Source organism: Lithobates pipiens, unplaced genomic scaffold (assembly GCF_037356315.1).
Source record: "Lithobates pipiens isolate NorthernLeopardFrog02 unplaced genomic scaffold, aLitPip1_a1.2 Scaffold_19, whole genome shotgun sequence".
NCBI lineage: Eukaryota > Metazoa > Chordata > Amphibia > Anura > Ranidae > Lithobates > Lithobates pipiens.
The window spans coordinates 468937047-469009135 of NW_027507764.1; positions in this window are offsets into that span (position 1 = coordinate 468937047).

Genomic DNA, 72089 nt, shown 5'->3' on the forward strand with positions numbered 1-72089 from the left:
CGTCATCACCAGAACATTTTTCTGTTTTCAGTGTTGTAATGCTTTGACAATTTCTCAATCCTGCAATACTGTACCCAAATTAATTTTATATATAATTTTTTGAGACTTATAAAGTTTTCTTGTAGAGGTATTTAATAACCACTGGGATTTTTTTTCACTAAATAAAGGAAAACAGACCAAACAATAAAACAAAAAAACTTTACATAAAAACAAAAAAACTGTTTCCCTTTCTTTTATAAAACATAAAACAAAATGCCAGGACAATAAAAAATCCCCCAAAAATACCTTTTTAAAGTAGAAACCCAGGGTGATATCATCTTTGCACAATTCGTTGGAAATTAAGAAACATGTTAGTATTGAGGTGTTTGATAATTATATAATATAATGCTATCACTATTTTTTTTTTTTTTACTTTATTTATTGTAGAAAGTTGCAGATGGCTCTCTAGTTCTGTGCACCACCTTATGCTATAAACACACATATATAATTCTGGTAAGAGATACAAAAGCTGGAACCTGTGAAGTACGCTAGCGACACACACAAGCCCCAATCCACCCAACAGTCCATAAGTCCTAGGGTGACAATTTTGCTCCTGTACAGGAACCACAGACTCTATCAGCATTGTCACCCTAATGACAGATCAACAGGGGAAAACTAAGGAGCTAAAAACCTGTAGACATTATACAACCCCCTCAATGTAGCCAATGTAATGTAAGCTATTAGGATTTATTTTTGATTTACATACACTTCAAATTAGTCCAATATCAATTTTCCAATGAAAAATACAATTTTAAATGAAAGAAAGAATCTGATTGCTTTGGGTGGTAATCTCTTAGAGGAAAACTACCAAATATCTCTTGCCACCTTTTGCCTAATATGGCAGCTGACACAAAGCTACATACAGTAAAGCCAATTTTTTATTTATTTTATTTTTGTTTTGGATCAGTGGCCTTTTAAAATTGCATACATCTGGACCCCAAGGTACAGGGTTGTTTGGATGAGGAATTATTGTTACATGGAACACTGGTACCTATTAATAGATTGCTGTTCATAGTGCGCAAGCTTATTGCAATGAAGTGGTTGTCACCTAGCCCACCATCATTTGAGGGGTGGAGTATTCAGGTAAACAATACTCTTTTGAAGGAATAATACGTTTATAGAAATAGGGGCACACCAAATAAATTCTATAAACTTTTGGAGTCATGGCTAGCGGTGCCTGGACTGGCTCCATTTGCATTGGTTTCTGAATACTGCAAAGTCAATGATTTGGCGGGCTTGTGATTGTGATGTACGAATGGGGTCTATATTATTGGCTGTTCTATCAAAAGTCAACAAGTCAGCTACACGAAAACACATTGCTTAATACAATCATAATATGGTTGCTCAATTGTGAGGAGTATGGAGGGTCATTCTGAGTTATTTATTTGAAGGAGGTTAAGTATTGGAGACTGGAGGGCTGTGGGGAGACGGAAATTATGCTAAATAACAAGTGTTACTTTTGCATCTTGAATAAATGATTTCAGAACAGCGTGTTTTGGATGTGTGAATAGGACTATGCTACTGTAGGATTGAATATTTGTATAGATCCATATTGCAACAGCATGTGGTATGTTAAATTAGGGTATTTTCCATCGTAATTTTTTTCAAACGACTTTTCCTAATTTTAATTTTAATTTCTCTCTCTATTTTTATGTTTGGTTGGTTGTGTGTATGTAAATACGAAAAAAAAACAATAAAAATTATTGTTAAAAATTTGCATACATTTAAAATAATAAAGGTTAATTTAAAAGCATAAAAATATTGTATCCTATAGTACATTTGAAATAAAAATTGCTCTTATCGTGTATTCTTTCAGATCACTTTACTATATATTCTTGGGATCAAATATACTAGTAATAAACTTTTTTTTAAATATATTATGCAACTCAGGTATAAAACTGAAGTAGTGATTGACATAAATAAATGACATACAAAATATCATAAACCACAACTACACACAAAACAGAACACAAGAACAACAGTTTTCTCAGATTAACTGCATCAAAAATAGCTTTGGGAATAAACTTGTTTTCCAGTCTTGCTTTCAGCCCATGTGCCGAGGTCATTTTCTCAGTCACATTTGTGTTTTATTAGGTTTTAATCACACGCATTTTCCACTGTTTAAATCAGGTTTAATGTCACAAACCTGGAAAGTACCTTCCAACTAGCTATGAATGCAACTGTATCAGTTTTAATGGCAAACTGAAATTTCCCACCCACAAAGTGATGTGTCTGAGCTTGCATGAGTTCAACATTAATGCCACTTGGAACAGGAGCAATTTTTAAAGTGGACTTGTCATAATGAATTAACATTTTCAAATGCAACATAAGAATGGGAAATCACAAGTTACTGGTCTAAGAAATGTTTGCCTTTTCGTTGCTAATTGAATATGAACTTCAAGTAAACAGCTAAATACATACTCAAAAATACACATATATGTACTTTTTTTAAACCTACTAAAGGATGTGTAATTATGTACAGCCAATGTACATATCCAACACTGGACAGCACTGTTGGGTCTTGGACCCCGTGTGTGGTACATTGCAGTTAAGCAACAAAGCCTGGTTTAAAATGTTTTATGCTATGGGACTTCTGTTAAAACGTGGACACCCCCAACCAGTAACTGAAAAATAATTAATGTAATTTTGGAGTACTCTAGTAAACAAACCTTTATTCTATGTGTAGAAAAAAATAAAATAAAAAAAGTATATATATATATATATATATATATATATATATATATATATATGCTACTAATACTTGGTCACACATACATACACTTTATGCTGCTAATACTTGGGAACATAAAGCTTAGTTGATGGTGGATAATTTTATGTAGTAAAAATAGTCTGTTTCTGAAGGGGTGATTTCAAGTGTGTAATTCTAAAAAGATGTTAGAGCTTAAAAAGCCAGATTGAATAGGATGCAACAGAGAATGTCATAGAATTTATTTAGCAGTTGTTAACATTTTTGCTAAAATTAAAATTCTAGGCAAAATTGACTTACCTTTTTTCCCTTTATTTAGAGGGTTTTTTTTTTTTTTTTTTTATGTGGTTGCATTCAGGGTATTTCAGTTTATTTTATTTAATTTACAGCTACCATACAAACTACTTATTCTGCATAAACCACAACAACATAGGTAATATCCAACTTACTACAACTCATAATAACAGATCGACTCCCACAATGTGAACAGTAGCAGACCACGTATTGAAAAAAGTAATCTATGAGATTTTAAATAACGAAACCTAAAACTCTTTAATTCCTGGCTAAGAATAAGAAAAATCTTATGTAATGTTAAAACTGAACTCCAGGAAAATGTAACACACTAAGCTTGACTAGGATATCAATAAAAAAACATGTTTATTTTCCTTATTTCTCGCTCCCATAGCAGCCAACACTCTTTCCTCTGATATTCCAGCTTGTGGGTGGGCCCTTGGTGTCCTCAGGTACAGTGTTGGACTGTTGGCCCTGCATTGCACTTAAAGACATCAGAATGTGATCGGCAGTTGATGTGCTACAAAAAAAGGGGCCTCAAGGGACCAGTTGCATGGAAGGGGCATACCTGGATGAGATGAGTAAAAGTGATACCTAGGCAAAAATTTGCATTTAATCCTTGCAGTGTGGGGTCAGTAGTTTTGAGATGTCATGTGACTGAATGCCAAAAGCAGCAAAGAAGGCTGATGCTGGAATATGTGGAAAGGTGTGCCAAAATGAACCATGTTTCTAGAGTGACACTTGTCTGGTGTGTTAATGCATGCATATTAACATACATGCATGGCCAAAACTGCACCTGACCCTTTGTTGGCAACACAACACATGTGGGTTGTCTATGTGCGTTGGAGTGCCTTTCAAAAAGAATGTCACTGTAGTGCACCAATGCACTCAAATTATGTTGTGAACCTAGCCTTTGAAACACAAACCTCACTCCATGTCCACCAATCAATAATACACTTTATTTAGCCTACAGAAACCTATCTCCATAGAGCCATGATTAAGGCCTGATGGCCGGAACACGCTGGATTTTTTGACTGTTGTTCACGTGCAATAATAAAATTATGTTTTAGCTGACTTCCAGGGCACCAGCCTTTCTCCCTTTTTTTTGCAGAAATCTATTTCTACCCTTGTAATTCCCCCTAGATCCAATGTTCGCAGAACTACCCTGCAGTGTTTCCAACCTACCAGATTTACTGACAGGACACTCTGGCACAGCCATGTTTTTACTGGCATTTCCAGTAAAAACTTGGCCTACAGAATATTTGTTTATTTAGCCTACAGATATCCAACTCCATAGAGCCATGATTAAGGTCTGATGGCTGGAAAGCATTGACTTTTTTGACTATTGTTCACCTGCAATAACAAAAAAAATGTTTTAATCTATTTCTATAGCATCAGCCTTTCTCCCTTTTTCTGCAGAAATCTATCTCTACCCTTGGTATTTTGAGCCCTGGTGCAATTGCCCGGCATCCCTATCTCTAATACCCTGACATACCGTAGTATACATTTAATAGCAATTTCTTCCAGATTAAAGTTTTTTTGAAGTATTTGTTCTATAATAGATGCTTTAAAGAGAAATGTAACATTTCTGTGGTAAATCTATTACAGACACGTGTTGTTTCATTTAGTATATAGTATAAATACAAGGCACTTGAGAAATAAGACTATTCATTTATCCATTTGTCTGGAATAAGACAACTCACTGTTCTGCTCCACTGTGAGCACAGTACAAGGCAATGTAGACTAGACCATTAGATTGGCAGAACACTCTGTCTACGATGGACAAGTTTTTGCACATTTGCGTTTTAATTCCCATTTGTCTTTTGAAGAAAACAAGGAAATTATCTTGAACAAAAGAGAAAATGAGGTCTTTTGTGATCAATTGGTTTCACTCTAGAAACTCAACAGATGATTCTGCAAAAGAAAAGCTTACATAAAAGAACTGGTTTTAAATTTCTTCTAATAATAATCTTTTACAAACTCCAAATATTAAATCCAGCCAGCAAAAGCTGCATGAGAAGAAATATAATGGAGAAATGACGGGTTTATTGTCCTGCCTTCCTTTTTGAAAAACTGAGAGAATTATGGGAACCAATGACAAATTTTAACATTTCTGCGATTCACCTCAAACCTAGTGGTGCATAATTTCCTCATCATAAACAAATCTATATGGAAGACTGGCTGCTTTAAAAGTGGTATATCATGCATGGGTCAGGCTATGTAGGTTTCCTTTAATTTAGAGCTGTTCAAAAAATAAAGACATAAGCAGTCATAGAGATCCAGCAAGCTGGGCAGATAGCTGCATAAAGTCAATACTAGGGTGACTATTAGAGTGATAAGGCATCATTGAAGTATTGGGATGTATATCTACAATCAGCCAACAGAAGGATAAATATAACATTTTTGTTACCATTAAGACCTCAAATTTTCAGGAGATGATACCTATGTTTGAGAATGTGCTGAGGTTTAAAGGTAAATCTGCCCACATTCCTGTCAGATCCCCTCTGTGTGGCTCTCTGGGAGCCACAAAGCTGCAGCAATAAGAGCATGGAGTACGTATAAGACTTGCACAAAAGTTCACTCATTTTTTTCTAATCTGAGTTCAGTCATTTAATACACTAGAATCTAGAAAGCACCTCACATGGACCTCACATGGACACTAGGGATGAAAATCCTGGAACATATGATGTATAAGTTCCTTCATCACTAAGGTAGCTGGTGGTAAAACACAGCACCAGCCACTTCAAAAGACGATGTTTGAATGCCCTTCTGGTCAGAGGACTCAGTGTCGTTACTAGGAAGTCCTAGCAGGGATTCTGTGTGTATGATTGTAGGTTCTGTCTGATTCTTCAAGTTGTCCTGCCAGAGATTCTGGAGTAGGAATCTCTGGCAGGACCGTAAAACACCCCACTATTAAGGTGCATTTCTCTTCTAGTAAATATAGTTACATAGTTACATAGTAGGTGAGGTTGAAAAAAGACACAAGTTCATCAAGTCCAACCTATGTGTGTGATTATATATCAGTATTACATTGCATATCCCCGTATGTTGCGGTCATTCAGGTGCTTATCTAATAGTTTTTGTAAACTATCAATGCCTCCCACTGAGACCGCCGTCTGTGGAAGGGAATTCCACATCCTTGCCGCTCTTATAGTAAAGAACCCTCTACGTAGTTTAAGGTTAAACCTCTTTTCTTCTAATTTTAATGAGTGGCCACAAGTCTTGTTAAACTCCTTTCCGCGAAAAAGTTTTATCCTTATTGTGGGGTCACCAGTATGGTATTTGTATATTGAAATCATATCCCCTCTCAAGCATCTCTTCCCTAGACAGAATAAGGCCCCTTTCACACTGGGGCAGTGCGGGCGCGTTGGCGGTAAAGCGGCGCTATTTTTAGCGCTCCTTTCCCGCCGTTTTAGAGGTGGTATTCAGTCGGTTTTAACCCCCACTAGCGGCCGAAAAAGGGTCAAAACTTATAGCTGCGCTGCCCCATTGATTTCAATGGGTAGGAGCGGTTTAGGAGTGGTGAATACACCGTTCCTTCACCGCTCCAAAGATGCTGCTAGCAGGACATTTTTCACCGTCTGGCTTTCACACTGGAATGAAAAGGACCTTTTTTCAGGTGCTATACAGGCGCTATTTTTAGCGCTGTAGCGCCTGAAAAACACCTCAGTGTAGAAGGGGCCTAAGTTCATACTCTAGGTGTGGCTGGACCATAGTCTTGCAGAGCGGAAGAATTATCTTTTTAATTCTGGAATTAATCCCCTTTTTAATGCATGCCAATATTGATATTGATGTTTGCGTTTGAACTTAGTTCATGTATATTGAATCCCAGTGAGGGGTCATACAATAGTTCCTTGTACTATAAAAACATATTGGGACCAAAGACTCCCTTTCCTGGTTACTTCAATATTAAAATGACATTTTGTTATTATACTTCATTTTGTTTTTGCGTGTTTTAATAAATTGGTTGCAGTGTCCAAATAAAACTAATGTCAGGCAATGTATATTTTCGGGGATGTTCTGGTAGAAGAAAAGGGGCCCAGTAATTGATGAATCTTGCAATCGTCTAATAGTGCTACAATACACTTTGAGTTCCTGGCAAGGGCTTCCTCAAGAAGTTTGAGAAAAAACTGAAAAAAGAGGAAAAAGGACTTTAACCTCCCTGGCGATATGATTATTTCAGATTTTTGATGCTCAAAATGGTACAATGTTTTGCATGGAAATTTGACGTTTTATATTGTAGGCCTGTCATTCTTAGGAATAACACACTTAAATCTGTCCAAACAAGAGTCTAGTAGACAGCCCGGGTATAATAAAGTTTGAAACACAAAATCATAAATTATAATATGATAAATAACTATAAATAATCATAACAAATAATAATATAATTGTTTGGACAGATTGCAACATGCAAACTCCAGGCCGGTAGTGTCGTGTTTGGGATTTAAACCAGTGACCCTTTTTAGTGCTAGGTGCTAACCACTACACCACTTTGCCAAATGTATGTATAAATTAATGACTGACATAAGAAAGACTTCCAGTTGAAAGTCAGACTAAATTTTTCTTTAAAAATAGGTAGCTCTAGAAAAAGACACTCTTGGCACATACATTATATTAGTCATTTTCACAGATCATATAAACTATTAATGAATAGAATTTTTCAAAACTGAAAGACCCTATTAAAATGTTATGTCTGCATTATTATCAAAGCCATGAAGCTCCTTTCAAGTTCCAGTCCTGCTTGTTTGCTTTGGGTATCCCTCTATACATTGCCTGATCACAGCATTAGGAAGAAAATGAAAACCATGAACACAGACACTGGATGCATCTGCTTCATTTCAAGCAAGTTAACAGGATAATAGGCGCTCAGTGGATGAGCACACGGTAGCAGAATATTAGCATGTATTGACATTTTAGCTTCATCCGGTGGTTTGTCAGAAATTGTAGCAATCATGCTTTGTTTAAATGTGGGGTTTAATAATGCTTGAGATGGACATATCAGAACTCGGAGCTGCAGATGTGCTTGCAGCAGTTAGCTATGACAGAGATGTTGTCAATGTTGCACATGGATCAGTGGATGATTAAAATATCAGAGGCGATCAGTGCAGCTTACTGACAGATGGCTCAATTGTTTGCACCTGTTTCCCTTGCATTACAAATGTCTGGAAGGAATTATTTTGCAATGTGTTGGACACATTTCACCTTTCTACACCATCCATGACACACTCTTGCAACATCCTTACAGTCCTGATTTCTCTTTAGAATGAGGTCAGGAAGCAAAAGTCATCTGCCATGTTCTAAGCCTATTTTTTCGTTGCTGACTTTTGATTGTTAATGATAAATGGATTACTGCCATGTGCAATTCTGCTCTGGTTGTTTCATTCACGCATTTATATTTACCTAGTAACAGACACCAGTTGCACCAGGTATAGGTAAATTGCAAGGCCAAAGTCTCTCTCAGATAACTGTGGTATGGTGTACCTTCAAGTTCAAAGAATCCTCTTAAATGAAAAAACCCTAGTGCTGAGATTGTAGAGGTTTTCTACAGTTAAGGAAAACTGTCCCTAGATGATTTTATCAAAGAGAAAATGGTTAATAAGAAAAAGAAGGTAAAGAAGATAGACAAAGTATGAGGAGCCACATCTAACTACACAGTAGAAGAAGAACAGCAGCTCCCGTGGTTCTGCAGCTATGGAGGCTTATTTAGGTGATCACACTGACCAGGTATGATAGCTGGCAGTGCCTCCTCTTCAGCAGGTTTCACTGCGGCAGCAAATGTCTATTTCCTTGTCCAGGGAGAGCTCCCTTGTTGGCAGCGTGCTCTGCTGCCAACTTCTATTTCCATGTCCAGTGACAGTACCCTTGTTAGTTGTTTACTAACTCTGATTGGACAGGGAAATGGCAGTTGGCAAAACTCACACAGACTCAAACCCTAGTGAGAATGAAAGAAAAACTTTAACCACTTCAGCCCCGGTAGATTTGGCTGCTCAATGACCAGGCCTTTTTTTGAGATACAGTACTGCGAAGGGTAAGAGGGGGAAATGTTTGCTTGTGGAAGGAAGTTTTTCTTGGTAGGAGGGTATTTTTTGTGTGGAGACATTTTTGGGGGAATGCTGAAGAGGAGGGTTGTCATCGCTGAAGGAGGGCAAACAGGCAGGGGCAATTTCCATTCAACTACAATTCCGCTTTAAGTAATCCTGACCTGATCACTGCATACTGTATACTGGGCTGTACTTTAAAGGAAAAGGTAATATTTTGAAAACATTTAATAAATAACCCCAAATTAATAAAAATAATGTGCATTTAATACATTTCTGCATTGAGGCATAGCAACAATTCTGTATATTACATACACCTGAACCATGCACTCTGCAGCTCTGCACATGTATGTCACATACTACTGAGCCATGTACTCTGTACATTACATACAATATTTCTGACTCCTGCACTCTGTAAGCCCTTGTACACACGGTCGGACATTCCGATGGAAAATGTCCGATCGGACCGTGTTGTCGGATAATCCGACCGTGTGTGGGATCCATCGGACTGTTTTTGTCGGAATATCCGACCGACAAAGTTTTAGAACTGGGCTATAAAAAATCCGACAACATGATCCGATCGGACTTTCAGAATTCCGATCGGACAAAGTGCCACGCATGCTGAGATCAAATTACTAGACCAAAGCTATTGGCTACTAGCCTGAACGTAGTCCCGTCATAACGAAATAACGTCATCACGTTACGAACGATCGGATTTTCTGACAACTTTGTCCGACCGTGTGTATGCAACACCAGTTTCGGACAAAATTTGGTTGTCGGAATGTCCGACCGTTTGTAGAAGGGCTTAGAAGGCTCCGATTTTCAGCCCCTCTCATTGTTACTGCAAATTTGCCATACTTGCATTTTGTCCCGTTCACAACGGATTGATGATTCTAGTGGTAGTGGTCCTGTCTACATACAGTTGGGGACATGATATTTTTCTGTCTGGTTGCCTAATAAAACCAACAGTGAATTACACCTCATTAATGTGTGTTAAAACTGATACTTGTAGTCTCTTGTAGAAGACTGTATGACAGCGTGACAACATAGGAATATGGGAGACAGAGTCAGAGTATTGTCACCCAATAAAAAGAAGTGACAGAACATGGACCTTTATGGCAACATCACCAAGTATGGACTCCTGAGAGAAAGATATCATTTTGGCTCTGTACAAATCATTAGTAAGACCTCATCTCTAATATGTATTGGGCATTAGTTCTCAAAAAGGATAACGGGGAATTGGAGAAAGTGCAGAGAAGGGCAACCAAACTGATAAGAGGCATGGAGGAGCTCAGCTATGAGGAAAGATTAGAAGAACTGAATTTATTCTCTCTTGAAAAGAGGAGATTAAGGGGGGATATGATCAACATGTACAAATATATAAGGGGTCCATATAGGGAACTTGATGTTGAGTTATTCACTTTACGGTCATCACTTAGGACAAGGGGGCACTCTTTACGTCTAGAGGAAAAGAGATTTCATCTCCAAATACGGAAAGGTTTCTTCACAGTAAGAGCTGTGAAAATGTGGAATAGACTCCCTCTAGGGAGGTGGTTCTGGCCAGCTCACTAGATTTCTTTAAGAAAGGCCTGGATTATTTCCTAAATTTACATAATATAAATGGGTACTAACATTTATAGGTAACGTTGATCCGGGGAAAATCCGATTGCCTTTCTGGGATCAGGAAGGAATTTTTTCCCCTGCTGTAGCAAATTGGATCCTGCTTTTCTGGGGGATTTTTCGCCTTTCTCTGGATCAACTGTGGGTATATAATTGGGTATATGTGATTGTATGATATTTTTTATTTTATTTATTTATTTATTTATTTATTTTTTATGGTTGAACTGGATGAACTTGTGTCTTTTTTCAACCTGACTAACTATGTAACTGTAAGTATTACTTTATTGAAGGCTGTAGATTTAAAATGATTGAAAGCCCCCTTTGAAATTGCATTAACATTTAAATCCTAATGAGATTTTAGTATTTGGGCTTTTATATACCTTAATTATGATGTCACTTAGTTTCTGTGCATTACCTGCAGAACGATTGTGTCTGAAAGAATGTTCATGTCAGCCTTTCAGTCAGACATTCTGTATCTAGGGACTATCCAGTGCTTCAAAATGCAATAATTGAAAACAGGGAATCCAACATAATATTAAGTCCAGTATGAATTGCAAATCATATTAGTCATCGCATGATGTTTCTTACACCCCGGAGACTCCTAAAAAATGTTGGATAGGAGGGATCTGTGTCTTTATAGCTGCTTCAATAACTGTGTTATATTGTGCTGATGTGTTGTGGCTATTATATATGAAAGCAGGCTGATCTACAAACTAGACTGGGAAATGGAACTTGGAAAAACAGATCAGGGCATTTACTCTTTTGTTGATTAAGTCTACAACATGGCAGGAAGTCTTCTTCTACTGGATTTAATTATTCCTCTTTTTTTCTGTTTAGGTCTCTTCCACACAGGCAGATAAATGCTTTTTCACATTTTACATGCTTTTCTATATTTTTGCGACTGTATTTCACATACAGATTTATTTGTAGTCTACTTTTCGCCCATTTTATGTATCTGAGAGTGCAGCAGATGTCTTTGTGAAGCAAATGATGTGATTAAAAAAAGGATTATCCAAATAAGTAAGACAATTTTATTAAAAGTATAACTGTGCTGAGTGCTTAAAGTGATGTTTTTAAGGTTTTTTATTTTTGCCGGAATGTTAACAAAAAAAACATGAAACACAGTTAAAAAAAAAGATAAACATAGAACAAAGTGTACCTAAGGCCAAAACCATAAATGTAATATATTGCAGCTTACTAGTCCATTGTTGTGGTGGCTGTGTTACCTGGACATCCTGAAAATAACACACTTCCTGTCCTTGGGAGGCTATGTCACTCCTATGCCACCCTAGGCAGCATACCTAATATGGAATACAAACATGTCTGTACCTCTTCATCCCATGGGGTAGAAATGCAGACATGTTCTCTTCCCCTTCAGTATTTATTTGGAGGTAGGAATTGTAAGGCATCACAAGAAAGCAATTTTTCTTCTTTTTTTATGTCCTTCTTGTCATAGAAAAAAGTAGGCATGGGATTTTTCTGAAAAAAAGTAGGCATTAGAACATTCTTTAGTACTTCTTGGCAAAGAAAAATTCTGGATCATATCCAGCAAATATACTTCTGGTCGAAAGGTTGTGGTCAGAGGTGGCTCTTTAATTAGGAAAATTAGGCGGTCGCCTTAGGCCTCGCCCTCAGAAGGGCCTTGCCCTCGCGGCCACCTAATTTGCCTCAGGAGTGGAAGGAAATATCAGTCAGTGTGCCCAAGCAAGCCGACAGGATGAGCGGGCGGCTGGTGCTGCACACAGACTGACGCCACCGCTGCGGCCGACTGTCTGAGCTGAGCCACCGGGTCCATGGACGAGGGAGAAGGTAACACATTATCTCGGCTGCCGCTGTGTCCAATAGCAGGCTCCACCACCGTGGTGCCCTTCTCTTAGCCAAAGTCGGCGGCCCCAGTGCATGCCAGGAGTTGTAGTTCTCCACAGCACAGACACACAGACTTCAACTTGGCCCTCTGGTGCCTGTGCTCTGCAGAGACTACAACTCCCAGATTGCACTGCAGGGCACTCAGAGAGAACATCACTTGCTTCTCTTCCTGCCATTAGTAGGGGGACTGAGGCGAGGTAGCAAGTAGGTACATCTTACTACATGTCTGTACCCTGTATGTCTATGGTCTCATCATGGGGCACAGACTGGCAGAATTCGATGGGCACAGTGATGACATTTGAAGGGGCACAGTGGTGGCATTTGATGGGGCACATACTGCAGGAATTTGATGGGCACAGTGGTGGCATTTGATGGGACACAGTGGTGGGATTTGATGGGGCACAGTGGTAGAATTTGATGGGCACAGTGTTGGCATTTGATGGGGCAAAGTGGCAGAATTTGATGGGGCACAGTGGCAGAATTTGATGGGCACAGTGGCAGAATTTTATGGGGCACAGTGGCAACATTTTATGGGGCACAGTGGTGGCATTTGATGGGGCACAGTAGCAGCGTTTGATGGGGCACAGTGGCTGCATTTGATGGGACACAGTGGCAGTATTTGATAGGCACAGTGGCAGTATGTGATGGGCACAGTGGCTGCGTTTGATGAGCACAGTGGCTGCATTTGATAGGCACAGTGGCGGCATTTGACAGGGCACAGTGGCAGCATTTGAGGGGGCACAGTGGCAGAATTTGATGGGGCACAGTGGCGGCATTTGATGGGACACAGTGGCAGAATGGGATGGGGCACAGTGGCGGCATTTGATTGGGCACAGTGGCTGCGTTTGATGGGCACAGTGGCTGCATTTGATGGGGCACAGTGATAGCATTTGATGGGGCACAGTGGCAGTATTTGATGGGGCACAGTGGCAGTGTTTGATGGGCACAGTGAGGCTGCATCTGATGGGCACAGCGAGGCTGAATTTGATTGGGCACAGTGGCTGCATTTGATGGATACAGTGGCTGTGTTTGATGGGCACAGTGGCTGCATTTGATTGGGCACAGTGGCTGCATTTGATGGACACAGTGGCTGCGTTTGATGGGCACAGTGGCTGCGTTTGATGGCACAGTGGCTGCAATTAATGGGCACAGTGGCTGCGTTTGATGGGTCACAGTGGCTGCGTTTGATGGGCACAGTGGCTGGGTTTGATGCGCACAGTGGCTGTGTTTGATGGACACAGTGGCTGTGTTTGATGGGCACAGTGGCGGCATTTGATTGGGCACAGTGGCTGCATTTGATGGACACAGTGGCTGCGTTTGATGGGCACAGTGGCTGCGTTTGATGGCACAGTGGCTGCAATTAATGGGCACAGTGGCTGCGTTTGATGGGTCACAGTGGCTGCGTTTGATGGGCACAGTGGCTGGGTTTGATGCGCACAGTGGCTGTGTTTGATGAGCACAGTGGCTGTGTTTGATGGGCAAACTGAGGCTGAAATTGTTTTTTTTCCTGAATTTTTCAGTTTGTTTGCGGCTCCCCAAAAATTGTGAGCACCAGCCACCACTGGATGGCGGCTGAGGGCATTCCAGTGTGGGCTTCGAGGAAGGCTGTTGAATGAGGCTGGCTGTCGTTCAAACTGGAGGGCTTATTTTACTTTTAATGGGCTTTTTAAAATTTATATTGCTGCAGTTTTGCTTTCAAAATGAGCGCCAGGCAAACAGGTATTCACACACATATGTGAAATGTTTCATCTACCAAAAGATTTATAATTCTGTGCTGTGATTTTTGTGATTCATATTCCTCTGCCAGACAGTACAGCCAGGGCCGTCTTTAATTTTGATTAGGCCCTGGGCAAACATTTTCTTGCCCCCCCCCCCCTCCATTCTGAGACATACAAAAAAATAGCAGGTAGACTCAAAATCAGTTTACTGCAGCACATCACGCAGTGATTGCAATTGTTTGCCAGAGGTTACAGCCTATCCTTACTGCTCACTGGCTGGTTGCTAAAGGTTAAAACGCATCATTTCTGCTTGCTGATTGATTGGGTGCTAGAGGTTAATGCACATCATTACCACTTACTGATTGGCGGCTAGAGATTAAAGCAGATCACTACTGTTCGCTTATTGGTTGCTACAGGTTAAAGCACATCATTACCTCTCACTGAACAGTGGAGCAATCCTAAATAATTGAGCAAGTAAAGGGGCACATTAATACACATATCAGACCTCTGCTTCCACTCGTACGCTGACGACATGCAACTTTACTTCCGTATCACCGGACAAAGAGACCATCACCAACAACTAGAAAATTGCCTCAATTTAATAGAAGACTGGATGACCACCAACTCGCTCAAACTCAACGAATCAAAAACAGAGCTTCTTATCCTACACTCAAGCAATAACTCCGTAACCAAATCCTCCATCTTTGGGCAAACCATCTCCCCAAAGACCAAGGCGAAGAGTCTCGGGTCATTTTGGACTCACAAATGTCAATGGATGCACAAATAGGAGTAGTAGTTAGTGGTGCACACCATCTGCTACGCCTGCTACGCAGACTAATCCCGTTCATCCCACAGAAGGACAAAGCAGTGGTAGTTGGAACAGTCATTAATTCACGAGTGGACTACGCAAACTCACTTTATATAGGATTACCCCAATATCAACTTGCGCGATTACAACTTATCCAAATCCAGCAAGGCTAATAACAGGGAAAAAACCCTGAGAATCAATCTCCCCTTCCCTGAGGAGCCTACATTGGCTAACCGTAAAGAATCGGATCACATTCAAGACCCTCTGCCTCACCCACAAATGCGTGCATAAAGATGCTCCTCAATACCTAATTGAGAAAATAAATCATTACACACCAAACCGCTGTCTACGATCATCTAACAAAAATCTCCTCCTTGTTCCCAAAGCATGGTACAAATCGAAGGGGGATCGGAGATTCGCTGTCCAAGGACCTCAGCTATGGAACGCTCTACCAACCAACGTCCGCCTGGAAGAAAACCATCAGGCCTTTAGGAAAAAACTCAAGACCTTCCTCTTCTAGTTGATGACAACTAAGCTATTTACAGCGCCTTGAGGCGATTCAGTTCGCGTTGTGCGCTTTACAAATATTTTCATTCATTCATACTACAGGAGAGTGTCAGAGAGTGCAGACATACTGCTGGAGACAATCAGAAACACTGCCGACATACTGCAGGAGATTACCAGAGACTGGGGACATACTGCAGGAGATTACCAGAGACTGCAGATATACTGCAGGAGATTACCAAAGACTGCAGATATACTGCAGCTGATTACCAGAGACTGCAAGATATACTGCAGGAGACAATCAGAGACTGGGGACATACTGCAAGAGACAATCAGAGACTGGGAACATACTGCAGGAGACAATCAGAGACTGGGGACATACTGTAGGAAACAATCAGAGACTGGGGACATACTGCAGGAGACAATCAGAGACTGCCGACATTATACAGGTGATGGTCAGAGAACTTTCAGCAATGCACAGCTTTACAGTTGAATAACACAGCTCAGGGTTTAAGCAGTCAGGCATTTTATGGATGTAAGGACATACCTGGCCAGCCAAACTCACTACATACATTTACTGGTGTATGGGTGGGGCTTCCATTCTCTGCTCTCGCTACAACAGCCGGGAGCTCTGCTGATGCTTTGTAGGGGGGCCCCGTTACCCGTGAATTGGGGCCCAGATGAAGGTTTTGCAGAGTGTACAGAGGACACGGGAGGCTGTATTCCCGCGCTAGCCAGATGAGAGTGGGCGGGGCTGAAAACAGAGTGGCTGTAGTGAGAGCCAGTGATTGGAGTGGGAGCATCAGTGGAGCTCCCGGCCCCGCCTCCGGACCTCTGTATTCCCCAGCCAGTATAGAGGGGCAGGGCCCGGGAGCTCCACTGACGCTCCCACTCCGATCACTGGCTCTCACTACAGTCGCTCTGTTCCGAGCATACAGGCTGCACAGGGGCGGGGTCAGAGTGTCAGTGGAGCTCCCGGCCCCGCCCCCTCTCAGCTGGCTAGCATGGGAATACAGCCTCCCATGTCCTCTGTGCACCCCTCAAAACCTTCATTGGGGCCCCAATTCACGGGTACTAGGCCCTACAAAGATTGGGCCTAGGGCAGGTGCCCTGTTTGCCCTGCGCTAAAGACGGCCCTGAGTACAACCAGAATGGTGCGCCACCTTCTCTATTACAGTTAAGTAATACAGCAGAATTATTTACCCTGCTGACAATGAAAAAGCATTACATTGATAAGTTAACAATTATGCTCATTCTGTTATCATGGCCGCACAGTCTCTTACCATCTCCTGTATAATTGTCCGCACAGTCTCTGACTGCCTCCTGTATCATTGTCTGCACAGTCTCTGACCGCCTCCTCTATCAACTCTGGGCTGCTCTGTCCAAATCCACTGAATTTATTGATTTTTATTTAAAAAAAATGAGACTTTACAATCACTTTATTTCATTTAAATAAGCTTATAGACCTGTATTTAGATGAAAGGACAGGGACCCACAATCACTGCATGGCATCACAAAAAATGCTGTAATATTCAATAAATACTTAGATAAACATAACAATATGAGCAGACACAAGGTTTTTTAAACTTTAATACACATTTATGACATTATTTAGAATAAGCTGACCACATTTTTCTATCCAAACATTTTTTTTAAAGTGTTATAAATTCCTTTGATCACCTGCCATGATCTTCTGCTGTAGCACCCCTATTACCACAGACTGCAAAGACTTTTCTTCCTATGATAGTTTTAAAATATACGCAGTAGATTTGCCATTGTCATCCTGGCACTGGTATATTTTGAATTTAGGAGAGTAAGGCCGCGTACACACGGGTGGATTGTCAGACAATCCGACAGACAGTCCGTTCAACTTTTGAATGAACGGACTTGACCACACACGATGAGCAGACAGTCCACCGAAAGCTTGCGCGATGACGTGTACGGCACGTACGACGGGACTAGAAATTCGACGTCCAATACACTGCAATGCAACCTTCGGCGTGTAAATCCTTTCTGAGCATGCGCCATACTTGGTCCGTCCAACTTGCCTACACACGAGCGGACTGTCCGCTGAAACCAAGTTTGGACGGACAAAATTACTGAAATTCCGAAAGACTTAGTCCGTCAGACTGTCCGCTGAAAAAGTCCGCTGAAGCCCACACACGAGCGGATTGTCCGCTGAAACACGGTTCAGCGGACTAAGTTGGGCAGACAATCCGCCCGTGTGTACGCGGCCTTAGTGTGAGGGTTGTCATTACAGGGAGGATTAGTGTGAAGATTCAATTTAAGTATGTATGAGGGTTATGCCCTGTACACACGGTCAGACTTTCTGGCGGAAAATGTGCGATCGGATCTTGGTGTCGAAAAATCCGATCGTGTGTGGACTCCATCAGACTTTTTCTGTCGGAATTTCCGACAGACAAAGTTTGAGAACAGGATCTAAAATTTTCCGACAACAAAATCCGATCGTTTAAATTCCGATTGTGTGTAGACAATTGCGATGGACAAAGTGCCACATATGCTCAGAATAAATTACGAGACAAAAGCTATTGGCTACTGCCCTCTTTATAGTGTGTCAATAGTATGAAACAAGTAGAAAAGTAATTTCATATATGTACATACACATATGGATATGTTGCATGTGTCAAAAAAGGGGCTAGAAAAAGAATATGTGTGCATAACTTATGTGTGTGTATCCAGTGAGTGGGCTGTGTGTTGCCTCCCTGGTGTAAAACACATAGTGAAATGGTAAGGCAATCAAGTTCATCTGCTTGTGTAATCTGGATATAGGGCGAATCCCCGACCAATGTCTTGCAGTGACAGTGAGATCCACCAATGGCGCAAGCTCCAAAGTGGAACCACGCCAACCTAATCCACCTACTAAGCATCTACCTGCTCACTAGTCTGCTGATCATATGGTCCACCATCATATCTGCTGCATAGTTTCAATCTGCTGCTCGGTGCCCAGTTTTCTGCCTGTCATCCTCTCCTACCTATTGGCACCACTTTGTGTCACTCTACATGTTACCTGCTCACTCTATAAGGGCACCTGAATTGAAGGTATAAAAGAAGCCATCCTTGTTTCACCAGGCCCCCCTTAGTGTTTAGGTTGCAGCGAAGCTTAGTGTGATGTTTGGAGTTAAAGTTAGTTGCAAGGTTTCAGTGAGGGTTAGTCTGGAGGATTTGAAATACAGTGAGCGTTAGTGTGGAGGGTTGAGGTTATATTAAGAGTTATGACGTGTACACACAATCGGAATTCTCGTCAGAAAAACCTATGATGGTTTTTCCGACAGGATTCTGCTCAAGGTTATCTTGCATACACACGGTCACACCAAATTCCGACCGTCAAGAATGCGGTGACATAAAACAAGTACAAAGGTACTACAAAAGGGAAGTTCAATAGCCAGTGCGCCACCCTTTGGGCTCCTTCTGCTAATCTTGTGTTTATATTCTGTTAGTAGAAGTTTGGTTAGAGATGATTTGTGCTTTTCAGACTCGTGCTTTTTCAGATCTTTTAACTGCTGTTCAGTTTGTGCTTGTGGGTTTGTATCAGTTTTTCAGTGCATGCAGTCAGTTTGTATCTGTTTTTCAGTGCGTTCTTGTCTGCCAGTTGCTGATTTTTAGCTTGCTCTTCACAGGCCTTGCTGTTCTTCAGTGCGTTCTGTTAGTTCGTTCTGACCAGCCGACTGTTTTGAAGCCATGAAGTCATCGTAGAGTTCATGCTGTGTAGGGGCTTGGTGTTGGGCTTCTAGCTTTGACCCAAGCCCAGTCCATGAACAGGGTGAGGAGGAGTTCATGGATCAAGAATTGGTTACTCCATTGGTTATGCATATTCTCTCATATGCCTTTGCTGCGTGAGATCCAGGAGAATAATCCTGATGATGGCATTGCATTGCATGAGGCACGCCATCACTCAGGAGCAGAGACTAGTTGCCCCGTTGCAGTACTTGGTGACTAGGAGAAGCCCGCAGGACCTGAAGTTCTCCACAAGCATCTCCCCCCAGGCTCTGTTGATCATTATCCCAGAGACCTGTTTTGCCATTATTCAGGTCAGGCAGAAGGACTATATTAAGTTATTTAATGTTTGTTAATGTATTTTATTTCTTACATCATTCCCTAATTACCCTGATTGTAATATGCTGTGAATGTCCCCTTTATCCTCATGCATGCTGTAAGTTTTTAATGGACCTTTTTTGGCCTACATGCATATTTTCCTTCACTAACCTCCAAAGCATGCTATCCTGGGCCCATATACACCTTTAACCTAGTCACTTAACAATGTATTTTGTCAGCTCCATAGTACGGCTTTACCCTAAAGACCCCCTAAAATGTGAAATGTTATTTGTGTCCTTAAATTCATGCAGAGTGCAAGAGGCTTTTTTTTTTGGGGCCCAAACTCATTTGGAACCCCCCCCCAACTGCTAAGTCAGCTGATAACAATACTCTATCTGCTGACTTTGCCAACCCATACACACTATACCTACCTCTTTTGTGGTCATATTTATGGATAAATTCACCAAAGCATGTAGTGAAAGGGCCTACCTGAATACTTTCAAATGGTACTATTTAAAGTTTTTTTTTTCTCCTATTATTATCTTGATAGGTAATTGCAGTATGTAAAAATTTGCATTCATTTGTACAGTGCGTATTCATATTTTTCTAGTATGACACTTTTTACCTGTCCAGTGGGCTGCCAATAGTGTAAGTAAGGAGGGCCTGGCCAAAGTAACACACATTATTTATACATTAAGCTCTCAATGAAGTTGAGAGGGTTACCTGTAAAAAACATACCCCCCCAAAAAATATTTCCAAGGGGCCATCAGAGTGGGAGGGGGGGGGGGGGGATCTGATAAGTGGACCTTATATTTTTGCCTTTAAATACTCCTTAAAATAAATGTTATACTGATGTTGGCCAAGAATGTTTGTGTCTAATCTGCTTGCAATGTTTATGTGCAAAATTACTATTTTTTTTTCTTGTTTGACTCCACAGTTTCCTTCAACGCCACAGGAATGGCAGACTGTGGCATCCTACTTTGCCACCCGTTGTGACTTTCCCAACTGTGGAGGGGCAATTGATGGGAAGCACGTCCACATTGTCCCACCACTCCATTCGGGGTCATACTATTATTATTACAAGGGGTTTAATAGTATTGTGTTGGTGGCGGTAGCGTCGGCGACATATGAGTTTCAAACAGCCATAAATATGGCGGAATATAAACTAAACCATATTATTTTATGTTGCTGCATCCTGCACATTTTTTTAAAAAGAAATAATGCAAGTTACGTTGCCTCCGTTGGACCTGAGGCTGGACTTTCAGAAATTCCAATGACGGCCCTGGAAGCTGGCTGTCCTGGCTTGCCCCCCAAAGCGCCTGTAAAGTGTGAGAAAAATATATACAGTATTTTACAGGTAGGGGGGCCATTGCTTTGCCAGCAAATTTTGAATACATTTCTCTTTTATCAGATAAAATCTTGATTTTCATTTACTGCTTGGGTTTATTTTTGATGTCTCTTAGGTTCTCCTAGTGCACTTGTAGTGTCAAGTGATTTTTCCATTATTAAATAACACCCATTGTCACTGTAAACACCAACTTAACACAAAAGCTGGTATTGATCATTGAAAAAAGAAGCCACCAGAAAACCTTTTATTCTGTGCACATGCACATGTGCGTTGTAAAACATATTTTTGTGCTATCTCCCATCATGGGGGATCAATGGATGCATTTTGTGGGTGCAACCACTTCCTCTCACCTACTAGACTTTTGAGGAAGGGGTTGCAGGCACAAAATGTGTACATTGATATGCCCTGATGGCAGATAGCACATGTTGACACACTGTGTGCATCTTCAAAATTTTGGCTTTTGAAATGTGTATAAAATTTGTCCGCAAATATCAAAAATAGTGCCATTTTTGGGGTATTTATATTCTTCCTAGCACATCAATCATGTTCTTCAGTTTTTGTTTAATCTCAATTGTTTTTTGCTTTATAAAGTCTAAATCCCGACTACAACACATTATGTCCTGGATTAGCCTTTGGGCAGTGTCACTGATGAAATGATGTGATTGTTCTTCCACAACCTGCACATCAGCTAACCTAAAAAAAAAAAATACACACCATGTATTATAAACATGCAGGCATACATCTATTACCTGAATCTGTGGTGTCAGACACTGACTTGTTGTGGTGACAATCTCAACCACCTCTTCTTCATCCACATCCTCTGGTTGTCACCTCTGTTCCCCTTCTTCAAGAGTGGGGGGTCCCTGTTGTGCTCAGATGTCCCAAGTCTTTTCTCCCCTATGAGAATGAAATAAAAGGTATACTTAGTACATATGTAGACACCCCAAGTATCCACTGGAGCACCTGTGTGGGACACGCTAAAAAGTTTGTTCTTGTGTTCCACACTAGTGCTCCTGAGTCCAGATGTGTAAAGAGCTGCTGACTGTCCTCTCCTTACATTACACTGAATGAAGTTTGCAATTCATTCTAGTTTCAAATATATTAGACAACAATGTCCTAAACTTCTTTTTAGACAAATTATCATGACCAAATGTAGTTAACTCTATATCTGGCAAAAACATTGTATTTAGTTAGCAAATGAACAATGTTTACCACGACCGGTTACTGTGCCCAGTAGCCATTTTAAACTGTACAACAGTAAAGAAAAGCACATGGCGCAGCATGCAAGTAATAATAATAATAGGAACACATGACAACTACTTACTTTTTATAAGAACTTTATTGATCCTTCTGTACTGATTGTGTTCCCTCAGTTTCAGGTCTGACCAGCATTTCCTCAATTGCTCCTTGGATTGTCGTACCCCAAAATTCTGGTGCTGACTCTTCACAACTTTAGTCATAATCTTGGCCTTTCTTACATTTGGGTTTAGGTACGGTCCATATTTCCCATCATAGTCAGCCCTCTTCAATATGTCCACCATCTCCACCATCTCTTCAAAGGACATATTTGAGGCCTTAAATCTCTTCCTGGATCAGGGCGTTTCTTGCTCCGGGCTTTCCTCCTCGTTACTGCTATTAAGCACCTGCTGTGTTTCCGCCATGTTGTCTCCCACTGCAAAGAAAGAGAAAGGGTGGGGAATATTATAGAAAGAATGTCAGGGGCGGGGGACGCGGGTGGAGTTTCACGCATGCGCACTCTATATAAAGTGGAACACGTGTGTGTCGTACGTATGATCTGTGAGTGGAGGACGAAGTAACAGGAGCGACGATCATTATAACGAAGGTACAATTTTAAGTTGGTGCATCAGTGGATCAGACATCCCCTATTTGAAGGCCCTAATTGGTGGCATGAGGAGCACTTATAATAGTGAGCTTAACAAGGTCCAGGATTCCCTGAGATCAGGAGCTGCAGCAGATGACATTTATGAACCCAGGCTGTGGTACTATGACAGGCTGCATTTTCTGGCAGGCTAGATTAAACCCAGGGCAAGACTCTCCAACAGTCTTCCTTCAAGGCTTCCTTCCCCCCCAGCTGAGGCTTCTGATGCCCAACCTGGGCCTTCCATGCAGCAACATGTGGAGGAGCCCAGCTTGAGCCAGGTATAGCAGTCTTCTAAATATTTCTGGGTGTCAAATTAATGATGTTAAATATATACAGTATTAATTTTGATCACTAATTTCTGATTTCACAAAGTGTTTTATATATCAATAGACAGTAGTGGCCACAAATGATTGGGACAAGAATGAAAAATGCTGGGGTCAGAATGATAGTCTTTTCTATTTCTTAACGTTCAATTTGCAACAGTCATGAGATGAAAATTGTGTGTGATTGATGAGCCAAAAACTAATATGATGTCCATTTTTCTGACACAGGAAAGCCTCAACCAGGCCGTGGAAAGTGGCAGCCAGGAGGTGGCTGGGCCCAGTAGCCTGCCCAAATCGCAGGTCTCTCCCCTCGGCCTTCCACCAAAAAGTGCCAGGAAGAGGAGTAACGTGAATGAGGCAGCAATTGAACTATTTCTGAAGGCTACTGCGGCCCTCAGAACCCCCCACCAGTGTTCAAGAGAACTTTGCGTACATTACAGCCTGCAAAATGGTGGAAAGGGAGGAGGGCCAACGCCTCTTATGTGAGGAAATCATCTTGAAAGCCCTAAATAAGGGGTTGAGGGGCTAACTCACAAGACAAACTCACATTTGTGAGTCCAACCATGGTCCTCTTCCTCCTCCTCCAGGTCCTCCTTCTCCCCCTCCAGGTCCTCCTCCTCCTCCACCTCCTGCCACACCTCCAACATCAGAACCACAGCCTGGAAGGAAGCGTCTAAGGAAGAACAGAGAGTGATGGCCTGGGTTCAGTCTGGTCTGGCAAAAGATGCAGGCTGTTGTAGTACCACAGCCTGAGGACAGATATGTCATCTGCTGCTGTTCCTGATCTCTTGTAGTCCTGGACCTGATTGTGGGGTACAAAGGCTTCACAAATTTCACCAGTTTCTCCAGCATTGCCTTCTTCTTTATTTTGTTATGACCCAGAAAAAATGGCTATTTTGTTTTCAGAAATACTTTCCTATGTGTTTTACTTCAAAAAGGACAGTTTGTTTGTGAGTAGGCAGGTACATTTAAAAAATACAAGGTCAAATTAACAAGGGACACCAACACCAAACAACCTCCTTGAGAATTACAAATACAAGATAATAATGGTGTTGTGGAAACGTGACATACAAAAAAAAAAAAAATGGAGAGCACTATAAAAATATATAAAAATGTATACTAAACATTATTATGGAGATATGGCTTTAAAAATAAAAAAATATTCATGAGATCACGAGAAATAATAAAGAGATCCAAAATGTGTATGGCCGGCCTTAGTCTGAGGACTGTGAATACAGTAGCTCGAGGGAAGAAGACGGACCCCTGAATGCTACGCATCCATGGTGTCCTACAGATATGAGTGAAGTGGCATCCTCAGCCTCAACTTCGACCATGCCACACCCCCAATGCATTTGACTTCACCCCCAGGGCTTAGTCATGGGGGAACATTGGAGCGTGGCCTGGTCAGAGTCCAGGCTGTGATTGCCACTCCTCTAATTTCTGTAGGACACCATGGATGTGTGGCATTCAGGGGGTCACCCTTCTTCCCTTAAGCTACTGCAGGAGCCAGGATGGGCTCTATCCCCTGCCGACACTCTGAGCAGCAGTTGTGGACACACTGGTTTGCATACCCCCCTTCTACCAAGCCTGAGCAGCACACTAACCATTTACAGGTCACAGACTGTGATTACAGGGTGGGTTAAGCTTCCAATACACTGACCATAATGTAAACGAATAGATTTCTTTATCCATGCTATATGGCACAGATAGACATACCTTCCTACGGCTGTAGTATTTTGGCAGCTGGCCCCACTGTCTGTCAAAATACACCAACAGTAACTACATCTTATTAGATGTAGTCGCTTTTGGGCTGAAAATTTTCCAGCAGGCTCCTTCAAAGCTGATCACTTAGTGAAAGGTTTCACACAGTATATGGCCAGATCTAATGTGATGGTTGGGGTTACTAGAGGGTTAGTGTGAAGGATTAGGTTAAAAAAAGGGCTAGTGTTAGGGTTACAGGAAGAGCTAGAGTAATGGTTCAGGTTACAGAGAGAATTAGGTTTAGCATTTCAAAGAGGGTTTGTGGTTACAGGAAGGGTTAGAGTTAGGGTTGGGACAAAAAGGAGGATGTGTGATAAGGCTGCAGCAAAGACTATGTGATTGTCAAGGTTGCCATACTGTGTACAGACAAAAATATGGTAAAACGTGCATGTTTTTTACCCATTTGTTGGAGAAACACAGTTTACACCTTCTATATGGTTATCATCAATAGTATTATCAAATATATTTATTTTTTAGAATCCACCATTCATGGACAGGTCTTCTAAGGTCTTTGATGAGAATTTGCAAGTTGTACTTGTAAAATAAATAGCCAAAAAATAGATGGGCATTTTTCTTGCTGTAGTGTGCAGTTTTAGTCCTTTTGCATATGTTATGTGGTATAGTCTGCATTGTAGTAATGTTCTGCTTTTTACCAAAGATAAATATTCAGACCTGGGCTGTGGGCTGCCCTTGTTTGCTTTGTGGTTTGCACGTTGGTACATCAGTTGACCTAGCCAAATCAGTTTCAAGAACATGAATAATCTATTTGTCTGATACATACTAAAGAAGAAGTGTGAGTTAATATCTGTTTATTAGTATGTCCTTATGGGATATTAGAGAAAAACATAAAACGAGAACATCTACGGTAAATGTATGAGATATAGCACGTGAGTATTTTCTCATGTCTCATTTTATGCCAAACATTTATTTTAGTATTCAAAATTATGGCTGGAAAATACTAACACTCATAATACATAGTTATGCTTGTAAGACTAAAAATCAGTCTGGCCAAGAGCACCCTCCTCTATTATCCTGGGTACTGGAGGGAATTCATGATTTTTTAAGGACAAATGCTTTCTTTTAGCCATATGGAAAAAAAATAAACTACCAAAGTGTTTCAGTGCCCTTACAAACTGCTTTATGAACTTGCAGTCAGGGGGGTTCCTTGTTGTTCCTTTTATTGCTTGCTGTGAACAATAAATCTTGTTTACAAAAGACTATGCCAGGTTTTTCATAGCCAATCAGCAATCAAGTAGAGTTTGGGCAATTAGCTTTCATTTCTCAGCTTTATGATCTTGTATTCAGAAAGTAATTTTTAAATATGTATCGCTACACCTGTAGGAGCCACTGTAAGGTAATCAGTCCTTCCTCAGAATCAGTGCAGAGGCAGGCAGGCACAGAGCAATAGCCCATCCATCCTGGCTCAATAATCAGTCCAGTCCAGGTAGTGTCTTTTTAGGGTTTTTATTGTTGAAGAACATGTTTTCTAGGGTAATTTGGGATACTCCAGATTTACTGAATATTCACAGGAGGACAACCTATTTTAAATCTCCCAGAACAGTCTCTTTGCTGAAACCAAGTACAGTGGGTAGTACTGGGTCTCTTTTTAGAAGCTTTCCCAGTCAGGAAATACTACTAGCTTCTCCACCTAAGAGATTCGGTACACAGTCACAAGAACCCTCAGACAAGGTCAGTACTCAAATGCCTCGGGATCACTGGATGCCTCCTCCCAGTATCCACTGGACACTCTTTAGGGAGGGAGAGGTTAATGCTCACAATGCCACAGGGCAGCCAGACTCTTACTAACCCCCACTGGGCAATCTTCAGTGAGCTCTCCAGACCAGGTGCCCTAGCTTCAAAAGTAGATTATTGGAAGTAGCCTCAAAGCTACCTTGATGATTAATAGCTGAAATCTGGATAATTGCTGTAGATGGGGGTACCTACCCCTCACCCAGACTGGTGGGTTCCCTTCAACAGGAAGAAAAGCCATGCAGCTCTAAATTTCAGGCCATTTAAATGCCTCTCCAGCCACCTTCTGGAAACACCTCCCCATTGATTGGATGGAGCAAAAGAACTATTCAGGCCACCCATTTGCCTTGCTCAACCGCTATGTTCCAGAAGCCTCTGGAAGGCAGAGGAGGGCAATCAAATCTGAAGCCTGTGAGATCCAGCAGTCAAAAGTAATCAATATTTGCTCAACTGAATACAGAGAAGCCAAAAAAGAACAAAATTTGACTAGCAGCCTAACTAGGAGGATGCTGCAAATACCTATGTTTACTAAACCTAAGTCTTAAATTGTATGCCATGGCAAAAAAAATATTATTTTAGTTTTGTATGGATTGGAGAAAGATTAGAACTGGTTTTACTGCTATACATTGCTCTATTAGACAGATTTCCTTCCAAAATGTTGCCAGCAGGACAGAAAGTGAAGGGAACCTCTCTGATGGAGCCCCAAATGGCAGAAAAAAACAGTGTAGCCCTGGTGCTGGCCACTGTTAGATTTAGAATTCAGGTAGATGGATTGGGTCAAGAATATTTATGCCGTGTACACACAACCGGACTTTTCGAGGGACTAGGTCCGACGGTCTTTCCGACGGACTTTCGGCGAAGTTCCGACTGACTTTCCGAATGACAGACTTGCCACACACAGTCACACCAAAGTCTGACGGATTCGAACGTGATGACGTACGACTGGACTAGAATAAGGAAGTTCATAGCCAGTAGCCAATAGCTGCCCTAGCGTTGTTTTTTGTCCGTCGGACTAGCATACACACAAACGGATTTCTCGGTTCCGGCGGAGTTCCGGTGTAAAAATGTAAAACATGTTCTATTTCTAAAGTCCGCCGGATTTTTGGCAAGCAAAGGTCCAATGGCGCCCACACAAAATCGAATTGTCCGACGGACTTGTTCCGTTGGACCTTTGCTGTCAAAAAATCCGGTCGTGTGTACGCGGCATAAGTCCTCGCATTATCATTGTGTTATTGCACAAATTTTTTTTATTTTCTGACTGTTTTTTTTTGTTGTTGTTGCCTAGTTGGGTGTATAGCCCAAATAAATCCTCTTTCTTCAGCCTTGATAGGGGGGTGCGGCATTTGCCAGAAGGGTCGTTGTCACCCGGAATCAGGAGACCTATAAATCAGCGGCTTCTTCAGGGATAAGCACTATTCTAGACAGCATCTTTAACTCTTTCTCTACTTTACCCAGAATAAAAAAAAACGCAACACTTGCAATACAATCACAAGTTTTAAAGCCAGCAATGGATACACACCATTTCAGATTTTCAGTTTTGTCCAATCCATTTGCATTGGAACAACAAGTGGGGAAGGGCAGCAGTTTTAGGAGCCAGGTGTTCTTTTCCCAAAATGACTGTCCACTAGACATGTGCAGAGTAAAATATTTTTTTTTCGGAATTTTGTTTTCGTCTGAAAAATACATTTATTTAGTTACTCCCGAAATTCGTTTTTATTTATTTTGTTTTTCATTCAAAAATTGCAATTGTCTGAAAATCCACATGAATTACGATCGAATCTGTCTTTGAAGGCTTATGGTGTCTGTTGAATGTATAAAGAAGATTAGACGGAGCTGCTAAACTCTATATAGCCTATAGGTGAAGCATTTGACTCCGGAAATGTACAATTGCAGCGTCGTACAGTTTCGATGCTCCGTCGAATATTATTATATATACGTGTGTGTTTTTCGTTGCTTTGTCGAATCTCTGTCGTTCATGTTGAGTGAATAGTCTAAGTCTCAGCAGTGTCAGGTATCAAATAGTGAGTGACTGATAATAACGAATATGGCGACATGGAGGCATTGGGGGACATTCCTAGGCCATCTACAAGTGTTTCTGTATATATATTATATACTCGTTCAAACAGAAACTGGTGGACTGGTGGAAGCGATCGCTGATCAGACAGGTAACAAGATTCTATAATAATAAATCCCCCCCACAACACAGGCAGCCTCTGAGGCTATCACAACAACACTAGCAGCAGCACTAGTGTCACTATAAAGTTCTCACACTAACACAATAGCAGAAGATTTTTAGGAAAAAGCTAAGTTGAACTGTAGCTTGCTTCACCATTGTTCTGCTGCTGTGCTTATGCTTAATAATAATTCAGGTTCTCTGACAAGTGACAATTCAAACGGACCAGCTAAGATAGACTGTCTTCTGAAATGGTTCAGTGTGTGTGTCTCTCTTTGCCAGCAATCGTAAGTGAAAGTAAGTTGGCTGTACATGTGTACTTAGTTCTAGCTATTTTACTGCTCCTCCTCTTTGGTTACAAGCAGCCAATAACATTCATCATCATCATTATTTTTATTTTACTTCCCCCACCTAATTCCAGAATCTTTTCTCTCTGTCGAATATTTTCTCTCTGTCAAATCTTTTCTCTATATAATCTTGGACTAATAGAGGTAAGGTTAGGAACATTCGACCACAGGTTCAATAGACACAGATTGTTATTGTCAGAGTCACGTCGAATCTCCTATTCTATATCGAACTGTTGTAACAACGAAAACTAAAATAAAGCATTTATTTATGTCGTATCTTTCGTTTTTCGGATTCTGTGCTTTCGTTATCATTTGTCAAAATGAAAATGAAAATACCTGAAATTCGTACGAAAATGCATTTGGATGAAAACTAATGCACATGTCTACTGTCCACTGTGTCCACAATATGGGCACCCAGTGAGTAAGGGACATCTCGCCTATCTTTTAATCTTTCTAACAACCCTTGCCATAAACCAGGCACATCACCTGAAGGTAAAACGAAAAAATGTACCATATACTGTCTGGCAGACAGAGAAGAAACTACAGGTAGAAAAACATTTTCATCATACTAATTGAAAATGGTATGAAAATGTGATGGAAAGGTAAACAGATTTTAAAGATTGTTCTTTTTCCAGAACAAAGATGCCCAGTATAATCAGAGTGGAAATAATCTGTCTATATTCAGGAATTCTAATAACTGAAATGTGAAATAAATAAAAAAGGTGGCTCTAAACTTCTTGAATATAGTTATGAAAAAGGGCAGTAGAAGTGGAAATTAAGCCTACTGTCTGCTTTTATTATATGTAATACTTAGCTTATACCCAAGGTCTGCAGGATGTGCCCATCTATTAACCACTTCAGCCCCTTAGAACTTACCCATGCGACATTGGGTTGAAATGGCTGTACTGGGACAATGACTACAGCTGCCTTCAATTTTCAGCCAGCGACTTTCTTTTCTGTAGAAGTGATGCGAGCGGATGCCTTACTGGTGGGATAGCTCAGGTGGGTTCAGACTTGTGCTCGCACACATCTAAGCTTATCCCTGATCCCTTCCAGCAGTTTCACATCTGCCCATCAACTGCCTTGGGATTGGTACCCCTAATTAATTAATATTATACGACTTCTTAATGTATTCTCTTGCAGTTTCGACTCTTGGTTCTGCCCACAAGCACATACTGTTGCTCATTTCAGCTGAGCAAACCAAAGTAGAAGATCTTTTGTTGCCACCTGTAAGACTCACTCCCAGATTCATGTTGTGTTGCAAGCTTTTTTAAGGCGTATTAGTTTCTATCATAAAGCTAGATGGATGCATTTATCATTTTAATTTGTATGGTTCTTGCATTTATTGGCCTAAACTGTCTGGCTAGGCCTTTTAAGGTTCCATGGTTTTATTGTTAAATAAAATCAATTTTATTTTGGATAAATGTATTTTTTCAACTTTTTCAACTTTTAATAATGCATGGTAGCATTTTCAGCTACGTTTCAAATATTTTAATGCATGCATGGTTTATTTAATATTAATTTTATTTTTATTTGTATGCCTGGCTCGTGTACCATCTCATGATCTGATTATTTGATAGATTCTAATATCATACTTTTATGGCTAACATGGCAAGGATCACATCTGTTATTAGATTCACTCCCAACAATCTTCCTATGACATATAACTGCTTCCTTATTACTCCCTTTTCTTTTATCATATTTATCTCCTTTTAAAATGTTCTTTCCTCCCGTCTACGAGAGCTTGCAGGTCTCTTTCTGAGGGGCTATTGTTCTGAATTTAGAAATGGTAGAATAGCCTCATGAAAGATTAATGACTTCCTGTGGGCCTCTTGTACCTGTAATTACCCAAATATGCATTAGGAAAGGAGGAAGGATGTCAGGGATTCTAGGCCAGGTATTTGCTGGCAGAGAGCAAACCAAGAAGTCCCAGTTCAGCTTTGAAAGCCAGCAGTACATCTGTAGTGAGCTAATATATCACACTTTATATTTCATCAGATTTAATGCTATCACCACTATGCTATATTGTGTATGTACTTCTTTCCTTTAAACATTACAGCAATGACTCACCTTGAACATGTGGCATAATGATGACATACTGATGACTAGGACACACAGATTCCCATTGCAGTGCCTGACATTTAACTCCTTTTGATATCCATGCAGAATACCCTTTTTATTGTTGTTTCTGATTGATTTGGTACAGTTTGCCCCGCAGTCAACTGCAAAGGGAACCCAGGGCTCTGTTGGAAACCTTAGATGATGTGTGTGCTCAGAACTCCCCATCCATCATTTAGTATGGGTAGCTTGTAATGATTTTGAGGGAAGAGATGGAGCGATCTCCATTATCTCCTAAAATGATCTAGCCTTCACAGTCATTTTTGAGATGAAGCAGAAGCATGCCATAGGCTAGTATGAAGGCATCAAACAAGTGTTTCATGATTTTCTGCTCCTAGGCAATGCTGTTGCTAATATGCATTGAAATTGCCTCAGATGGGTAGTTTCAATTTTCTGCTGCCCTAACCTTCTGGAGAACACATTATAGCAAAGTAGCAAGTAAAACTGGATGTGTTCCTGTGGAATGCTTTGTTTTAATTAGCATGAAAGGTCAGTAAAGAAGCAATGTTATCCTCTTACACCATTACCTAGCTACTGTATATCATTGTGGGGCACTTGTCTACTCTCTGAAGACACTAGTGGATAATTCAATTTAACTGCTATGAAACACAAAAAACTCCAAACTCCTGGTTTACTGTTATATTTTAGCGTTGCTGATGAAAAACCCAGACTAGTGTGAAGCATAGTGGGAATGCGCTGGAACATGCAGTGAACCTAAATGTGGTCTAGGTATGTTAGTGTTATAAACTAAATTAAACTAAACTAAATGAACTTAAACTGTGTGGATGTACACACATTTTGGTAAATATACATTCACGGAGGATATTGGCATTCACAGCAGAGTTAAGTGTTCACATCGGAGGAGTCCAGTGATCATATAATGTGTTAGGGTGCAAACTGTGTCCCTTTAATAAGTCAGCGAACTAATGCCATATACACATGGTCAGACTTTCCGGCAGAAAAAGTCAGAGGGAATCATTTCATTGGATATTCCGATCGTGTGTGGGCTTCATCTCACTTTTTTTTTTTTATTCTGATAGACCTAGAAATAGAACATGTTTTAAATCTTTCAGACGGAATCAATTACTATCGGGAAAACCGTTCGTCTGTATACTAGTCCGACAGACCAAAAACGGCGCAAGGGTTCAATGGCTACTGGCTATTGAACTTACTTTTTCTAGTCCCGTCGTACGTCACCGTGTTCTAAACGATTGGACTTTGGTGTGATCGTGTGCAGGCAAGTCCGTTTCAGTGGAACGCCGTCGGAAAAACCGTCAGAGTTTATTCTGACAGAAAAAACGTGTGTACGTGGCATTAAAAGCAAACCCTAATATCCTTAAATCTGAATTTTAATCTGATTCTATTTGGCTTTCCCTGGTTTCTCTCCTCATCTAGATACTAGATACTAATGAAAGGTTTAACCACTTGCTGTCAAGGGTATTTTTTTTATTTTACATACATGCTAAAATTGGCATTTTTTGCTAGAAAATTACTTGGACCCTAACATATTATTTATTTTAGAAAAGCAGAGGCGCTGGAGAATAAAATGGTGACTGTTGCAATTTTTTATGTCACACGATATTTGTGCAACTGGTTTTCAAATGCACATTTTCAGGAAAAAATACTAAAATTACAGGGTACACAAGCAGAATATAATACCCGATTTTTTTTGTAAAATATAAAATATGATGTTGCATCAAGTAAATAGATATCAAATTGTTCAAGACTCAAAATTGCACATGTTCGGGAAATGGTGACAAACTACGGTATCTACATTTTTTTTATAGGTGATGTCTTAGATGCCTTTTATGTTATGTATGTAAAGGTAATTATGAATGATTGCATTAGTACTAGTGCTCTCAAATACCTCACATGTGCAATTGCTTTTACATACACATACAGGATCTCCTTTGCATTTGTGTGTATGCGTAGGGGGGCAGGACGGAGGTGCTTTTACATTTCTTAGAATTACTTTTATATATATTTTATTAAAATCTATTTTTTCACCCTTTTTATTTTTATTTTTTTATTTTTTATTTAACTGTATTGCTTTCACAAGTTCAACAATCCCCCAATGTGATAGCTGTGGACAGGTAACAGGTACTCTTCATGGAGACATTACACCCACAATGTCTCCCCTGCCCTCCAATGCAGCTACTCAAGTATAGATCGTGTTCTCACCACAGTAAAAGTGACCAAGTGAGCGTACAGCTGCCAGATTATTTTTTTAAATTCTGTTTTATTGAGTTTTAAAGCAATAATAAAAAAAAAAGAAACAAACAAAACAAAATTAACAAAAGACAGTCAATACAGTCGGAAGATCAACTGACAATCACAAATCAAGTTAAAAAGATAATGTAAGCATCTATGAACTTTGGATAGTCTTGCAAACTACTATATATATATTTAAAAGAATAACTACAAGCCAAGCTATCAGCACTATTCTCAATCTCAAATGTTGTGCATAGTGTACCAATAAATTAATTGTGCTGTGCAACAAAGCCCTAAATACCAGTGTATACAAAAAAGTCAACAAATTCAAAATGTGAATAATAAAATGATGTACATAAACATGTATTTAACCTCAACTAAGTGCTTTCTTAAAACAAATACATACAATTAAAATTATATATATATAATATATATACTCCCATTGCATGCAATTCCAGTGCATAAATAATAAATAAAAAGTGCAGTCCGTGAAAATAATGATACGACTCCGTGGTCTGTTCACCATTCACAAAAAGTGCTTCTTATCCCCTCTGCTCCTTCATGGGGCTTATATGAAAAATAATGTGCCACCACAAAAGTACTCCCCCCTTCAGGAATATTCTCACCTGTTGTAATGTGACCTATACCGTGAAGTATGGTCAACATGAGCTTTTTAGCCTCACTCGGGCTATGGAGAGGGCAGTTCAAACTTTCTCGCTACAATTTTAATAAAGTGGATTTTAAAAGGGTATAAGCACTATTTTGTTTTTTTTGCATATATTATCTGGATGTATTGGCCATTTCTGAGAGTTTTATAAGAGGAAATAGCAGAGAATGCTTGGATTGTGCTCTCCATAGCTTGCTTGAGGCTATAAAGCCTCTATGGCCAGCTAAATTCAACTGTACTTGACAGCTCAAGTTTGATATACAAGAACAAGGTAGGGCCATATGAAAGCACAGAACAAATCAACAAAAAAGGATAAGTGTTGTATAGTGGTAGCTTAACAGACATGGCGTAAACCTATGGCATATGAAACCAGTTCATTTTCTTCTATTACTGATTTTGTATAACTAACATTGGTTCATTTGTGATATCAGAATTCTCCAGCCATAGGGACCAGATTTTATTAGACATGTGCAGAGTGAAATATTTCGTTTCAGAATTTCGTTTTCGTCCGAAAAATAAATTTATTTAGTTAATCCCGAAATTAATTTTTATTTATTTCGTTTTTCGTTCAAAAATTGCATTAGTATGAAAATCCACATGAATTATGGTCGAATCTGTCTTTAAAGGCTTATGGTGTCTGTCGAATGTATAAAGAAGATTCAACGGAGCTGCTAAACTCTATATAGCATACTTCGTTTGAACTTTAGAACCCTATTAAAGTCTATGGGACTCCAAAGTTCAAAATCTAAAGTGCTAATTTTAAAGGCTAATATGCAAGTTACTGTCCTGAAAAGTGTTTGGGGACCTGGGTCATGTATCAATGCAAAAAAAAGTTTTAAAAACAGCAGTTTTTTCGGGAGCAGTGATTTTAATAATGATTAAAGTGAAACAATAAAAGTGTAATATTCCTTTAAATTTCGTACCTGGGGGGTGTCTATAGTATGCCTGTGAAGGGACGCATGTTTCCCATGCTTAGAACTGTCCCTGCATAAAGTGTCATTTCTGCAGGAAAAAAAGTCTTTTAACCACTTGCAGACCGGATCATTTTGCTGGTCAAAGACCAGACCACTTTTTGCGATTCGGCACTGCGTCGCTTTAACTGACAATTGCGCGATCGTGCGACGTGGCTCCCAAACAAAATTGACGTCCTTTTTTTCCCACAAATAGAGCTTTCTTTTGGTGGTATTTGATCACCCCTGCGTTTTTTATTTTTTGCGCTATAAACAAAAATAGAGCGATAATTTTGAAAAAAAACCATTATTTTTTACATTTTGTTATAATAAATATCCCCCAAAAATATATAAAAAAACATTTTTTTCCCTTTTTAGGCCGATACGTATTCTTCTACATAATTTTGGTAAAAAAAATCGCAATAAGCAATTTTTGATTGGTTTGCGCAAAAGTTATAGCGTTTACAAAATAGGGATAGTTTTATAGCATTTTTATTAATAATTTTTTATTATTTTTTTTTTTACTAGTAATGGCGGCGATCAGCGATTTTTATTGTGACTGCGACATTGTGGGGGACCCATCGGACATTTTTGACACATTTTTGGGACCATTGTCATTTATACAGTAATCACTGCTATATAAATGCAGTGATTCCTGTGTAAATGACACTGGCAGTGAAAGGGTTAACCAGTGGGTGGCAGTGTAGGGGTTAAGTGTTCCTAGGGGTGTGTTACTAACTGTGGGGGGGTTGGGCTTTCATTTAGTGAACACTGATCTCTGCTCCAATCACATGGAGCAGAGATCAGCGTCACTAGTTGCTAGGCAGAATGGAGAAATGTTGTTTACACAGCATTTCCTCCATTCGGCCGCTCCGTAAAACGATCATGGGGATGCCCGCGGCGATCGAGTCCGCGGGTCCCGCGACCGGACTCATGGGGGTCCCGACCAGCGCGGGAGTGCGCCGCCAGCGGCGCGCTCCCGATGGCAGGGCGGCATTGAATATTGGACGTACCTGTACGCCAATATGCCTGCCCGTGCCATTCTGTCGACGTACATCGTTGTGCGCTGGTCGGGAAGTGGTTAAAATTACTCGCGGCTATAATGAATTGTCGGCTCCCGTAATACAGAGAACACTCATTGAAAGTCCTTGATAAAAAAAAAGCGTGGGGTTCCCCGAAATTCAATTGCCAGGCCCTTCAGTTCTGGTATGGATATTAAGGGGAACCCTGTGTCAAATTAAAAAAAAAATTGACGTGGGGGTCCCCCTAAAAATCCATACCAGACCCTTTATCCAAGCACGCAACCTGGTAGGCCGCAGGAAAAGAGGGGGGGGACAAGAGAGCACCCCCCCTCCTGAACCATACTAGGCCACATGCCCTCAACATTGGGAGGATGCTTTGGGCCCCCCCCAAAGCACCATGTCCCCATGTTGATTATATCTGTGTATAATTTAATCTCAGTATATAGTTAGAGAATGCTATATGGAATTAGTAAAGTGCCACATCCCTTGAACAACAAATCATTCAAATAATAATATGGGTCAAATAATTGGGACTTTTGAGGTACAGCATCTTTATACATAAAATACAATGTTTATTCATTTCATAAAAAAAAAAAAAAATACAAAAAATTACATAAAAACATTTTAATATTGCAATACATTGTTTAGACATTGATCGACATTTAACAGCAGATTTTACCTTTGTCCATATCTGATAATCATAAAGGCTCTTCACGTTTCCTGGACATGGTCTACTTCCTCAGGAGCCAATGAAAACCGTTTTATACAGCATGCAATCTAGATAAAATTATAATCTATTCATTATTTAAACATATACACAATGTATACAAATGCTGATACAAACTTAATTTTAACACCATGCCCACTCTCTAAAATCATCAAAGGTGTGTCCCAACAGTTTTTAGACTTTACAGTGGGTTTGACAAATGCCCCATGAAATGAACCCAGGCATATTCGCTTATCCCTAAAAATAAAAATAAAAGAATAACATTGTGCAAAAATAAGAAATAAAAGCATCTAGCATACACTAGTACAGCAAAATAAATATGTAATGACTCTTACTGATCCAGTTAGAAGAAAAGTGTGCCTTAAAGCGGGGTTCCACCCTAAAGTGGAACTTCCGCTGATCGGAACCCTCCCCCCCTCCGGTGTCATAATTGGCACCTTTCAGGGGGGAGGGGGGTGCAGATACCTGTCAAAGACAGGTATTTATACCCACTTCCGGGCATAGACTCCCGTGGGAGTCTATGCCTCTTCCTGTCCTACCGCGCTGTCTGCTGGGACACACACGGGTCCCAGAGACAGAGCGGACAATTCCTATTGCGCTGCGCGACTCACGCATGCGCAGTAGGGAACCGGGAAGTGAAGCCGATTCGCTTCACTTCCTGATTCCCTCACCTAGAATGGTGGCGGCAGCAGCCGAGAGCCGAGCGATCGATCAGCCTCGGCTGCCGGCATCGCTGGAACCCGGGACAGGTGAGTGTCCATTTATTAAAAGTCAGCAGCTGTAGTATTTATAGCTGCTGGCTTTTAATATTTTTTTTGTAGGTGGAATCCCTCTTTAAAGTAGTTGTAAACCCTCACATATACCCAGTGACGTGTTTATCTGTAGTCTTCTCTTCTCTGCAGGCGTTGATAATGTATACAGCTTGTCTGAGTTTTTAGAAAGCAGGGGGTGGAGAGCTGAAGTTACATTGCAGATCTCAGTGGGGAGACCTGAGAGCTGATTGAGCAGAGACCCCCCCCCCTTCACACAGTCCACAGGAACAGAGTTGAGGCTGTCAATCACAGGATGTGTGTTGAAGGACCCTCCCCTGTCACCTTTTTACCTCTTGGTGTCGGAAAAACATGTCAGAAGTGACTCATGCACATAGCAGAGGAATGAGGCAGTGGGTAGCAGGCAGAAATGAAACTTAGGGGGTTATTTACTAAAGGAAAATCCACTTTGCACTGCAAGTGCACTTGAAAGTGCACTAAAAGTGCACTTGGAAGTAAAGTCGCTGTAGTTCCGAGGGGGGCATGCAAGGGAAATAAAAAACAGCATTTTAGCTTGCACATGATTGGATGATAAAATCAGCAGAGCTTCCACTCATTTCAGATCTATCTATCCCTTAGATTTAGAGCGAATGCACTTCCAAGTGCACTTGCAGTGCAAAGTGGATTTGCCTTTCATAAATAACCCCAAGTACACACTATAGAGGGATATGCTTTGTCCATATTTAATGTCTGAGGTTTATAACCACTTTAAAGAAGAAAAAAAAGTATTTTTGTTTACTTTCAGGTGAGTGGTATACAATTTTAATGTGTATTAAGACCAGAACTTTTTTTTTATGACGAGGAAGAAGCAGGGAATGGTTAACACCCCATTTCAATTGTTATCAGTGGCAACCCGTCCATACGGGGTGAAGGGATTCCAATAGGGTTTTTTTTTTTTAAGCACGTGATTAAAGCCAGAGGCTCTAATAAGCTTCTAAAAGGGGGCTCAGGGCGCAGAGCACTGCACTCTGAGCACACCCACTTGTGTGAAGCAAAAGAATATTCGCTATTGTCACACTGATTCTCCTCACGGCCAATCAGGAAGCACATCATGAAACCCATCACCTGAAAGGAGAAGCGGAGGAGAGAAAGGCGGAGACGCATGGTGTGATGCAGGGGAGGAGGAGATGCAGGGGAAGCCTGTAGCCACTGTAATCTAGATGGGGTAAGTGCAGGGCCGGTGACTTGAACGACTCACCATCGGGGGGGGGGGGTGTCAGGAGGTGACCTGGCAACCGACTGGGGGGTTGGGGGTGGCTGTGAGTGCATTGTTTGCCGCCCCCACCCAAAAAAAAATATACCCCCAGCCGCCACTGATTTTTATTGCTGTTTGTGTCTCTGCTGAGAAGACTCACTCTCCCTGATTGGCCTGATGTCCTGATGAAAAACAGTCTAAATGAGGGTTTCATTTACTTTGAATAGATAGAATTCCTCACACCTCCTATTGTGCCTCTGGCACAGGACAGGAAAGGAAATGTATCCAAAAAGACATAGACAGCAGGAAAAAAAAAAAATCAGAGGCTTGAACTGTTCCCTACTTCTGTGTGGCTACACTCACTCCTCAGCTGTATCTATGGAGTGATTCATGGTTGCCACCCAGGCTGGACTTCAGACATGCCTTCCTCTCTATCTACTTTACATTGGAAGTGGGTGATTAGTAGTTTAAGAAAAGGAAAATAGCATTGCTTGTGCTTAAAATTTAGCACACAGGGGTGACAAGGACACTACATTTCTGTTCTTGAGTTTAGATATCTTATAAGTACCTTATCCAAGCGCAATAAAAATATTAATATATTTGCAGTGTTCTAACTGTGAATTATTCTTTGCTTCACACCACTCCGCAGTAGAGTCCTAATCCTTATCATGTTAGATCCTTTGTATTATTTTATATATATATATATATATATATATATATATATATATATATATATATATATATATATACACACAAAAATCATGCATGAGATAGCAAATTAAATGAACTCTCTACAATAGAGGTCAGCATGCTTTTCCACTTTGAAGAGGAACTTTGCTACCCCCTTACATTTTTTTCTATCCTATCTTACCTTGTCCACTGTGCTATCTTTATAAAACATACTCACCTGTCTAGTAAATCCAGTGTTGTTTGGTGTATTCCATCACTCTATCATGATGATGCACCCAGATGCATGTGTAGTGTGTTGGATAATTCCTGGTGCATGCACACAACGTTTAGTGCATAAGCCTTCTGGGATGTGTGACATGGATAGTTGGGGCTACATTATTCTTGCCTAGGCAAGAAAGGTGGAAGCTCCTACTGCTAATGCTAAGTTAAACTTTTAATTATTTTTATATTTATTAGTGCACACACAAAACATATTTCTAGTTAGTGTAATCCAAAGAATGCTTCCCTGGGCTCAACTGATATGCTATAAGGTTTATTGTGTCAACTCTTCATCAGCGCCAATGTGCCTTGCTGCCCCTTCAGGACAACGGGTATCCTTATATGCACTGAAAAACAACAACAACAAAGAGAGAGTGCACCGATCTAGCGTATTACCTTAAGACATTTTTTGAGAGATAAAAAGGTAACAATGGTTATACTCACAAACACATGACACAAAGAACCATGTCATAAAAAGCAAAGGGGATCGCTTCCAGGTCTTGTTACAATCAACTGGTATGGGAAGACCAGAGAGTGTTCGTAGTGACTAATGCGTTTTAAGGGAGAGCCCTCTTCATCAGAGCCAAGCCAAAGGTGGCCATAGTAACACCCAGCAGCATGTTTTAGGGAGCCCAGCATTTAGCCAAAACCATCATAAGAGGATGTTACCACAGAGAGACAGGAGAAATATCTTCAGTGCAGTAGGACATACAAAAATCAGTGGTTAAAGTGTATGTTACCCCAACATTTCATTTTCCTGATATGCATCTGTGGTACCATGTACTTGTATGAAAAATGCTTCCTTTGTGTGAAATACCTGGTGATCCTGCCAGTGCCCCTGCTTTCCTATTTAAAACGTATCTTGCTAGGCATAGAAGTACATCCTTCCAAACATGGTCAGTTTTCTCCTTTGCATTCTACTTGGTAGGACAGTCTGCCTGTAATCCAAGAGTCAGACTTCTGCAGAAATGCACCGCTCTTCACAGGGAAGATCAGTTTCCTGCTGTTTCTTTGCCTCCTACTGAAACACCCCACTGACATCTCAACTCCAAGCTCTGTATGCCCCTTATGTATCTGAGAACATAGGTCATGTGATCCCTTAGGAAAAAAGGGATAATTTTATTGTATTTTTTTTATAAGCTACAGTATATACACAAATACAGGTATACCCCACTTTTAAGTACACAATGGGGTTTATTTACCAACGTTTTAAAGTGTTAAATCAGGCTCACTTCTGCATAGAAACCAATGAGCTTCTAACCCCAACTTGTTCAAGTATTAAGCTTTGGTAATAAAACCTGGAAGTTCATTGGTTTCTATGCAGATGTGAGCCTGAATTTGCACTTTCTAACTTTAGTAAATAAAGCCCATTGCATAGTTAAAAGTGGGGTATGCCTGCAGTTTGCCTTGCAGTTCTATTTAAACTGAATGGTTTGTTCTACAAGGTAAGGATTTACATACACTTTAAACCAGGGGTGTCCAACCTTCTGACCCTCCTGGTTCACACTGGAAGAAGAGGAATTGTCTTGGGGCACACATAAAATACCCTTAAAATAAAAAAAAAGTCGGACAGATCAAGATAGCGATCACTGATATACATAATGTACCTATCTGAGTAATTAAACGAAATGTTTTGGCAACTGTTTTTGCCATGCTGCATGAAAACTGATGACACGAATAAGGCGTGATTATGAAGAGTGGGATATTTTCCTTTGGGAAGATAAAACTTCAAATGTCCAGTAAATAGATACTGTCAACTTTTTCTTACCCCGCATGTGTTCGCTAAGAGTAAACATATTTTTATAAAAAAAATTCTCCCCATAAAATCAACATTTATAAGTCTTGTAGCTGTCTTGAGCCACATATGGTCCATGTGCCACAGGTTGGACACCCCTGCTTTAACCCATTCATGATAGAGATTAAAAAAAATCGGTTGTATACCCTTTTTTTTTTTTTTTACCTACAGGTAAGCCTATAATAAGGCTTACCTGTAGGTAAAATTAATATCTCCTGTACGGTTTAGGAGAAATTCCCTTTGAATGCAGCCGCATGCATTGTGAAGTAGGGTGACCAGATGTCCCCGGTTTCAGGGGACAGTCCCCGGATTGAGGACACTGTCCACAGACCAAGTCTGTCCCCGGTCTTGTACCCGGATTTGACTTCAACGGGAGCTGGGGCAATTTTCAAAGACAGTCAGTGCAGAATAAAAAAAAAAAATTCTGAATTACACCCCCCCGCTCCTACTAGCTTAGGGGGTGTATTTTTTCCATTATCTGTGTCCCTTTCTGATGATGATATGCTGGTCAGAGCGGATGGACTATTTCTTCAGTTTTTCGGGACATGCCCATTCAGCTCCACTCACATGTTATTCTGCCTTGGCTCAAATCCTGGCAAGCCGCTGGCCTGCTTATCTCCTTGCCTTCCCCGGCAGAGTAATTTTAGTACACCCATTAGTAGCCGGGGCCCAGAGAGTGAGACCTGAGAGGCTGTGAGGCCGGCGGAGGCGACGGGCAGAGAGAGGCAGCTGAGCTCAGCTGAAGATGTCCAGCAGCAGGAATAGAGGGGAATCAGATGCAATCGTGGGGCTGCCAGTGCCTTCAAGGCTTCAACACAGGTGAGCTTTGGGGGTGTCTGTGAATAGACTACATTGCATTGTGTCTGTCTCTCTGGCATAATGGATGGTATCAGAACTCACAGGCAGCAGGCACTTATTGGTCATAAGTTAACAAAATCAGCACCCAGCAGCCATGTTATATGACACACTGTGACAGAGCCAGCCAGAGCCATGATAGAGTGCCCGCTGCCTGTGAGTTATCATAATGCTGATGATCTTAACCAGTTTCCGATCGCCTGATAGCAGATTTACTGCTACAGAGGGGTCACACTGCGCAGAATGACTTATATACGTGATCCTGTATTTCTGGGTGTCAGAGCCAATCAGCGCATCCAGCAGACTCACCTAGTGGTCTGCCTATATAAACAAGGCAGTTCGCCATTCTGTCAGTATGAAAGACATTGATCCTGTGTTCCTGCAAAGCAAGTACAGGGATGTATGTCTTCCCTCAGTAAAATCACCTGCCCCACAGTGAGAAAACACTTGTTAGGCACACATTTAACCCATTAATTGCCCTAGATCTTATCCCCTTCCAAGCCAGCGTCATTAGTACAGTGACAGTACATATTTTTAGCACTGACACTAACACTCTCTGTATTAGTGTCACTGGTTCCCACAAAGTGTCAAAAGTGTCACTAATGCTACGTACACACGAGGAGAATGTCCGACAGAAAAAGTCTGATGGTTTCATCGGATATTCCGATCGTGTGTATGCCTCATCTGACTTTTTTATCCGAAAATTTTGACGGACCTAGAAATAGAACATGTTTTAAATATTTCCGACAGAACCAATTCCTATCGGGAAAACCGCTCGTCTGTATGCTGTTCCGATGGGCCAAAAACTATGCATGCTCTGAAGCAAGCAAGTACGAGACGGAAACTATTGGCTACTGGCTATTGAACTTCCTTTTTCTAGTCCCGTCGTACGTGTTGTATGTCACCGCGCTCTAGACGGTTGGACTTTGGTGTGATCGTGTGTAGGCAAGACAGTTTCAGCGGAAACTTCAGAGTTTATTCAGACGGGAAAAGCAATCGTGTGTACGCGCCATTAGTGTCCGATTTGTCCACCGCAATATCGCAGTCCTGCTACGAGTCGCTGATTGCTGCCATTACTAGTAAAAAAAAAAATTATAATATGTCCCCAGATTTCATTTTAAAAATCTGGTCACCTTATTGTGAAGGCCCAGGCTGAAGGTCCGTCAGACGCTGCCAGACCGGGAAGAAGACTCCTGTATGAATGCCACTCACATCGCCTGAGCCGCAAACCCAGAAAAAAACGCAGAGGGAAAATGTCAGCTCCCTCTGCGTGGTCTGGGATCAGATGCCGAGGCCTCGTTCTAAGGTGAGTATTTCATAATGAGCTAGTATGCGCTGCATACTAGCGCAATATGCCTTTGCCTTGCGGGTATACAACCGCTTTAACACCTGAACACAATTTTGCAACTTTGAGATGTGCTAGTAAAACTATACATAGCATTGCAACTACTCCAGATGAACTATACAATTTTATCAGGACATATTGGCTTCCATTTGTTGATAAATTGTAAGGGATAGGGCACAGTATGCACAGAGAACAAAGTGAACAAAACTCTACTTACAGTCACATGGAAATACGACCTTTAAGCCAGATCTGCAATTCTGTATTCTGCGGACCACTGACTTAGGCTGGATTCACACCTATGCAGTTTTAGTGCTTTTTGCATTTTGCTGATTTGCACTAAATCTGCAAAATGCAAAAAGCATTAAAAATACATAGGTATGAATCAGGCCTTAGGCTGGATTCACCTTAGGCTGGATTCACACCTATGCAGTTTTAGTGCTTTTTGCATTTTGCAGATTTGCACTACAGAACGTGTTCCATGGGAAACCATGTGTAATGGACTGTAGTTCAAATTTGCCAAATGCAAAAAGCATTAAAACTGCATAGGTGTGAATCCAGCCTTAGGGTGAGTTTGCAATGCGTTTGGGGCTTGTTAGGTCTTGTTCACAACAACAACAAATAATATAGGAGCCTAGGATGCATTTTTAACGCTCATCAAATGCACATAGAGCCTTTGGCAAGTATTTTTAACTCGCTTTAAACTCTTGCCGAACATTGTGCATTAACGCACGTTTGTTCAGCATCAGTATATTGAGCAAGTGTGAACAAGGCCTTATGCCCCGTACACACGATCAGATTTTCCGACAACAAATGTTGGATGTGAGCTTGTTGGCTGAAGGTCCGACCATCGAAAATTTGCAGTCGGACTTTCCGTCAATAAATGTTTGATAGCAGGTTCTCAAATTTTCCACCAACAAAACTTTGTTGTCAGAATTTCCGATCTTGTGTTACACAAGTCTGACACACAAAAGTTCACGCATGCTCAGAATCAAGCAGAAGGAGCCGTGCTGGCTATTGAACTTCCTTTTTCTCGGCTCGTCAAAACGTCTTGTACGTCACTGCGTTCCCACATTCAGAATTATTGGCCAACATTTGTGTGACCGTGTGTATGCAAGACAAGTTGGAGCCAACATCCTTCAAACAAAAATCCACAGTTTTGTTGTCGGAAAGTCCGATCGTGTCTACGAGGCATTACAAGTACAGTTATTTATAATTTTTCCAATCTGAACAATTATGTACGATTGTTTGCCTTTGGTTGTAGTGTAGTCTTGAATTAACGGTTTTCTTTTCCTTTATCACTACTAATACACACTATCTCAATTTTTTTTTGTTGCAAAAGTTAGCTAGTTAAGAAGGCAAATAGACAAAAACTAGAAAAAGTTTAATTTTTATTAAAATTTGCTGATGGACATCGGTAATTGTTCAGTTAGTAAAGGCTCTTCTTTCTTTGAAAGCCTAACCATAAACAATCTGCATGACATCAAGACCGCTTTTATTTATCTATTTTTAAAGTTCCTATGCTGCTTATTTTTTTGTCGTCTCTTGTGTATTGAGAAAGGTGTTGGACATGACCCTCCGAGTCTATCTTTCTGAGTGTATGGTTACATTGTTTTTCCCAAAATGAATGTTTTTTCTGGCTGCTCTCCCATAGAGCGGAGTTCACAGTACACAGCTGGGTGATTTAGAATCTTTCAGAGCTTTGTCTTTATCAGAACAGACAGGTGGCATTTCAGTTTGGTCTTATCATTGCTGGAAGGGGAGGTCACTGGAGGTCACATAAACTAATTACAAAAAGTCTCTTTAACCACAGGTGTCACTGCTAGGTCCTTGGAGTGATCTTAAGGTTCCTACAGTAGGGAGTTTTGGAAAAATATGCTTATATTAGGCACATCAATAGACGTAATCCATCTTCAACTAAGTTATTATTGAAGAATTAATAAGAACATTAATGCATTAATATAAGATATAATCTAGATTTATGTTTTAGTAGACCTTTTGGTGAAACCTACCAAGGTAGGTAGAAAACATTCCTCATGATTACAATCTTCGAAACTAATGCTGTCCATACACAAAACGAAAAATCGGGCAAACCCAATTTAGAAAAGCAAACGTCCGGTCAGGATCGCAAACGATCATGTAATGACCGATAAATCATTCAGTGGACATAAATAAATACATTTTATGTAAATTTTTTTACATATACCTAGTGCAGACAGGTCGGATGGGAAACACGTTAACTTTTCAATTTATCATTCATTCGGCAGAAATTTTTCAAACTTGTCCTTCGTTTTTTCAGCTCAAAAACGTCCAAATGATTATCGATTTTGTGCACATTAACTGGCCTAAAAAAACAAACGAACGGTCTAATGACTGAATTTCGGCCAATTTTTCGTATAGTGTATGGCCAGCATTAGTCACTGCACTCTTATGGAAGGTTTTATTCAAGAAATAAAGGCTTTGGATAGAGTGGAGAGGGATTAGAACACCTGTAAGGTTTTTATTGCTGTCTGTACCCCCATTAGGGAGATTCACTTGTTTTATTTTTTTTAAATCAGAGAAAATGTTTATTAAGAAATAATAAACGGTACAAAAAGAGTTAACATTGCAATGAGAATCGTCACTCACTCAATCGTACATTGAAAGAAATTGTAATATAGTGATACTCTTATGCCGCGTACACACGGCCAGATTTTCCAGCAGACTAGGTCCGACAGAATCAGTCCATCGGACATTCCGATCGTGTGTGGGCTAATCTGACCGGTTTTCGTTAAAAAAAAATCAAACGGACCTAGAAATAGAACATGTTTCAAATCTGTCTGACGGACTCCATTACTATCGGGAAAACCATTCCTCTGTATGCTGGTCCAACGGACCAAATACGACGAAAGGGAAGCGACTGGCTACTGGCTATTGCACTTCCTTTTTTAGTCCCGTCTTAAGTCATCACGTTAAAAATGAACGGACTTTCGAACGGACTTAGTCCATTCGTGTGTTCATTCGGAAGTCATGCTATCTGCCAATAGAACTTAACCAAAAATGTAGAAAATCGACCAAATCAAATCATTATTCGACCAAAAAAATAATGTCAAAGCAATAACTCCAAGGCCAATAATAAATAACACGTTATCTCCTCCGATTCTGCAACATGTCTGGTTGACGAATGGCCATTCAGAAATGAACTGAAAAGCATGAATCAACACTCACCAAACTTCTACTAACACAAAATTAGCAGAGGGAGCCCAAAGTGTGGCGCTTAAGAGCTGAAAAACCACATAGTACGTCTAGTATGTCACTACATTCGTAATTGGTGGCCAACATTTGTGTGACCATGTATATGCAAAACAGGTTTGAGCCAACACCCTTTAAACAAAATTCCACGGTTTTGTTGGCGGAAAGTCCAATCCTGTGTACGAGGCATTAGACTAAAACTAAATTGAAATTTGATGTCAAAATTAACACTGGTCTGTAGTGGATGTTCATACCTCAATACCATAAATAGTAACATATTCGATTTTTCACTCCAGCAGTATATAATGAGTTTGGAAATGCTTAAATAATGCATTATAATTTAACTACACCTATTATATTTTAGATGACTAACATGAGTTTTAGTCGACTAAAATGTCCTGCAGATTTAGTTGACTACATAGGATGAAAACTAAAACAATTGCAGAAGACAATTGCAAAATGGGACTTAAACTAAAATCCCATTTTAGTCTTAAGGCTGTATGTGAGAAGTGATCTCAAAGCGAGTGTGAAAGAGGACCTGGTGGATGGAGAGTGTAATGAGTCTGAAGCATTATGGGTGGAACTGCATACAGATGTGCGTAGTTCAAAGTTAATCATAGGAGTTTGTTATAGACCACCAAATGTTAATGAGGAGGTGGAGACTCAGCTCCTTGCACAGATGGAAAGGGCTGCAAGGGCTAGGACAGTGATAATAATGGGGGATTTTAACTACCCAGAAATTGACTGGAGTAATGGCACTGCTGGGACAGTTACAGGGCAAACATTTATAAACCTATTATAGGACAATTTTATGGTCCATTTTATTGAGGCCCCAACTAGGAATGATGCTCTGTTGGACCTGGTAATCTCAAACCATGCAGAACGTATTACTAATGTTCAGATAAAGGAACACCTGGGTAGCAGTGACCATAACATGATTTCATTTGATGTTAGCTGTAAGCAAAAATCACATACAGGAAAGATAAAAACACTTAATTTCATGAGAGCAATTTTTTCAAGGATGAGGGCTGCTCTCCAGGACCTAGACTGGGAGAGAATATTGGCATCAATGGGCACAGAACAGAAATGGGAATACTTCAAAAAGACTGTTTGTGAACTCACTTCAAAGTATATTCCCATGGGCAATAAGTGTAAAAGGCTAAAAATAAAACCTATGTGGCTCACGGCCAAAGTTAAAAAAGCTATAAACTATAAGAAAAGAGCTTTTAAAAAATATAAAAATTAAGGAACACTAGTGTCATTTAAATATTACAAATAATATAATAGAATATGTCAAAAGGAAATCAAGGGTGCAAAAATTCAAAACGAAAGACAAACTGAAAAAGATAGTAGGACAAAAAATTCTTCAAATATATTAATAGTAAAAAGGTCAAGTCTAAGCATGTAGGCCGTTTACAAAATAATCTAGAGTGGGTGACTGGGGACAAAGAGAAGGCTCATTTATTAAATAATTATTTAGCTCTGTGTATACAAAGGAGCGTGGGGGAGCTCATGTCCATAATGGGGGTGGGTAGTGACACAGCCCCAAATCCACAATGGCTCAAAAGTGATATGGTCCAGAAATAGTTGGACATATAAGTCAGTCACTCTCACACCTGTATATATGCCAGCCCCCTCACACCTGTATATATGTCAGCCCCACCCCCCCACACCTGTATATCTGTCAACCGCTCCGCACCTGTATATATGCCAGCCCCCCTAACACCTGTATATATGTCAGCCCCCACACACCTGTATATATGTCCCCCCCACCTGTATATAAAAAAGTGAGTACATCCCTCACATTATTGTAAATATTTTATTATATCTATTCGTGTGACAACACTGAAGAAATTACACTTTGCTGCAATGTAAATGTAAAACACTTTGCTTCAAGTGTATAGCTTGTATAACAGTGTAAATTTGCTGTCCCCTCAAAATAACTCAACACACAGGCATTAATGTCTAAACCGCTGGCAACAAAAGTGAGTACACCCCTAAGTGAAAATGTCCAAATTTGGCCCAAAGTGTAAATATTTTGTGTGGCCACAATTAATTTCCAGCACTGCCTTAACCCTCTTGGGCACGAAGTTCACCAGAGCTTCACAGGTTGCCACTGGAGTTCTACTCCACTCCTCCATGATGAAATAACGGTGCTGGTGGATGTTAGAGACCTTGCGCTCCTCCACCTTCCATTTGAGGATGCCCCACAGATGCTTAATAGGGTTTAAGCCTGGAGACATGCTTGGCCAGTCCATCACATTTACCCTCAGCTTCTTTAGCAATGCAGTGGTCATCTTAGAGGGGTTTTTGGGGTTGTTATCATGTTGGAATCCTGCCCTTACAGCCCAGTCTCCGAAAGGGAGGTGATCATGCTCTGCTTCAGTATGTCACAGTACATGTTGGCATTCATGGTTCTGTCAGAAACTGTGAATCAGACTGAGACAGAAGTACAGTTAAATCTCATTTGTTTAATAATAATAAAAAAAAGGTAAACAGAGTAATTGTAGTGAAAACATAGCCAGAGTTCAGGAACCGGAACGGAAAATCAGACAAGCCAAAATGTCAGTTAGCCAAAGATGTGCGTAGTAGAACAGCAAGCAGGATCTGAAGCCAGAAGTAATGTCAGCTGAGCAAGTCTTTAACAGGAACACAGGAGAGCGTCTCTAGAGATTTGACCAAGGCGAAGGCAGAGATCATCTGGGCTGGGCAGCTTAAGTAGGCAGGACTGAGAAGCAGGATATCATCAACAGGTGAGTCACTGTGGAGAGATAGGAGCTGGCAATTAGCTGACAGCTGAGCAGCCAGCTCAGAGAAGGAAGGGCTGAGCCCAGCCCTGACAGGTTCCCTCGATGAACTGTAGCTCCCTAGTGCCGGAAGCACTCATATAGCCCCAGACCATGACACTCCCACCACAATGCTTGACTGTAGGCAAGACACACTTGTCTTTGTACTCCTCACCTGGTTGCCGCCACACACACTTGACACCATCTGAATCAAATAAGTTTATCTTGGTCTCATCAGACCACAGGACATGGTTCCAGTAATCCATGTCCTTAGTCTTGTTGTGTTCACCTGCTCCCCATTTACACCTGAGACCTTGTAACACTAACAAGTCACATGACACAAGGGAGGGAAATGGTTAATTGGACCCAATTTGGACATTTTTACTTTGGGGCGTTCTCCCCCTCTTTGTTGCCAGCGGTTTAGACATTAATGTCTGTGTGGTGAGTTATTTTAAGGGGAAAGCAAATTTACACTGTTATACAAGCTGTACACTAACTACTTTACATTGTAGCAAAGTGTAATTTCTTCAGTGTTGTCACACAAAAATATATAATAAAATATTTACAATAATGTGAGGGGTGTACTCACTTTTTTTATATACAAGTGGGGGGGCATATGTACAGGTGTGAGGGGGGCTGGCATATATACAGGTTGTAGCAAAGTGTAATTTCTTCAGTGTTGTCACATGAAAAGATATAATAAAATATTTACAAAAATGTGAGATACTGTATTTGTCAGCCCCACACATAGACAAATCTGTAAACACACATGCCTCTGGTCACTCCCTGTACACAAACAGCCCCCTCCCTTTCCTTCACAGCCCGTACTTGTAAAGGAGTTCTTCCTACCAAGTTTCAGCTCATTTTCATAAAGCTGACATGTTGCTGACACAGAGGAGCACAGTACAGGCAGCTCACACAAGGGGTGCACATGCACATAGTAGCCGGAGGTGGCAGTAAAGAGTTTGATGTCGGATCTCAATGACACTGAGAGCAGCAGAAGCTGCAAGATCATTTCTATAGTGCACAACATGGCTCCCCTTCAGCCGTCCTGCCTTCTTATGGTCTGGACAGTCCCCTCTGGCCCTAGGTCCCCTTACAGTTGTATTGGCTGTAGCCCCCTGATGGTGGCCCTGCTCATACCACCTATCAATTGCTGCATCTGGGCTGCCAAGTAATGCAGCTAGGGATTTGGTACAACTAAACCTCCATTATCTTTGGATCTCTGTAATTGTTCCAGTCTGAGTCTGGCCGCCCCTGATTTCCAAAGTAGTGTAAGGAATATGGATTTAACCAGTCTAAATATTTTGAGGGGGATAACCACTGGTGCATTATGATGAAAACTAAGCAGCTGAGCCATCGGAACCATTTTTATCAGGTTGGCTCTACCTGCAACTGACAACCATAATTCAGACCACAGCTTAACCTTGTCTCTAAACCAGGACAGTAGTGGAACTATATTTAAATGGCAGTAGCTTGTTATCTCTGCAGAGATAATTAGCCTCAGATACCTAAACTGCGTTACTACTGGCACCGGGCAAAAGGATGATAGCTGAGAATCCAGGGTCTGGTCCAATGACAGGAGTGCCGACTTAGTGAAGTTAATAGTCAACCAATTTGATTATCTGCCAAAATCCGAGATTATATCCATGACTGCTTTTAAAGAGGGGCCAGTGTCCTCCAACAATAAAAGCATGTTATCTGCGTATAACATTATTTTTTCTTGCAGTGTTCCATACCTAAAACCCTCCACCAGATCACTATTTCTGATTTTAACCACCAAGGGCTCTATCGCAAGGGTAAACAGGAGAGGGGGAAGAGGACACCCCTGCCTTGTGCCCCTTCCTAATTAGAATAACTGAGAAATCCTGCCCCCCTACCTAATTGCTGCCTGAGGGTTATGATACAGCAAATGTACCCAATCGATAAAGGTCTCACCAAAACAAAACTGTTCCAGCACTACCCACAAATAGCAGCACTCCACACTATCAAAGGCTTTGTTCGCATCTAACAACAACGCCCTTACTCCCCAATTGTCTGCTGGGTTTTTCATGTTTAGATGTAATCTTCTAAGGTTAACAGCAATGGATTTATTAGGTATGAAGCCCGTTTGGGCTGTATGAATGATGGTAGAGATTACCTTATTCTCCTCCTAGCCAGTACCTTAGCTAGGATTTTTATATCAGATTGTAGCAAAGATATAGACCAGCGCAAGTTGGGCTCTACAATCGACTTATTAGGTTTTAGGAGTAGAAGGATACTGGCCCTAGACATGGAAGGTGGTAGCTGACCTTGCTCACGAGCCTCATTAAATACCTTCAATAATCTAGGTAAGGTAAGCTTCTGCATACGTTTGAAATACCTCCACAGGTAGCCCATCATCTCCAGGAGCCTTATGCCGCATACACACGATCGGAATTATGGTCGGGAAAAGCTCTGATGGTTTTGCTGACGGAATTCCAAGGGAATTCCACTCAAGCTGTCTTGCCTACACACGGTCACACCAAATTCCGACCGTCAAGAACGCGGTGACGTACAACACTACGATGAGCTGAGAAAAAATCAAGTTCAATGCCTCCGAGCATGTGTCAAATTGTTTCCAAGCATGCGTAGGAATTTTGCACGTCGGAATTGCTACAGACGATCGGAATTTCAAATTTTTGCTGGCGGGAATTTGGCCAGCTAAATTCCGATGGAGCCTACACACGATCGCATTTTCAGATGAAAAGCTCTCATCGGTCTTTTGCTGGCCAAAATTCCGATCGTGTGTATGCGGCATTAGAGGTGGGAAAAGAGCCGGTCATCTCCTGTAACTCTTCCAATGTACGTGGAGCATCCAGGCTATTTTGGTCGGCATCAGAAAGAGTGGGTAACCAACTGCAAATAGTTCGACAAAGCATCAGAACTATATGAAATCTTAGATGCGTATAAGTCTACGTAAAATCTCACTAATTCTGTCATAACAGTTTCTGGGGAATTAGCCAGCTCCCCACCAGGGAGTTTTAAATCACTGGTGCCGCTAGGTGGATATTTACTATTTTAGCAAGCAGGGGACCAGTCGGCTCCCCCTCCTCATAAAAGGTTACTTTAGAGAAGAACCTGTTTTTTCCACTCTAGGGTTAAGCATTTGGGTCAATGCATCCTGAGCGGCCAGCCAGGCAGATCTGGACTCATCTGTGGGTTGTATTATTTGTATTCTCTCATGATCCCGAACATGTTGACCACCCCCCTGCATTGGTGTTCATGGTAGACAAACATAACACTTCCTTGCATTGCTGTTAAGGGCAGTGAAATGTAACCCTCCCTATCCCCCCTCCCCACACCAGGCATTGGTTGTCATGACAGTTAAAATTACCCCCTCCCCCCCACCTCCCCTGCATTGGCAGTGAAATGTAACCCTCTCTTGCACTGGTGGTCATGGCAGTGAAAGTTAACCACCCATCCCCCCTCCCATTGATGATCACTTACCTATTACACTCATGCGTCGCTCTCTCTCTCTCTCTCTCGCTCCCCAGGCTGGAACTTTACTTGTACTGTGAGTGGAGATAACTCTGTCCAAAATACAGTCTCTCTTTCAGTGCCGGATGATGGAACACAGAGCACAATTTAGCACCTGGCATCCCGCTACCATTCTACTTTCTAGATGGTGCACAACAGCCCACGGACCGCATGCAGCCTGCAGATCATGTGATGAGTGCCAAGGTTTTAGAGGGATTTCCTTATAACTTCCTGTTTTTGCTATGGGATAAGTAGTGAAGGAAAATCTTCCTAATAGGACACATATGGCAAAGAAAAAAAATCTGGCAGGGGTTATAACCTTCTAGTATGTTTTTCCTTTAATTTGACTTTAACCCTTTTGCTAGCCAGGTGGTCCGTATGTCATATGGACCTGACAGCAGGGGGTTTACACAAATTCCTGGTGGCTGCCGCCACCAGAATTGTGTTAATTCTGACAGGCAGACTCCTGCCTGTCAGGTGGAAGCATTCGTGGGGCTGCGCTGCTGCCCAATCGTTTCACTCCCCCCCGCACGTGCGCATCCCTGCCATGTATCCCAGGCTCCTCTTGTCCATCTGTGGACCCGGGAACAACATAGCAGGTGCTGCTGGGTAGAAGGGTGGGAGAAGAGGGGACTTATTTCCACTCACCTCCCCTCATTGCTGCTGACCGGGAAAGCCACATGTTTGACATCACTTCCAGGTCAGCCTCTCAGTGTTCCCAGTCAGCTTGGCAGGAAAAGAATGCATTTTTGCATGCACATGCTTGGATGATAGAAGTCGGCAGAGCATTACCTCATTCTCTAAGTTCTGGGAAAAATCCACTTGAATAAATAAATAAATAAAATAGATAAAACAATAATTCTGCAATATACAGTAGTATACACACAAGGAATGTATTACAATTCACAAGTTATCAAATTGCTGAAGACAAATGAAATAGAAAATCTAATCATAGACTGTTTGGAGGTATAAGTACAAAATAATATAGCAAAGCCCCTACAATTAGAGTTGGGAAGCTATGCAAACCCAAACCAAGTATAGGAATATTTGGAACTTAGTAGTATCCTAAACAGATCAAAATATGACACCGCAGCTTGAGTACATTGGACCTTAACAGTAAGAGCCAGTGTTCAAAATCAAGTAGGAGCTGATGTGTAATGGACATCAAATGGAAGATTCTGTCTGCCACGCATCCCAAATTTTTTGAATGTTTTTTTCAGGCAACCGCTATGGCCTAGTTCAGGTTTTTTATGTTCTCCTATTTCCATTGTTGTAAGTTAGGCACACCAGTTTGAATCCATACCTTAAGCCTAGTACACACGATGACATCATTGATGAATGATCGTCTGTTCTTTTTTGTTTGTTTTTTTTGCATTCTTTCGAAAATGAATAGATTACTAAAGTACGAAAATTCTTGTAAGACAGAATAAAAATTCGGAAGTGATGTAATGTATTTGTATTGTGTTTTTGGATGAAAACTGTACTCATTAAATGAAAATCATACGATCTGGTATTGTACAAGAAAAAATGTAATGTTTGTCTCTTCGGATAACTTCAGATGAAAGCTGTGTACTAACAATAAGTTTATCGTACGATCATTTCGAAAAGCAGTATTTTTTTGTATGATTTTCTGATCATGTGTACTAGGCTTTAGCTATCAGCTTTTTGGCAGTAAACAATACAACATGCATAAAGCAGGCATAAATGAAGGTCTAGTTATATTCAGAACCCGTGACATCATGGAAAAAGGTTATCATTTGCTTCCAGTAAGCCTCTATTTGACAGTAGGGCAAGAGTAGGTGGGAAAAGAAGCTAGGGGCCCCTTGACACTTAACTTAATGAGTTACAAGATGGTTTACATCTTGCTAACTAAACTGGTGTCAGATAGGTACAATGAATTATGAACAGATGAGTGAGCTCATCAGTAAGTTTCCGGGAGTCTAACCAGGTGCTGGTTAGAACCTCTTCTCCGGACATCAGCAAAAGGACCCACATCAGGCCCCCATACAATCTTTCTATTATAATCCTGGGCTTCTGCTGTGGGGTGTTCAGGTTTGACTGTTGTGTACTTTCTACAAAGTATGTTCATGACTTTCACATTAAATGAGTATAAATAGAGAAAATCATTTAAAAACATACAACCACTGACCTTACACAAAGCATGAAGCTGCTTGTTGTATTATTCAGTATTACACAGAAAGGTTATACTGTGTGGAAACATTGGTGTTATTTAAGAAAAGTGGCCTTTTAATAGCACAGTTTATTTATTTTGTTCAGCAAAGTACAAACGATGACTATTCAGGAACTTAGATATTTATAGGTGAACCTGCGTACTGTCTATCATAAGGTCTCATGTCCACAGATGTTTTCACAGCCACATTTAGAAGCATTTTACACAGCTTAAAAACACCTCTCCATGTTAGCCTATGGCAGGGATATGCAATTAGCGGACCTCCAGCTGTTGCAGAACTACAAATCCCATGAGGCATAGCAAGACTGACAGCCACAAGCATGACACCCAAAGGCAGAGGCATGATGGGACTTGTAGTTTTGCAACAGCTGGAGGTCCACTAATTGCAGATCCCTGGCCTATGGCCTCATGCCCATCAAGGCGTTTAGGAGCTGTAAGTGGCATATGCATTTTTAATCTCCAAAAACAAAACAGCGTTAAGCCTCATCCGGAGTTTCTCTGTCTTTATTCAAAATCAATGGTTCCTTATGTTAGCCTATGTTCCCTATGTTGGGGGGGGGGTTGCTTGTCCCCCCTTTTCCCTGCCCTGCCGGGCTATGGCATAAGGGTCTGGTATGGATCTTGCAGGAGAACCTCACGCAAAATTTTGGTGGGGTTCCCCTTCAAGATTCTCAGCACACAAGTTGCACCAAAAGTTGGATCATCTTGATCCTACTTTTGGTATAACCTCTATTCAAATCAATGGGCTCCCATAGGGAACCATTGATTTTGAATAGAGACAGAGAAATACGGCTGAAAGCTAGCACAGCTAAATGCACAATGATGCCAATGCAAAACGTGGAAAAAATTTAGTTTTTAACACACTTTTTTCCTGGCATCAGTACTAGCTTTACAGCCCGTTTTTTAAAATGTCTGTGGGCTTGAGGCTAAAAGTTTGAAGTGAACTTGTGGCAGTGTCAACAAGACTTTATTTTACATTTTACTTTCTATGCTTCTGGTCTATACTGTGACATTGCCAAGATATAGGCACATTAACCACTTGACCACTGGGCACTTAAACACCCTTAATATCCAGACCAATTTTCAGCTTTCGGTGCTCTCGCATTTTGAATGACAATTACTCAGTCATGCAACACTGGACCTATATGAAATTTTTGTCCTTTTTTCACACAAATAGAGCTTTCTTTTGGTGGTATTTAATCACCGCTGGGTTTTTTATTTTTTGTGCTATAAAAGAAAAAATACCGAAAATTCTGTAAAAAAATGAATTTTTCTTTGTTTCTGTTAGAAAATTTAGCAGATTAGTAATTTTTTCTTCATAAATTTTGGCCAAAATTTATACTACTACATATCTTTGGTAAAAATAAGTACAAATTGGTGGATATTATTTGGTCTTTGTGAAAGTTATAGAGTCCACAAGCTGTGGTGCCAATATCTGAAAATTGATCACACCTGAAGTACTGACGGCCTATTTCAATTCTTGAGACCCTAACATGCCAGAAAAGTACAAATACCCCCCAAATGACCCCTTTTTGGAAAGAAGACATTCCAAGGTATTTAGTAAGAGGCATGATGAGTTTTTTGAAGTTGTCATTTTTTCCCACAATTCTTTGCAAAATCAAGATTTTTTTTACTTTTTTTTTTTTTCACAAAATTGTCATATTATCAGGTTATTTCTCACACACAGCATATGCATACCACAAATTACACCCCAAAACACATTCTGCTATTACTCCCGAGTACGGCGATACCACATGTGTGAGACTTTTACACAGTGTGGCCACATACAGAGGCCTAACATGCAGGGAGCGCCATCAGGTGTTCTGGAGCACCCAGGACAATTCTGACATTTCTCTCCTACATGTAAAAATCATAATTTATTTGCTAGAAAATTACATAGAACTCCAAAACATTATATATGTTTTTTTAGCAAACACCCTGGAGAATACAATGGTGGTCTTTGCAACTTTTTATTTGCTCAGTAATTCTTCGAATGCTTTTTTTTGGAAAAAAAACAGTTTTGTGCTTAAAAAAAAAAAAAAACACAGTAAAGTTAGCCCAATTTTTGCATAATGTGAAAGATGAAGTTATGCTGAGTAAATAGATACCTAATATGTCACTCTTCAAAATTGCACACGCTCGTGGAATGGCGCCAAACGTCGCTACTTAAAAATCCCCATAGGCGACGATTTAAATTTTGTTTACTGGTTATATGTTTTGAGTTACAGAGGAGGTCTAGGGCTAGAATTATTGCTCTCGCTCTAACGTTCGCAGCGATACCTCACATGTGTGGTTTGAACACCGTTTTCATATGTGGGCGGGACTTACGTATGCGTTCCCTTCTGCATGCGAGCACATGGGGACAGGGGCGCTTTAAAAAAAACATTTTTTTTTATTGTTCATTTTACTTTATTTATTTTAGTTTGACATTTTTTTCCCCAAAAATATTTTTTTTGATCACTTTTATTCCTATTACAAGGAATGTAAACATCCCTTGTAATAGGAATATGGCATGACAGGTCCTCTTTACAGTGAGATGTGGGGTCAATAAGACCCCACATCTCACCTCTAAGCTGGGAAGCCTGAAAAAAAAAAAAGATTCTGGCTTTGATCGTATTAGCGATTCGGTAGAAGCACCGGAGGGAGGCGGGAGGGGGGGGGGGATGTCTATGGCTGGGTATTGCAGGGTATCACCGACTATGGCTGGGTATCTCAGAGTATGGCTGGGTATCTCAGAGTATGGTGTTGCAGAGTATTGCGTTGCAGAGCATTGCAGGGTATTGGCGGGAGTTGCAGAGCATTGCAGAGTGTTGCAGGGTATTGGCGGGTGTTGCAGAGCATTGCAGAGTGTTGCAGGGTATTGGCGGGTGTTGCAGGGTATTGTAGAGTGTTGCAGAGCATTGCAGAGTGTTGCAGAGTATTGCAGAGTGTTGCAGTGTGTTGCGGGGTGTTGCGGAGTATTGCGGAGTGTTGCAGGGTATTGCAGAGTGTTGCAGGGTATTGCAGAGTGTTGCGGAGTATTGCGGAGTGTTGCGGAGTGTTGCAGAGTGTTGCAGAGTATTGCGGAGTGTTGCAGAGTATTTCAGAGTGTTGCAGAGTGTTGCAGGGTATTGCAGAGTGTTGCAGGGTATTGCAGAGTGTTGCAGGGTGTTGCAGAGTGTTGCAGGGTGTTGCAGAGTGTTGCAGGGTGTTGCAGAGTGTTGCAGAGTATTGCAGAGTATTGCAGAGTGTTGCAGGGTGTTGCGGAGTGTTGCAGGGTATTGCGGAGTGTTGCAGGGTATTGCGGAGTTTTGCAGGGTGTTGCGGAGTGTTGCAGGGTATTGCGGAGTGTTGCAGGGTATTGCAGGGTGTTGCGGAGTGTTGCAGGGTATTGCGGAGTGTTGCAGGGTATTGCGGAGTGTTGCAGGGTGTTGCGGAGTGTTGCAGGGTATTGCGGAGTGTTGCAGGGTATTGCAGAGTGTTGCAGGGTATTGCGGAGTGTTGCAGGGCATTGCGGAGTGTTGCAGGGCATTGCGGAGTGTTGCAGGGCATTGCGGAGTGTTGCAGGGTATTGCGGAGTGTTGCAGAGTATTGCAGGGTATTGCAGAGTATTGCAGAGTGTTGCAGGGTATTGCAGAGTGTTGCAGGGTATTGCAGAGTATTGCAGGGTATTGCAGAGTGTTGCAGGGTATTGCAGAGTGTTGGCAGGGAATTGAGGGGTTAATTTTCGGTCAGCAGCGATGTGGGCACTGCAGATGCAGGGTATTGCGGAGTGTTGCAGAGTATTGCAGGGTATTGCAGAGTATTGCAGAGTGTTGCAGGGCATTGCGGAGTGTTGCAGGGCATTGCGGAGTGTTGCAGGGCATTGCGGAGTGTTGCAGGGTATTGCGGAGTGTTGCAGAGTATTGCAGGGTATTGCAGAGTATTGCAGAGTGTTGCAGGGTATTGCAGAGTGTTGCAGGGTATTGCAGAGTATTGCAGGGTATTGCAGAGTGTTGCAGGGTATTGCAGAGTGTTGGCAGGGAATTGAGGGGTTAATTTTCGGTCAGCAGCGATGTGGGCACTGCAGATGCAGCCCACATCGCTGCTGACACCGATCTCTTCCCCCTCCGCTGTACCGATCGGTACAGAGAGGGGGAGGGAGGAACCGGCGTCATAACATGACGCCGGTTTGTTTACAAGTGATCACTCCGTAATTTGACGGAGCGATCACGTGGTAAACGGCCGCGATGAGCGGCCGTTTACCGTGATTCGTGATGCGCCGGGTCCACTGGACCCAGCGGTCACGGATGCTCTCGTGTGCGTGCCCCAGGGGGCGCGCGAGAGCAGAATTCTGGGAGGCCGTTAATTAACGGCCTCTCAGAGTTAAACAACTGCCCTGAAGCCGTTAATCGGCAATGGGCGGTTGTTAAGTGGTTAAATGTGCAAATAGTGACTTTTCCTGAAGTCAGCATTTGCATATTAACCAATTCGCATCCAGGCCAATTCTGACATTTCTCTCCTACATGTAAAATTCATAATTTTTTTGCTAGAAAATTACATAGAACCCCCAAACATTATATATGTTTTTTTAGCAAAGACCCTAGAGAATACAATGGCGGTTGTTGCAACTTTTTATCTCGCACGGTATTTGCGCAGCAATTTTTCAAACACTTTTTTTCAGAAAAAAAAACAGTTTAATGCTTTAAAAAAAAAAAACAGTAAAGTTAGCCCAATATTTTTGCATAATGTGAAAAAGGAAGATACACCGATTAAATAGATACCCAACATGTCACGCTTCAAAATTGCACACGCTCGTGGAATGGCGCCAAACGTTGGTATTTAAAAATCCCCATAGGCGACGCTTTAACATTTTTTACTGGTTACATGTTTTGGGTTACAGAGGGGGTCTAGGGCTAGAATTATTGCTCTCGCTCTAACGTTCGCGCCGATACCTCACATGTGTGGTTTGAACACCATTTTAATATGTGGGCGGGACTTGCGTATGCGTTCGCTTCTGCGTACGAGCTCACGGGGACAGGGGCGCTTTTAAAAAAAAATGTCATTGTTAATTTTATTTTAATTTTTTTAGTTTGACACTTAAAAAAATTAAATAAAATTGATTACTTTTATTCCTATTACAAGGAATCTAAACATCCCTTGTAATAGGAATATGGCACGATCGGACCTATTTACAGTGAGATATGGGGTCAATAAGACCCCACATCTCACCACTAGGCTGGAAAGCCTAAAATCAGAAAAAAAAAAAAACGATCCTGGCTTCCCAACCAAAGCAGCGCCGTTAATTTGAATGCAGAGGCTGGGCGTGATGTCATAACATCACGCCCGGCCTCCAAACGATCATAGAGACTCCGGGGACGATCTGGTCCGCCGGGAATCTCTATGGTATCATCCGGAGGCCGGCGGATCCTGTGACCGACTCACTGATGGAAGCGGTGAGTCGGTACAAGCACCGGAGGGCAGCAGGAGAGGGAGTCCCCTCCCACCGCCCGTAAGAACGATCAAGCGGCGGAACAGACGCTATGATCATTCTTATGGTGCAGGGAATTGCCGGCTGAAAATGCCGATATCTGAATGATGTCTGTGGCCTCAGGCATCATTCAGATATTACACCACAAAGCTCACGACGTCATATGACGTAGTATGGGCGTCAAGTGGTTAAAGGTGAAAAAAATAATAATTGTACATATTTTTCAGGAAAAATACGTGCATTTAAAATTTTTGTTAACAGAAGCCTGCGGAGCATTGCACTCACAATCAGTGGGTCCCCGGAGCTGCAGACTCCACCTTCATCTCTGAGCCTGTACCTCCATACAGGCTGTCAGTTTCAGAGCTGCAAGAAAAGTGAATGGACTAGAAGGGAGCTCATCAGAGTAACATATTTCAAAGATAAACTTATCTTTTAACCATAGCTTCTCGCTGTCCCTGATTTCCAGGGACCGTCCCTAATTTGGAACAAAGTCCCTCTGCCCCTCTTTTCCTCCTCATTTGGGTTTGATTTATGTAGTTGTATATAAAATGCACTTTTTATCTTTCAAAAAGTGTTTCACAGTATTAAACTTTTCATTCAATTTCTAAATTGCTGCATTTGTAAATGTCAAAAGTTAGTATAAAGGAAGAGTAGTGGTAAAAAAAAGCACTTGTGGGTTTAACTATTTTTTTTGTATAATTCTCCTTTAAGGGGGCATGGCAGGGGTGTGCCCTATGCCAGTGATGGCGAACCTTTTTGAGCCAGAGTGCCCAAACTGCAATAGTGATGGCCGAACGGTTCGCCCGGCGGTCGTTTCGCGGCGAATTTCCGACTTTCGCCGTCCGCGGGTTCGAACGCCTTTTTCCGTCGTTCGCCCCGGCGGACTTACGTGTTTAATGTATACAAGAACTTTAACCTTTCGTGACACGTTTATCATGTGTTACAGGACAACCAATTGAGACATGACAGCTCATGGACACTTGGACATTCCCCCTAACCTATAAATACACCCGATCCGGTGGCCATTTTACATTCTTTCTTCTGTCACTGTAGGGAAAGGATCCTGTGTGGAGTAGGGACAGAGAAAACGCTAGCTATTTGGTACACAAAAGTTCTTTTCAGGACTGGTATAGGTGTTAGGTCAGCAGCCTGAGTTTCTTTTGTCAGTTTAGATAAAGGGACAGAGCGCTGTATGCTGCTATTTTAGGGACAGCTCAGCCAGATTAGTCTTTCTTCATCATCATCATCATCATCATCATTAGCTGTTACTATCAGGTCCACAAAAGAGCTGTTCCAGCTAATCGTTCCAGCCTACTCTTTTTTGCCAATTTGTATAGGGACAGGCAGGAAGCAGTGTGTCAGGCAGTGAGGATAATTTTAAAGACTTGCTGTTACTATTAGTTCCACAAAGGTTCTTTTCAGGACTGGTATCAGTGGTACGGTAATAGGCTTGTACACGTATAATATTCTTTCTTCCAAATATAGAAAGAATATTATACTTGACTGCTGCCCTTCTGCTGCAGTCTGCTAATCATTCACAACTCACTTGTTCCACAAAGCTCTTTATCAGGACTGGTAACTTGGTCTGTCTAGGGTGCTACGGTACATAGGCTTGGGTGCGGTACAGTCTGCTGTTCTGTAAGGACCGCTATCGGTCCACAATACATAGGGTTGCCGTGCACTACTGCTGACCGCTGCCCTATACTGCAGCAGTCCTTCAGCGGTATAGGGACTGACGCACAGTCTGCTAAACACTAATACACAACCTGCTTGGTCCACAAAAGTTCTTATAAGGACTGGTAACTTGGTATAGGGTGCTACGGTACATAGGCCTGAGTGCAGTACAGTCTGCTGTTCTGTAAGGACCGCTATCGGTCCACAATACATAGGGTTGCCGTGCACTACTGCTGACCGCTGCCCTATACTGCAGCAGTCCTTCATTGGTATAGGGACTGACGTACAGTCTGCTAATCACTAACACACAACCTGCTTGGTCCACAAAAGTTCTTATAAGGACTGGTAACTTGGTATAGGGTGCTACGGTACATAGGCCTGAGTGCAGTACAGTCTGCTGTTCTGTAAGGACCGCTATCGGTCCACAATACATAGGGTTGCCGTGCACTACTGCTGACCGCTGCCCTATACTGCAGCAGTCCTTCATTGGTATAGGGACTGACGTACAGTCTGCTAATCACTAACACACAACCTGCTTGGTCCACAAAAGTTCTTATAAGGACTGGTAACTTGGTATAGGGTGCTACGGTACATAGGCCTGAGTGCGTTACAGTCTGCTGTTCTGTAAGGACCGCTATCGGTCCACAATACATAGGGTTGCCGTGCACTACTGCTGACCGCTGCCCTATACTGCAGCAGTCCTTCAGCGGTATAGGGACTGACGTACAGTCTGCTAAACACTAATACACAACCTGCTTGGTCCACAAAAGTTCTTATAAGGACTGGTAACTTGGTATAGGGTGCTACGGTACATAGGCTTGAGTGCGGTACAGTCTGCTGTTCTGTAAGGACCGCTATCGGTCCACAATAGATAGGGTTGACGTGCACCACTGCTGACCGCTCACCTATACTGCAGCAGTCCTTCAGCGGTATAGGGACTGACGTACAGTCTGCTAATCACTAACACACAACCTGCTTGTTCCACAAAAGTTCTTATAAGGACTGGTAACTTGGTATAGGGTGCTACGGTACATAGGCCTGAGTGCGTTACAGTCTGCTGTTCTGTAAGGACCGCTATCGGTCCACAATACATAGGGTTGCCGTGCACTACTGCTGACCGCTGCCCTATACTGCAGCAGTCCTTCATTGGTATAGGGACTGACGTACAGTCTGCTAATCACTAACACACAACCTGCTTGGTCCACAAAAGTTCTTATAAGGACTGGTAACTTGGTATAGGGTGCTACGGTACATAGGCCTGAGTGCGTTACAGTCTGCTGTTCTGTAAGGACCGCTATCGGTCCACAATACATAGGGTTGCCGTGCACTACTGCTGACCGCTGCCCTATACTGCAGCAGTCCTTCATTGGTATAGGGACTGACGTACAGTCTGCTAATCACTAACACACAACCTGCTTGTTCCACAAAAGTTCTTATAAGGACTGGTAACTTGGTATAGGGTGCTACGGTACATAGGCCTGAGTGCGTTACAGTCTGCTGTTCTGTAAGGACCGCTATCGGTCCACAATACATAGGGTTGCCGTGCACTACTGCTGACCGCTGCCCTATACTGCAGCAGTCCTTCATTGGTATAGGGACTGACGTACAGTCTGCTAATCACTAACACACAACCTGCTTGGTCCACAAAAGTTCTTATAAGGACTGGTAACTTGGTATAGGGTGCTACGGTACATAGGCCTGAGTGCGTTACAGTCTGCTGTTCTGTAAGGACCGCTATCGGTCCACAATACATAGGGTTGCCGTGCACTACTGCTGACCGCTGCCCTATACTGCAGCAGTCCTTCATTGGTATAGGGACTGACGTACAGTCTGCTAATCACTAACACACAACCTGCTTGGTCCACAAAAGTTCTTATAAGGACTGGTAACTTGGTATAGGGTGCTACGGTACATAGGCCTGAGTGCGTTACAGTCTGCTGTTCTGTAAGGACCGCTATCGGTCCACAATACATAGGGTTGCCGTGCACTACTGCTGACCGCTGCCCTATACTGCAGCAGTCCTTCATTGGTATAGGGACTGACGTACAGTCTGCTAATCACTAACACACAACCTGCTTGGTCCACAAAAGTTCTTATAAGGACTGGTAACTTGGTATAGGGTGCTACGGTACATAGGCCTGAGTGCGTTACAGTCTGCTGTTCTGTAAGGACCGCTATCGGTCCACAATACATAGGGTTGCCGTGCACTACTGCTGACCGCTGCCCTATACTGCAGCAGTCCTTCATTGGTATAGGGACTGACGTACAGTCTGCTAATCACTAACACACAACCTGCTTGGTCCACAAAAGTTCTTATAAGGACTGGTAACTTGGTATAGGGTGCTACGGTACATAGGCCTGAGTGCGTTACAGTCTGCTGTTCTGTAAGGACCGCTATCGGTCCACAATACATAGGGTTGCCGTGCACTACTGCTGACCGCTGCCCTATACTGCAGCAGTCCTTCATTGGTATAGGGACTGACGTACAGTCTGCTAATCACTAACACACAACCTGCTTGGTCCACAAAAGTTCTTATAAGGACTGGTAACTTGGTATAGGGTGCTACGGTACATAGGCCTGAGTGCGTTACAGTCTGCTGTTCTGTAAGGACCGCTATCGGTCCACAATACATAGGGTTGCCGTGCACTACTGCTGACCGCTGCCCTATACTGCAGCAGTCCTTCATTGGTATAGGGACTGACGTACAGTCTGCTAATCACTAACACACAACCTGCTTGGTCCACAAAAGTTCTTATAAGGACTGGTAACTTGGTATAGGGTGCTACGGTACATAGGCCTGAGTGCGTTACAGTCTGCTGTTCTGTAAGGACCGCTATCGGTCCACAATACATAGGGTTGCCGTGCACTACTGCTGACCGCTGCCCTATACTGCAGCAGTCCTTCAGCGGTATAGGGACTGACGCACAGTCTGCTAAACACTAACACACAACCTGCTTGGTCCACAAAAGTTTTTATAAGGACTGGTAACTTGGTATAGGGTGCTACGGTACATAGGCCTGAGTGCAGTACAGTCTGCTGTTCTGTAAGGACCGCTATCGGTCCACAATACATAGGGTTGCCGTGCACTACTGCTGACCGCTGCCCTATACTGCAGCAGTCCTTCAGCGGTATAGGGACTGACGTACAGTCTGCTAAACACTAATACACAACCTGCTTGGTCCACAAAAGTTCTTATAAGGACTGGTAACTTGGTATAGGGTGCTACGGTACATAGGCTTGAGTGCGGTACAGTCTGCTGTTCTGTAAGGACCGCTATCGGTCCACAATAGATAGGGTTGACGTGCACCACTGCTGACCGCTCACCTATACTGCAGCAGTCCTTCAGCGGTATAGGGACTGACGTACAGTCTGCTAATCACTAACACACAACCTGCTTGTTCCACAAAAGTTCTTATAAGGACTGGTAACTTGGTATAGGGTGCTACGGTACATAGGCCTGAGTGCGTTACAGTCTGCTGTTCTGTAAGGACCGCTATCGGTCCACAATACATAGGGTTGCCGTGCACTACTGCTGACCGCTGCCCTATACTGCAGCAGTCCTTCAGCGGTATAGGGACTGACGTACAGTCTGCTAAACACTAATACACAACCTGCTTGGTCCACAAAAGTTCTTATAAGGACTGGTAACTTGGTATAGGGTGCTACGGTACATAGGCTTGAGTGCGGTACAGTCTGCTGTTCTGTAAGGACCGCTATCGGTCCACAATAGATAGGGTTGACGTGCACCACTGCTGACCGCTGCCCTATACTGCAGCAGTCCTTCAGCGGTATAGGGACTGACGTACAGTCTGCTAAACACTAATACACAACCTGCTTGGTCCACAAAAGTTCTTATAAGGACTGGTAACTTGGTATAGGGTGCTACGGTACATAGGCCTGAGTGCGTTACAGTCTGCTGTTCTGTAAGGACCGCTATCGGTCCACAATACATAGGGTTGCCGTGCACTACTGCTGACCGCTGCCCTATACTGCAGCAGTCCTTCATTGGTATAGGGACTGACGTACAGTCTGCTAATCACTAACACACAACCTGCTTGGTCCACAAAAGTTCTTATAAGGACTGGTAACTTGGTATAGGGTGCTACGGTACATAGGCCTGAGTGCGTTACAGTCTGCTGTTCTGTAAGGACCGCTATCGGTCCACAATACATAGGGTTGCCGTGCACTACTGCTGACCGCTGCCCTATACTGCAGCAGTCCTTCAGCGGTATAGGGACTGACGCACAGTCTGCTAAACACTAACACACAACCTGCTTGGTCCACAAAAGTTTTTATAAGGACTGGTAACTTGGTATAGGGTGCTACGGTACATAGGCCTGAGTGCAGTACAGTCTGCTGTTCTGTAAGGACCGCTATCGGTCCACAATACATAGGGTTGCCGTGCACTACTGCTGACCGCTGCCCTATACTGCAGCAGTCCTTCAGCGGTATAGGGACTGACGTACAGTCTGCTAAACACTAATACACAACCTGCTTGGTCCACAAAAGTTCTTATAAGGACTGGTAACTTGGTATAGGGTGCTACGGTACATAGGCTTGAGTGCGGTACAGTCTGCTGTTCTGTAAGGACCGCTATCGGTCCACAATAGATAGGGTTGACGTGCACCACTGCTGACCGCTCACCTATACTGCAGCAGTCCTTCAGCGGTATAGGGACTGACGTACAGTCTGCTAATCACTAACACACAACCTGCTTGTTCCACAAAAGTTCTTATAAGGACTGGTAACTTGGTATAGGGTGCTACGGTACATAGGCCTGAGTGCGTTACAGTCTGCTGTTCTGTAAGGACCGCTATCGGTCCACAATACATAGGGTTGCCGTGCACTACTGCTGACCGCTGCCCTATACTGCAGCAGTCCTTCAGCGGTATAGGGACTGACGTACAGTCTGCTAAACACTAATACACAACCTGCTTGGTCCACAAAAGTTCTTATAAGGACTGGTAACTTGGTATAGGGTGCTACGGTACATAGGCTTGAGTGCGGTACAGTCTGCTGTTCTGTAAGGACCGCTATCGGTCCACAATAGATAGGGTTGACGTGCACCACTGCTGACCGCTGCCCTATACTGCAGCAGTCCTTCAGCGGTATAGGGACTGACGTACAGTCTGCTAAACACTAATACACAACCTGCTTGGTCCACAAAAGTTCTTATAAGGACTGGTAACTTGGTATAGGGTGCTACGGTACATAGGCTTGAGTGCGGTACAGTCTGCTGTTCTGTAAGGACCGCTATAGGTCCACAATAGATAGGGTTGACGTGCACCACTGCTGACCGCTCACCTATACTGCAGCAGTCCTTCAGCGGTATAGGGACTAAGAGTTTTGTCACAGGGTCATTTAAAAAATGACATGCAGAGGAAGAGGCAGGCCCTTCCGCAGGGGTGGTAGGGGTAGGGCAGGAGCAACAGGCTTGAGCCAAAGTGGGAAGTTGCAGAAGGTGCGTTCAATTACTTTAAAGGATGCACCAGACTTGGTTGAGTGGCTCGCTCAGCCTTACTCTTCTGCACCCTCCTCATCCTCTCGATCTGCACCCTCTTCTTCACTCTCTGCTATGTGCACCCCCAAAGACACTACCACCAACAACACGACCACCACCACCACCACCACATACCTTCCGCTTGAGTCACTGGAATTATTTTCCGATCCATATCAAGAGGACATTTCTGATGCGCAGCCACTCTTGGTATTGGATCAGGAAGAGGAGGTAGCAACAAGCGCTACTCAGCAGTCTGACGCCAGTACCCAGATCAGCCCAAGGAGGAGGTTGGTCCCCGGTGTTGCTGCCTACTCTACTTATAGCGGTGGGGAAGGTGACGTTGATGATGACGTGTCTAGTGATGTCACGTGGGTGCCCACAAGAGAGGAAGAGGAGGGGAGTTCAGAGGGAGATATGGACCAGCAGATAGGGAGGAGAAGCAGGAATAACTTACATTGCACAGGAGGGACAAAGCAGACTGCAAATGTATCAGGAGCGAGTCATCGACCATGTACGGTCACATCTGGCGCTCCCAGGACACCGGCACATGGCTCCGCAGTGTGGGCTTTTTTTAACGTGTCCGCTGCTGACAATAGCGTTGCCATCTGCAATCTTTGCAGTCAACGCGTTAGTCGCGGTAAGCCCAATACTCACCTAGGGACGACCGCCTTAAGAAGGCACATGAGCAGCCATCACCGAGCCCAGTGGGAGCAACGGAACACACAAAGCCACACTGCAGGCTCTCACCGTCCAGCCTCGTCTTCTACTTCTCCTTCTCCTCTCTCCTCACAATTGTCCTCCACTCCACCTTCCATCACGCCAAGCTCACATTTTTCTGCAAAAAGGCAGGCTTCCGTGGGCCTAATGTTTGAGCGTAAAAAAATGATGACGCCGGATAACCCTCTTGCCCAACGGTTGGCGGCTGGCTTGTCAGAACTCATAGCCCGCCAACTACTGCCATATAAACTGGTGGACTCGGAGGCCTTTCGCAAATTTGTGGCCATTGGAACACCACAATGGAAGGTCCCAGGAAGGAAGTATTTCTCAGAGAAGGGCATCCCAGAGCTATATGGCCATGTTCAGCGGCAAGTGAATGTATCTCTGGCACACAGTGTCGGTGCCAAGATACATCTGACCACAGACACGTGGTCTAGCAAACACGGGCAGGGAAGGTATATCAGTTTTACTGCCCACTGGGTGAACCTTCTGACGGCCGTCAAGCATGTAACCCGTGGCACCCGTGTAGATTTGGTTTTACCGCCACGGATTGCATGCAGGCCTGACTCTTCTTCTCCTCCTCCTACTCCATCCTCCTCCCTCTCCTCCTCAGCTGCCTCCTCCTTTTCCGCTGCTAGCGTCTCTTCCACTGCACCGCCCAAGCTCCCCAGAACCTATTCCACATGCCAGGTGAGACGTTGCCATGCCGTGCTGCGTCTGTTGTGCCTGGAAGCAAAGAGCCACACTGGCCCGGCACTCCTTTCAGCTTTGCGTTCACAGGCAGATGAGTGGCTAACACCGCTCAATTTGACAGTTGGTAAAGTGGTGTGTGACAACGGTGCCAATCTGCTTAGCGCATTGAAACAGGGCAAAATCACGCACGTGCCGTGCATGGCACACGTCTTAAACTTGGTCGTGCAGCGATTCCTTGTCAAATACCCTGGGGTCCAGGACATCTTGCGGCAGGCAAGGAAAATCTCGGCCCATTTCAGAAGATCTTACACGGCCATGGCTCGCCTTGCTGACATTCAGCGGCGACACCATCTGCCGGTCAGACGTCTTATTTGCGATTGCCCGACGCGATGGAACTCAACCTTCTATATGCTTGATAGGCTGCTCCAGCAGAAACGTGCAGTTAACGTCTACCTGTATGAACTCTGCGAAAGAAACGGTTCTGGGGAGCTGGGTTTTTTTTCACCGCGCCAGTGGCTGCTCATGCGCGACACATGCAGACTTCTGCGGCCATTTGAGGAGATCACCAAACTGGTCAGTCGCAGCCATGGCGCCATCAGTGACATGGTACCTTATGCCTTCTTTCTGGAGCGTGCATTGCGTCGTGTCATTGATCAGGCTGTGGAGGAGCAGGAGCGGGAAGATGAGGAAGTCGCAATGCTGGATGAATTCCCAGGGGGGGCTACTCTATCTGAGACAAGTCAACAACAGGAGTCTGATGAGGAGTCAGAGGAGGATGGTGCCGGGGCGGATGAGCAGGAGCAAGAAGAGCATGCTTTAAACCTTTCTGGGATCCCTGTTGTGCGAGGATGGGGAGAGGAGAATGAAGAGGACGACATTATCCTGGATGATGAGCAGGAGCCAGGCCACCACACCGCTTCCACTTTAGTGCAAATGGGGGCCTTCATGCTCCAGTGTTTTAATAGGGACCCCCGTATAAAAAGCATGAGGGTCAAGGACCAGTACTGGGTGGCAACGTACTTAGACCCCCGGTACAAACACAAAATGGCGGAAATGTTACCGCCGTCGCAGAGGGCTGTCAGAATGCAGCACTTCCAGGCCTTGCTTCGAGAAATGCTGCATTCTGCTTTTGCGTGCGCTGGCAGAGGAGCAATTCCCACTCCCAGAGAAGGATTTGCGGGTACCAATCCAACAGCGCCTGCAAGAAGAGGCCGGTTTGAAGATGTGTTGGTGACTTCGGATATGAGGTCATTCTTTCAGCCGACCCATCGACAGGTGTCATCCGGATCCAGCATCAGGGAACGCCTAGACCGTCAGGTGTCCGACTACATTGGGTTAACGGCCGATGTGGACGCTCTGAGGAGTGATGAACCCCTAGACTACTGGGTGGGCAGGCTTGACCTCTGGCCAGAGCTTGCCCAATTTGCAATCGAACTGTTGGCTTGCCCCTCATCCAGTGTCCTGTCCGAAAGGACGTTCAGCGCAGCAGGGGGGATTGTGACCGATAAGCGTACTCGCCTAGCTCACCACAGTGTTAACTACCTCACATTTCTAAAAATGAATGAGGCATGGATCTCGGAGGAATTCAACACATGTGATCAGTAGACCATGTATATGTCTATAAACAATTTTTGGAATCAAGCACACAGACCTTCTTAATTCATTTGGCTCACTTCCCTGACCCAAAAAAGCACACCGTACTATATGCCCCTACCCTCCTCTTTGAAGAGGTTGAGCGGTGTCATATTTCTACTGGGGCTGCTTATTATGAGGGGTTCCCACCATCCCTGTGCTGTGCTGACTTCCTCCTGGGTGTTCTTATTATGAGGGGCTCCCACCATCCCTGTGCTGTGCTGACTTCCTCCTGGGGGTTCTTATTATGAGGGGATCACACCATCCCTGTGCTGTGCTGACTTCCTCCTGGGGCTGCTTACGGTGCTGCTGTCAGCGCTGTATGTCACGGAGCTGCTGTCAGCGCTGTATGTCACGGAGCTGCTGTCAGCGCTGTATGTCACGGAGCTGCTGTCAGCGCTGTATGTCACGGAGCTGCTGTCAGCGCTGTATGTCACGGAGCTGCTGTCAGCGCTGTATGTCACGGAGCTGCTGTCAGCGCTGTATGTCACGGAGCTGCTGTCAGCGCTGTATGTCACGGAGCTGCTGTCAGCGCTGTATGTCACGGAGCTGCTGTCAGCGCTGTATGTCACGGAGCTGCTGTCAGCGCTGTATGTCACGGAGCTGCTGTCAGCGCTGTATGTCACGGTGCTGCTGTCAGCGCTGTATGTCACGGAGCTGCTGTCAGCGCTGTATGTCACGGAGCTGCTGTCAGCGCTGTATGTCACGGAGCTGCTGTCAGCGCTGTATGTCACGGAGCTGCTGTCAGCGCTGTATGTCACGGAGCTGCTGTCAGCGCTGTATGTCACGGTGCTGCTGTCAGCGCTGTATGTCACGGAGCTGCTGTCAGCGCTGTATGTCACGGAGCTGCT